The sequence below is a fragment of the Meriones unguiculatus genome, chromosome 4 (genome assembly GCF_030254825.1).
Source record: "Meriones unguiculatus strain TT.TT164.6M chromosome 4, Bangor_MerUng_6.1, whole genome shotgun sequence".
Lineage (NCBI taxonomy): Eukaryota > Metazoa > Chordata > Mammalia > Rodentia > Muridae > Meriones > Meriones unguiculatus.
In genome coordinates, this window is record NC_083352.1 from 126,190,215 (window position 1) to 126,246,789 (window position 56,575).

Consider the following 56,575-nt stretch of genomic DNA (forward strand, 5'->3'; position numbering starts at 1 on the left):
TTCCTTATCTGTAAAGATGATGGTGGGTGCCATCATTATGGGATTGTTATAATTAACCACCCCCTGGCTTTATGAGCCATGGTCTGGCCTTGAACTCTTTGTAGCCAAGGGGAACTTTGAACTGATCGTCCTGTGCTGAGAGTAGTCATGCACCAGCATGCTCAATCTTGCTTTTCTTGCTAGTTCTCATCATGTAGCCTGGAACTTGCTATGTAGACCAGGCTTATCTCAGCTGCCTCCACACGCATGGGATGGCAGGCATGCACTACACAGGGAGAGAATCAAGAGTTTCTAGAACACTGGCACAGTCTGGCCACATGCTAACCTGGCAAGTATGGAGTATGGGATCTCTTGCTGGAGATGGTCTTAGCCCTTAGAGCCTCCTCCTCCCGGAACCAGGAGAAACCAAGGCATAGACAGCAGCTTCCAAGGAATCCACGCCCACCCCAGGGTGAGCCTGGCACCAGGCCCGCTTGAGGCCCTGCCCAACCACCCACCCCACCTCCCAGTATGCAGGCCCAATGTGTGCCCGGCCTGGTGCCATTTTTCCATGGGGCTCAGGCAGTGGCGGTTCACATCTGGAGTCTAGACTCAGAGGCTCTGCCGGCCGGGCCTACCGCCCAGGCTGGGCCCCGCTGCCCGCTGTTTGCTCAGCTGAAGCTGGTTAATTGGAACTGGAGTGGCCTCTGTGGCTGGCTGGCCAGGCAGGCCCTGATCGGTGCTGCAAGGTCTGTGGAACATCTGGCCGGGCCAGGACAGTCATTAGGTGGCAGGCGCCCGGCGCCACTGCCACCTCAGCCTCTGCTGGGGGTCGGCAGTGACTCAATGAAGTCTTTGTGGGCTGTGGGCTGTAGAGCCAACCACAGTGTGTGCCTGGGCTGCCTGCCCCATCTGCCACCCTCAGAGGGGCTTTGTTCCAGGACCACACGGCCTCCCCCTAAAGGCAGTACAATGCTGCAAAGATCCAAGAAGCCCCTTAAGAGACCCTCTGGCTGAAGAAGCCTTTCAGGTTTTCATCTCCATAGAATTTTAGACCCACAAGTTGGGGTGGCTGACTCAGAGGGGCCCAGCAAACCAGCCGCAGTGACTTGGTCCTAGAAGAGAACAGCACAGTGCTTAGTATACTGCACTGGAATCAACTGCATGAGGTCACATCACTGTGTGAGGGTGAGGCGCCCCATTTCCTCCTCTGTACAGTGAGGCTAACAATACACACAGCGTCGCTCCGTAAGTGGTGAGCAGAACCCTCTATCAACACCCTTGGCCTACATCTGAACCCAGGGAGACTTGACCTATTCTCACTGCCCAGGCTCTTGACATGCTTTGTTCTCTGGCCACCTTCGAACCTGTTATTTTCAACCCTGGACCGGGAAGGTCAGGGGCTGGGAACTAGAAACCTGCCTCACAGGTCATGGCCATTCTCGGGTCTCAGTTTTCCCACTTGGGCAGGCAGACAAGGGAGGAGCTGCCCCCTCCTTGTCTTTTGGGGACTCTCCTGAAGGAAGGTCAGGGGTGTTGGGATCTCCAGCTCCTGACCCTGAATGACCTCTCGTATTCTCTGGGGACTGCTCCCTTCCCAGTGCAGGTTTTCTGAAGATCTGGGCTTTATTTTGGGAAGTGGGCAGAATGGAAGAGATGTCCCTTTGAGCTCCAGCCAGATGGACAGCAAGGCCAGGAAGAGCTGTCTGTCTATAGTTAGAGGTTGCTTTCCTGAGGCACGTTGCCCTGTGATAACTCTTCATCTCTTCATGCCAAGATCAGTGGGGGCACAGCAAGCAATTGCCCACAACTGTCACTGTCCCCAAGCGTTTGGAAGAGAGTAGCAAGGAAAATCCCTGGCTGGAGAAGGCTTAACAGGCACCCTCTTCTGGCCTGGTAACGGGATGGGCACCCAAGAAGAGGTTTGCAGAGACCTAGTGGGTTTAGCACAAGACACTAGGTAAAGTTGCTGAGAACCCTCCAGGAGCACAGTGGCCGGGTGGCCATGGATGAGTGTTTAATGTGAGGCAAAGTCAGTCCACAATACAAAAATCCAAAAGCCACATTCAGTTCCCACCTGGCTCCTGGGAAAAGAAGCAGCAGCGGGTTTGCTTTGCCTGCAGAGGATGAGAAGGAGCAGGGGAAGCCAGAGAAAGGGGAGAGGGAAGCAGGCGGCAGAGGCCTGCTCCCCGTCCTGGAGCCACCTTCGCCTCCTGCCGGTGTCCTCTGTCTGTGTCATCCCCTGCCTGTGTGGTCTGGCCCTCAAAGGTCAGGCAGTGCTGCCTCATTTCTCCTTCTTCTCTAGATTCTTCACTGCTGGCGCCTCTGCTGACCCCTCTTTGGATTCAGTCGCGACTGCCGGATCTTTAGGGTTTGACTCCTCGTAGCTGACCGGAAAACAAAGGAGCACACTTGGAGGACGCTGAGGGCAGAGTCTTTGCTGTCCCCTCTCCTTGCAGTTCCAGGGAATGACAGGATCACTGTGTCTCAGGCCTAGCCTCTGCCAGTATCTCGCCCCAACCCTCTGTGTGTCCTCATGGGCACCCTGCTTGGCTTCTCCTATGCCCCATGCTGCCAAGGGGCTTCAGGGGCAGCGGTGAACGGGAAAGGCTGGCTTGGACTTGGGTGGATCAACTTTAAGCTTTTTGAACCTTCTGCTGGACAGCAGAAGGGAGTGGTGGGGATGAAACTCTGGGAGACAAGCTGTCTCCTGGGGGCACATGGCAGAGTTCCCAGCTCTGCCCTGTGCGGGGACTGTTCTGGTGCGCAGCACAGTGCCACTCTTTAGGGTGGACATGCTAGCTCTTATCAGGGGTTCTGCTTACTGAGCAATGTGCCCATTCAAGCACAATGCATAGTTCCTGGCTGGTTAGGCTGGCAGCAGGTGCCTGCTTGACGAATAAAGGAGCACAGAGGAGAAGGTGGTGTGTCTAGAGTCACACACATAAGCAAGCAGTCTAGGCATCAGCTACAGTCTGACAGGGCTGCTCGTGCCCATCTCACATGACTCGCCATTGCAGGGGGGTGCCCCAAGGTTATGAGCTATCTGCTTGCCTTAGGGCCGGGCATCAAGTGCTGATGGCTGTGAAGAGCGACCTCCTGCCACCAGCCCCAGTGACACGTGCTGACTTTACACTAGGGCTGGAATGTCTGCCCTACCTTAGGCCCAGAACAGTGGGGGAGTGGGCAGGTAGGCACCCGCTGGGCATTACATAGCGCTGGGATTCTGTGGGCGCCGGCGACGAGGGCCAGCTAGCTTCTGCTGCATGGAGTCGGCCAGGCTGGCAGGGGAGCCCGAGACTGTGGGAAAGTGAGTGAGCCTCGGTGTATGAGGCAGGATTACGGCCGAGGACTCGTAGCTGTGTAAGAGACAGACAGAGAAGATAGAACAAGGAGATAGAGAGGAGCAGATCAGGGAAGGACAGAGACGTCCTTCCCAAAGCGTAGGCAGCACCACTGTCTTGGTTACCCGGCCTGCACTTACACTCTGCTGTGTGTGAAGCAGCCTGCATTGTTTTGAGGGAAGACGCGCTGCTGCAAAGTGCACCACGCAGACAACAGAGGAGGGTGTGGTACGCTGGGTTGAGCGTGCTGCCAAACCAGTGTCTTTAACATATGCTGTTCTGCAACACACCAAGTGTCAGGGTGTAGCTCGGCAGGAGAGCATGTGCTTAGCCTAAGGGAGGCCCTGGGTTTGAACCTTGGCCTCTAGCACAGTGCCACACAGGAAAAGCACTGAAGTACAGAGAAGATGCTGGAGAATGACACCTGTCAGTGTCCATGTCTCTGAAGGTCTGTAAGAACTGGTCTCTCCAGTAGGCCAGGATGACAGCCTCCCTTCTCACAGGTGTGTGTGTGTGTGTGTGTGTGTGTGTGTGCGCACGCTCTCAGTGTATGCATGTGAATGTAAAGGTCAGAGGTTGATCCTGTCTTCCTCTGTAACTCTACACCTCAAGTTCTGAGACAGGGTCTTTTATTGAAGCCACAGCTCACCAGCTAGATCGGCTGTCCAGTGAACTCCAAGATCTGTATGTCTGTCCTTACCCAAAGCCAGGGTTAAAGCCACTCTACCACCGCCCCCCCCCAGGGTGCTGGGTATCCGGTTTCATGCTTGTGCTGCAGGCACTTTCATAACTGAGCCATCTCCTTAGTTTGTTTTTAAAAAAATCTATTTGTGCGAGCCATGGTGCTTGTGAGGAGGTCAGAGGACGACTTGTGGAGGCTGATGCTCCTGTTCTACCGTGTAGATTTTGGGGATTAAGCTTAGGTTTTAGGTTTGGCAGCAAGCAACGCCACCCTGTGAGCCACCTTACTTAGCCACTTGAAAAACAGTATTTCTATTCACATGCATTGGTGTTTTGCCTGAATGAGAGTGTGGACTCCTCTAGAATTACAGACTGCTGTGATCTGTGATGTGGGTGCTGGAAGCGAACCTGGGTCCTCTGGAAAAGCAGCCAGTGTTCTTAACTGCTGGGCCATCTGTCCAGCTCCTCACTTATCCTTTTTTTTTTTTTTTTTAAATTTAACTTTATTTTATATGCATTAGTGTGAAGGTGTCAGATCCCTTGGAATTGGCATTACAGACAGTTGTGAGCTGCCATGTGGGCGCTGGGAATTAAACCCGGCTCCTTTGAAAAAGCAGATAGTGCTCTTAACCACTGAGCCATCTCTCCAGCCCATTATCTTTTTTTAAAAAATTAACCTTAATTTCTTTTTATGTGAGTGTTTTGCCTGCCTTTATATATGTGTACCTGGTGCCTGCATTAGAAAGAATAGTGTGGTGGATCCCCTGGAGTTTAGATGGTTGTGAGCGGCCATGTGGATAGAACCAAAGCCAGATCCTAGAAGGACAAGTACTCTCGACTGCTGAGCCATCTCCCTGGTCTCTTTTGAAACATTATTATTATTATTATTATTATTATTGGTTTTCTGAGACAGGGTTTCAGAGCCTTGTAACAGTGTAACAGAGCCCTGCTCTCCTGGACTCCCTTTGTAGACCAGGCTGGCCTTGAACTCAAGAGATCTGCCTGCCTCTGTCTGAGTACTGGGATTACAGGCATGTGCCACCATGCTCAGCTTTTGGAAAAATATTTAACTGTTCAATTTTTATTTATTAATTTTGAGATAGGATCTTACTATGTAACTCTGGCTGGGCTGGAACTCACAGATAATGCTAGGATCAAGGGCATGCACAACCATGCTGGGATTAAGGTCATATACCACGGTGTTTTGTTTTGTTTTCTTTTAACAAAGTTTGACTTGTTCTATTTCTGATCTGGTGACCTGGGCCAGTTCAGCCCTTCTCAGGCAACCTGGTGGTCCCCAGCTCCCGGCAGGTCACCATATTGATGGCCGATTAGCATAGCCCAGTACAGTCCAGAACTCCTGGACTCAAGCAAAAGCAATCCTCCTGTCTCAGCCTCTCAAGCAGCTGGGACTACAGGCATGTGCCACCTTGCCTGGCTGAAACAAGGTTTTATTTTGCCACTCAAGCTGCTAGCCCGAAGCTCGCACAGTGCAGGCTGGTCTTGAAATCAGTGATCCTTCTGCCTTAGTCTTCCAAGTACAAGTATTAGGGCATGAGGTACCTACCACGAGGCACAGGCTCAGCTCCGAATATTAAAAAAATAAGTTTTTTGTTGTTCTGTTTTTGAGACAGGGCTTCACTTTGTAGCACTGGCTGTCCTGCCATTGACTCTGTGACTAGGCCGGCCTCAGAGATCCACCTGCCCCTGCCTCCTGAGTGCTGGGATTAAGGGTGTATGCTGCTACTGCTCAGCAAAATAATTCATTTTTATACCCAGCTGTGTGCAGAGTATCCAAACATTCTCTCTTCATTCTTCACAGCAGGCATTTTACTGACTGAGTTCTCTTCCTAGTCTGCTTTCAAAAAATACTGTGGTGGTTTGATGAAGAATGGCCCCCACAGGCTTATATATTTGAATGCGTAGTTTTCAGGGAGTGGCACTGTTTGGAAAGAATTAGGTGTAGTCCTGTTGGAGGGAGTGTGTCACAGGAGGTAGACGATGCAGTTCAAAAGTCCATGCCCGCCCACTGTCTCTCGAACTCAGCCTGCAGACCAGGATGTAGCTCTCAGCGCCTGCTCTGGCACCATGCTCCCTGCCATGATGAAGATGGACTAAGCCTCTGAAAGCAAGCAAGCCCCCAATTAAATGCTTTCTTTCCTAAAAATTGCCTTGGTGATGGTGTCTCTTCATAGCAATAGGCTCGTGACTAAGTCAAATACGTATTTATTCGTGTGTGTGTGTGTGTGTGTGTGTGTGTGTGTGTGTGTGATGATGCTTTCGAGGTCAGAAGATAACTTAGGGGATTTGGCGAGCACAGCAGTGTGTGTGTAGGCACTGAGTACGAGTGCCCATGGAGGTTTCAGGTCCCATCTAGGGACGGTGTGAGCTGCCCAGCGTGGGTGCTGGGAACCAAATTAGAGTCCTCCCAGAGAAAGCAGACACTCTTAACTGGGGAGGCAATGCTCTAGCACCAGAATGGAATTTAGAACCATGTAAATGTACACTATTCAAGAATGAAGCAGCGAATTAGTTTTTCCAAAGGGGAGTGGCAGGGAAAGAAAACAAAGCAAAAGATCAGGTTGAAAATGGGATTGAGGACAGAAGAAAGACTGTTTGCTTTCTTGCTTTTCCCTAAGGTCCTTCTGGGTATCATGGGGCTTACACAGAAGAGCACTAAGGGAAACCAGGTCTCCGTGAGGGGAAGGAGGCTCCTCTGCCCTGGCTGGGTGCTGAGAACTCAAACCGCTGAGGATACAGGGGACTGGTCTGGAAGTCTCTCCAAGCATGGGTGCACAGAGGGAGGCATGGGAGGTGCTGACCTCAAGGATCAGCTGCCATGCCAGAAGACGGGGCTGGGCGGGCTTCCAATGGGCAGGCCAAGCCAGGAGCTGGGGATTCCAGGCAGCACAGACGTGGGGAAGGGTGAGTCATCTGTTGCCCTGAGGCAGCCAGGTGCACAGGAGGCCCTGGCAGGCACCTGGGGGACAACTTGAGGCCAAGCGGGTGGAGTTGGGTGAAGGCCCCCGAGTGGGCAGCTTTAATAGTAGCTGGCAGCTATTTCTAGGTCTCTGGCAGACAGGGTTGGTGGTGCCTGGGAGCAGACACCTGCTGGGAGTCATGCAGGCCCTGGCGTGGGGGTTGGGCTGTGCCAAGGTGTGGCAGATAGGGCAGTGGCTGTGGGGAAGAGGGGGTGTGTATGAGAAAAGAGCAGGCTGTAGGTTACGGCTTCAGAGGCAGCTAGGCAGGAATGGACATATGGTTTCTTGCTGAGGGTGCAGCCTCATCCTATTACAGGCAAACTGATGCTGGAGGTGGGGGAAGACATCAAGTCACCGGGCGGCAGAGCTAGCCAGTGACCCACGGCCCTGGACAGTGGGCAGCCTGGAGAGAACCCCCACCAGCCATTCCTTTAAGACACAGGAGGCATGTAGCTGTCCTGCACTAGACCTCCCCTGGCTCCTGGGAAGGTCCCATTGGTGACCACAGGCCAGACACCTCGTCATGGGCAGATGGTGGGAATGCTCCCTTGGAGACAATGCTCATGTGATCTGGCAGGCTGTGTGCAGGTGTGCTAGGGCCCTTCTTAACGTCTGCTCCACCCCGTCTTACCTGAACATTTCTGCCACTTCTCCCTTGGCCAGTGCCACCAGGACAGGAAAGCCGATACATGCAGGGACCAAGTACAAGAGAGCCGGCTAGAAGAAGACAGAAGCTGGTAAGGCAAGGCACCAACTCAGGACCACACCCAGCACCCTAACCCTCTTCTGGACTGGACTGAGGGATAGCTCAGACCCAGGTTTTCAGAGTGAGTCAGTGGCCGAGCCTAAACACGGGGCTAGAGTCGCAGACCAGGGCTGCTTCTCCCTGGGAGAGAAAGCATACACTGTAAGAAATTGGACGTATTGCTCCAAGGCTCTCCAGAAACCTGCCTGGCAGCGTCTGAATCCCAGACACCAGTCCAATGCTGCTACTTCTCAGGCTGGCTTTCTTCCTATGAGCCCGAAGCCTGCAGCCTAGGCTGGGGCATCTGGGAGACACTGCATACGTGGCTGCAGCCAGTGTTAATACAGACTCCTGCTCACTGGTTTTCATACTCATGCTCTGCCCACCCCTTCTCCGACTCCCAAGTCTGCTAAGGCTCCTGGGCTGGAGAGAAAAGGAAGAATCTTCAAGGCACGAGGTTTTTGCTGGTGTTCCAGCCTACCTCCATGGCTGTTATCACCCTCTTTGGGGACAGAGAAAGCTAATATTCTAGAGGAACCAGCCCAGGTCTCAGGTCTAAGAGTTGACTCCAGGATGGAGTCATTCCTGGCCTATTTCCTCTGAAAGGTGGATGTCACACCACTGCTGCTGGATACTCCAAAGCTCCCAGAGATGCCATTGGCCTGAAGGCCCCATGAGATGTAACCCTTGTCACCTCCTCCAGTCTTCACCTGACCTACTTTGCTGTGGCCACAGCCCCAGCCAGTACCTTGGCATGTGTCCTTTGAGCTGCCTCGGTTGCTCTTCCTCCCTCTGCCTAGTTCCTCCTCCCAGACCTTATCTCTGTGGAGAAGCCTCCACTTGCATGGCATCAGGTCCCTGGCAGTGTGGAAGTAACCGTCCTAGGCAGAATGGAATCTCTATCATCTGTTGGGTTGTTGACTTGGAAGGAGCAAGTGTCTGCGTCTGTTTAGTCTGTGTGCCTGGCATCCAGAAGGCCTGGGGGGATGGATGTACTAGTGGCTTCTTAGCCATGCTCATTTAGTTGAGAGGTCTTAGAGATGAATGGGATTAAGAGTAAAGGGACATCATTCTCAGTATAAAGCCAAGCACAAGTCTCTCCCCTGCATCTGAGGATAAGCTTCAAGGGACCATTTCTTGGCCCTGGTCTGGGTGGGCAGTGAACCACAAGACTTTATATTGATCAGTCTACAATCTAGCATAAGACCTGAGCAGCTCTAAAGATGGTGTTCCTGAGGCTCAGAGAAGGGGAATGACTTTTCCAAGGTCACACAGGGTGTGTGAGGCCAAGATGGGATGGGACCTGAAGAGCTGGGCTTCTTTCACTGGCACTGGGTCCTTGCTGTGGACCCAAGTATGAGAAGCAGCTAGAGGTACGCTAAGCCCTAAAAGAACTCATGAGAAACAAGACACAAGAAATGCCATAAGCTTTCAGGTCACAAAACCAGGAACATGGGCAGGGGTCCAACTCAGTGGCAGAGCGCTCAGCTAAGTTAGGCAATGCTGGGGCTGGATTCCCAGCACTGTAGCAGGTGGGGTGGGTGGGGAGGCTAGAGAAAGAATAAAGTGCCCTGAATCTAGAAAGAAAGTCCAAGTCTACAGGAGAACTTGCCACAAAACAAAAAACAACCAATCAAACACACACTTAAAACCAGGCTGGCTGTGGTGGTGGACACCTTTAATCCAAGCATTTGGGAAGCAGAGGTGGGCAGACCTCATGAATGATGGGCTACTCTTACACAGAGAGTTCCAGGCTAGTCAGGGAAATACAATGAGACCCTGTCTCAAACCACCACCAACCAAACCCAACCAAACCACATAGGCCCCTATAAACAGAAAATAACATGAGAAGAAGCAGGAATGGAAGATCAAACTCAAACATTAAAATTTAATTTGTGTGTGTGTTGGGTGGCTTGTGGGAGCGGGGAGAATGCACACTCCTCTCGCAGAAGACCCAAGTTCGGTTCTGTTGGCTCACAACAGCCTGTAACTCCAGCTCTAGGGAATCTGACACCCTCTGCTGGCTTCTGCAGGCACCTACTATCATGTATACAAACCCAACACTTTCATAGTAATAAACTAAAAACAAGTAGATGAGCAAACTGGAGACCTGAAGACGCAGAAAGGGCTGGTAAGGACTCAGAGCTAGGGCCTTCTATAACCCAGTGCATTCTCTTGCCCAAGACAGTCTTGGACAGAATGTAGGACTTGGACTTGGAGAGGATGTAGACTTTACTCTTTCCCTGTGGCCTCAGGTGCATGTGAAAGGTTCCTTAAAGAGAGAGCAACTTTGCTATTATCAGAGGGATACAAGCCTGCCTTCTTTTCTTTCTGCTCAATGCATCTGGGGAACTCTTCAATGAGAGTGTGAAAGAGAAAGAGAGATGTACCGTTCAGGGCAGTGAGCTAGCCGCCAGGGATTTTTGAGGCAGCTTTTCATATATGTAACCCAGGTTCACCTGAATTAGTTGTGTAGCTGAGAACGACTTTGAACTCCTGTTCCTCCTGCTTCTACCGCCTACGTGCTGGGATCATAGGAATGTACCACCATGCCTGGCTGGGAAGTTTTTTTGTTTTTGTTATTTTTTTTTAAAAGCTAAAAGTGGGGGCTGGAGAGATGGCTCAATGGTTAAGAGCACTGAGTTCTCTTCCAAAGGACCCAGGTTTAATTCCCAGCACCCACACGGCAGTTCACAACTGTCTGTAACTTCAAGCTTTGACACCCTCACACAGACATACATGCAGGCAAAACACCAATGCAAATAAAATAAAAAGAAATTAAGAAAATGAAGATAGAGAGGAGGCGGTCTACTACCTGCTCTCCCTGCCCGTTAAGGAACCCGAGGTTACTGACTCTTTCCTGGGTGCATCCCTAAAGTACAAGGTTCTAAAGACCATGCCAGTGCAGAAGCAGACACGGCTGGCCAGCGGACCAGGTTCAAGGCTTTTGTCGCTGTTGGGAACTACAATGGTCATGTTGGTCTTGGTGTTAAGTGCTCCAAGGAGGCAGCCACTGCCATATGAGGAGCCATCATCGTGGCCAAGCTTTCCATCAATCTGATGCAGAAAGGCTACTGGGACACTAGATTGGCAAGCCCACACTGATCCATGCAAGGTGACAGGCTGTTGTGGCCCCTCTGTTTTGGTGCGTCTTATCCCTGCTCCCAGAGGCACTGGCATGGTCTCTGCCCCTGTGCCCAAGACGCTACTGATGATGGCTGGTACTGATGACTGCTACACACCAGCCAGGGGCTGCACTGCCACCCAGGGCAACTTTGTCAAGGCCACCTTTGATGCCACCACCAAGGCCTACGGCTCCCTGACCCCCAACCTCTAGAAACAGACGGTGTTCAACAAGTTTCCTTATCAGGAATTCACTGATCATTTTGTGAAAATCCACACCAGTCTCTCTGTTCAGAGGACACAGGCGCCAGCTGTGGCTACCACACGAGGGTTTTTTTATACAAGAAAAATAAAGTGAATTAAGTCTGTTAAAAAAAAAAAAGGCTAAGTGAACTGAAGGGCACATAGGGGGACTTCTACCTAGCGCAATGCTGGCATGGGACTGTGTCCTCTCGGAGGAGGGGACCCCATTCAACAGCTCTTCCTAGATTCTGGATGCCCTCTTCAAGGGCTTTCAGGAAGATGGCCATCTGGATGAAGGTCAGGAACAGCATAGGCCCAGGCTCAGCCTGGCTAGCTGGATTACCTGGTTAAGTCTGGCCTTCTAGGCCCACACACAACTCTGGGCCCTGTAACCTGCATGAGAGCAAGAGTCTCTCCAGTGAAGGCAAGCCTGCCACCTGGTGGCTGCTGGGGGGAATGGCCCTGGCCTACTCCAACATAGGGAAGGGAGCTGTAGTACAGGCCTTGAAAAGGCCTGTAAGCTTGTTCCTGACCTGGCACTCTACAATCTCTTCACCATGACGCTGTGACATCATGCTCCGATGCCACAGCAGAGGCTGTGAGAAACATAAATAAACGAATGAGGGCCATGCGAGCACTCTGAGCTTCCCTGCTTGTGAGCCACACCCTTAGACCTTTGTGAAGGTTTAGCACAGGCATGATGTTCAACAATCTGATCTTGGGCTGAATTCAAAGGCAGCTCCCAGGTGATGGAACTCTGATGAGGGGAGGGGTGAAAAGCTACAATACAGCAGCCTCCCCTTATCCTTAGGTCCTCAAAAACTGTAGAGTCTGGCATGTTGTGAGTGTGTGCCTTGGCTTCTAATGGTAAGCAGTGTGTAGTGTGTGACACGCTGGATCAAGGAATGGTTCTTGAGGCAGCAAGAGTTCATTTCGGTATTCAGAATGCATGGCACTTAAAACATGGAGTTTTCCACTCAATGTTTCTGGGCTTCAGGCAACTGAACTCACAGAAAGCAACACCGTGCTGAGGGTAGGTTATCTGGGGTACTTCTGAGCACTTCCATTGATCTATCCCATCCTCAAGCCATGCCCCCCCCTTTTTTTTTTTTTTTACTTTTATTAATGAATGAGGAAACTGGAGCATGTGACTTCTGTAACTGGTAACTTGACCTGTGTCCCAGAGAGGAGTCTGGGGGATTCCCATTGAGGCTTCCTCAGCCTCTGCACCTCATGCTGTCCCTGCAGCCTGGGCTTTTTGAGACAGTTTCTCTGTGTAGCCTTAGCTGTCCTGGAACTCACTTTGTAGACCAGGCTGGCCTTGAACTCAAGACCTCTGCCTCCTGGGTGCTGAGATTTAAGAAGTGCGTCAATACCGCCCAGCTTAAATGTGTAATGGGCCTTCCCCCCACCCTCACTCTCACGACGGGGTTTCTCTGTGTAATAGCCCTGGCTATTCTCGAGCTCACAGAGATACACCTACCTCTGCCTTCTGAGTGCTAGGATTAAAGGTGTGTCACTATTGCCTGGCAATGGGTCTGATTTTTACACTGTCCCAGGCCAACCCCTAGCTCTACTATCCTCTCACTGGGTGTGGGTGTGGATGGGTGAGGGCGGGTGGTGCCGAAGCACCAGCTTCCTCGTGAGCTCTCTAGAACTCTCAGGTGCACAGAGCTTGGCATGTCATTGTGTTTGTTGGACAAAAGAGGCAATCCTGCCTGCTCATTCCCTACCTCTCTCTAGACCACTGAGAGCCCAGCCTTCATACATGCTGCTGTCCACTGTGGTGGCTCAGTATCTGGTGCCCACCGTGGAGGGAGGGGGCAGCAGAGCCTTGGTTTTGCTGGGGTGGGCTTAGCTGGTTTTCACCTGGCTGAAGCACTCAATTCTAACTCAACCCTGCTCTTTGTTCACCTATGCTAGCTTGCCTGGAAAACCATCTTCTCCTTCCCAGCCTCTTCGCCCACAGCTGGCATGGCCATGTGACGTACTATGTGCTTATGGGCTACAGGGAGAAGCCAGGTAGGAGAGCTCTGGCAAAATGTCTGCTTTCCTGATGAAGACAGTGGTGTGCTGAAAACGTGCAGCTACAGCCTGGAGCAGCAGCTGCCATAATGCCACCACCAGTCAAAGGCAACAAAAAACATGACTGTTTTGGTGCCACGGCAGGGTGCTGACCTCTGGGCCGATTGCACACGAGCCAGAGCACCTCTTAGTAAGTTCTATACCTTCAGGGAAGTGCTCTGGACACCCGGGAACTGTTCTGCTTACCTGGGCATGTTTGAAGATGTGCATGATGAAGATAGTGAGGCCCAGGCCAAAGATGTAGGCAGTGAAGCTGGTGTAGAAGTAGGTGTGGGTGTTCTTCTTCAAGCTGCAGGGAAGGTGGAAGAAGAGATTAGAACAGGAGTAGTCTTTCTGGGAAGACTGCAGCTGCTATGTATGTGGAGAGGGTCCCTGCTGGAAGCCTGGAGGGACACGTACCTGACCTTCCCTGAGCTATGACTCTTTTGGTAAGTTACCTTTCTTCTTTCATGCCCAATTTATATCTTTGAAAACTGTGAAAGCTCTAAGCCCATTGGCAAATAACAAACGTCATGATATAGAACTGGCTGTAAGATTTTTAGCCAGCATAGAATCTCTTGGGGGAAAAAAAAAAGCCATGTTCTAGGTTATCCCCACAGAATGTAAGTTTGGGGCAAGGCCCAGGAGTCTGCTGGGGACTGAGTCTGGCCCTGCGCATGCTTAGCAAGTGTTCCTCTAAACTCCAGTCTAGACTTATGCTTAGTTTCTATAACAGCCGTGAAGAAACCTGAGAAGGGAGAGCACAGAGAACAGCTAGAGCTGAACACAGTGACTTGAGTGCTGCCTGACAAACGATGGCTGCAGCTGGCTTTCCCCAAAGCCACAGAGGTCAGCCTGTGTTCAGCACTCTCCCCAACCTGGCACAGTCTCTATATGGATATGAGATTGAGGCTCACAAAATCAGACTGGCTGCCAAGGGCAGAGCTACAAGCACCAATCTCAATTAAAAGGATCTTTTGGGGACAAGGTGAGAGAGTGCCTCAAAACTTTAAAATGCAGGTTAAATGAGAATTTTGCAGGCTACATATGGATGGAGGTTCCTTCTCTGGGCTGGAAAATGCTGGGAGAGCCCCAGGACAGGACAGGCCACACCCTACCTTGCTTACCTGATGTCAAAACGAAGCAGCAAGGCAATGAAGATCCCTGAAGAGGAAAAGGCAGGGTTAGAAGGCCTGGGTTGGCATTGGGGTCGGGAGACTAGCCTGGTCCCACACCTCCAGCACCACACCGTATCACAATGGGCCTTCTGCTGATTGTCCACTGACCAGGTGCAGTGTAGATCAAGTGAAGCTACAGCTCTCAGAGCTCAGCCGAGGGGGCAAGAAGGTAGGGAGAATGACACCAGCTGTGACAAATTCCAACAGGGCACCAAACCCGGGCCTGTTCTAATTGAAACATGGACTTCTTGTAAAAGGTGGAATGGGGTGGGACTGGTCTGAAGGGGGCTTCTTCAGAGTGACCCTGGCCAGGGAGAGTGAAAGAATGTTCTGAGGAGCTAGTGAGGCTAGAGAGGAGCAGGAGGAGACATGGCACAGAATGGCCATGGGGCCAGCCAAGGTCTACATTCTGAGGAACACAACACTCTGGAAGAGTTCTGGGCGGGACCACCTGAACAGGTCTAGAAAGAGCCCCACGGCTGCTGCCTGGTTGGAGGTGGAGCAAGGAGCAGAGCACTAGGAGATGCCCCAGAATCCCGAGTCCCTGAGACACAGGCAGCCACCCCAAGTTCCGCATGCCTCACACACCACATCCTTTAGAAACCTCTTCCGTCACTGGCCTCCAGGCTCACAGAGGACACAGACAAAATTCTCCCTGAGGTTGGCCTCTCAAGAGCTGAAGCATTCTGTGTTCCCTGAGTCACACTCCTTACCTCCTTACCCTGTGTCACTAAAAACGGAAATGAGTCCTCCTTAGTGGTGGAGGACTATGAGAGGAGAAATGGGTGGAGAAAGCTGACCAGAGCTGCCTTTTCTAGTGTTTGGAGTTCAGCGCCCCCTGGTGACTAACACCTGTAATAGCTCTCCAACTAAAGCAGGGGCAGGGGTTCTGCTAGTGAACTGAATTAATTACCTGGTAGCTGAGGGGGTTTCATCCCTCTGGGCTGGGTGACTGCTGGAAGATTTGGAGCCTCATATGAATCTGGGAAGGACTAATACAAAAAGGACTGTGTGCACTCCTAAACCCCAGAGCCACATACCAAGGAGACTGGGGAAGCTAGACACTGGGTTTCTGTAAGGCAGTGGTTTTCAACCTATGTGTTGTGACCCTTTTCAAGTCAAATGACCATTTTAACGGGTCACCTAAGACCATCAGAAAAAATACAGATATTTATGATCCATAACAGTAGCAACATTACAGTTACAAAGTAGCAATGAAAATAATTTTATGGTTGGGGGTCACCACAAAATGAGGAATTGTATTAAAGGGTAGCAGCACTAGGAAAGTTGAGAACCGCTGCCATAAGGCATTTTGGAGCTGGGATTCCATCATTTTCTTAAAAAACCCTGCTGTCTGTGTCTGGGGTTACTGAAGTTATAGGCATGTAACATCATGTCCTACTACAGGGTTCATATCTCTCCTATGTTACCTGGGAAGCAAGTCCCTGCTGACTTTGGTGTTGTACACCATGGGATACTTGGAGTGGGTGGGGCATGCCAAGCCAATCTCTCGGACAAGTTGCTCCATTTCTCTGAACCTGTTTCCTTAACCTGGACTGCAGAAGTTCCCTCTGTCCCCTGGAGTTGATGGGAGCAGCAATAAAGACACAACACCCACCCACTACAGTGCTTGGCGAGTGGCAGGTGCTGTCACCGTCTTTCTCCTGTTGCTACTGTCCTAGAAACAGTTCTTACAGTGAAGGCCTGTATGTGTGTGTGGTCTGCAGATGAACCCAGGGCCCTGTACTCTTAAGCTATCCCACTGAGCCACGTTCCTGTCCTCTTGTTCCGCCAGACAGCCCCACTGATGGGAACGGTGTGGATTTCTATCAGTCCTTTGAAAGAACTAAGAGCTAGACAGATCCCTGACACGCAGACAGGAAGATGGGGTCAGGGATAAAGATGCACACTTCCAGCTTCCTCACCCCCCTGATCTGAGAAAAAGGCCTGGCAGGCTTTTTTTCCCAGCAGCAGGGTTCCCCCTTCCGGCCAACCAGTCTTGGTTGGCCAGCTGTGTTCAAGGCCATTCTGAGCATACTCACCGGAAGCTGCTTATGGCCTCCTCTTTAAGTCCAAACGTATGGGAAAGCCACCTGTCCCCTGCCACCAAACATGGGAAAGTCTGCAGAATCCTCCTGGCCTTGCCCATTCCTAATAGGTAAGGCTAGCTGCCCGCCTCATCGTAACCCCCTAACCCAGCCACCTTCTCCACCCCTCCACCACAACCCTCTCCTAGCAATCACCTGGAATGACAATGTCTCCAAGTCCCAGCATGGCAAAGTTGTCAGCTTCAAGGCCCTTCTCCAGCAGATCCTGGGGGAACACCACTGCAGGGAGAGGCAGGGGTGAGATGGGAAGGCCAGAGCGAGCCCTGTTTACTCTGGCTGCCAGCCTCCATCCCCGCGAAGGAGAGCTCACACACATTTGTTTCGAGTGTACAGGGGGATGACAGGGTGCCCACAGGATGAAATGGCAGCTCTAACAGCAAGGAGGACTCTAGGATCATCTAGTTAAAGGTTTCACTCACCATTATTTCTTCTGCATTGCTATGAGGAAGAAGCCCTAAGCTGACTTCACCCCAACAGCTTTCTGCCACAAGCCAGTGCTGCAATGATTCTAGAGACCATCAAGCATCTCTCAAGGTCACCCACTCTCACCCACCATACCCAGTTTGGTCCTTGAGCCTGGCAATCTCAGGTTACTCTAGGGCTGAGACTCTATGGTAACCTGCATTCCTCATCTACCATGCTGAAGCATGGTAGTTGTTTTTGAGACAGGGTTTCTCTGTGTAGCCTTGGCTGTCCTAGAATTGCTTTGTAGACCAAGCTGGCCTCCAACTCAGAGTGGTGCACCTGCCTCTGTCTCCCTGAGTGCTGGAATTAAAGGTGTGCACCACTGAGTTGGGTTTGGTCTTGAGTTTTCACTCCTCTCAAGTACCAGGATTACATGTGTGGCACCATGCTCGGCCAAAAATCCCAGTGTTTTTATTTTTCTATCTTTTTGGGGCACTGGAGATTGAATCCAGGTCCTCATGCATGGTAGGTGACTTCACTACTGGCTACACCTACAGCCGCAGGACCTGGCCAAGGAAAAAGCAAGGAAGCTTCAAGGTGGATTTGGAGGCAGAGGGGAGGGAGCACTCCGTGAGGAAAGAGAAATACTGGTCCCTTCTGGACATGTCTGGATGAGTAGTCAGTGCTAGAGCTGTGGCTCCTCTCCAGGGACCTTGGAAAGGTGAGCTAAAGGACAGGTAACAAATATGTTTAGAGTGGTGGGTTGGGAGGGCAGAAATAACCTTGGTTTCGGTGATTCCACTGAATAGCATTAACCCATCCCGAACTGTTCTACCCAGGCTTACTGTAGTCTGAGGTAACAATTTTCTTCTTGTTTATTCAGGCCCTGCAATCCCAGCACTTTGGAGGTAGAAGCAGAAGGACCAAAGGCTCAAAGCCACCTTTCGCTATACAGTGAGTTCCAGGATGACTTTGGCTACCCGAAATCTATCTCAACCGACACCCAAACAAACAAACAAGCAAGCAAGCAAGCAAACAAACAGACAATAACTCAACTGTCCTTGAAAGACACTGGTATTTGAGTTTTTGTTTTTGGGTGGGTGGGTGGGTGGGAGGGGTTGAGATAGGGTTTCTCTGTGTAGCCCTGGCTGTCCAGGAAACTTCACTCTGTATAACAGGCTGGCCTTGAACTCAACAGATCTGCCTGTCTCTGCTTCCCAAGTGCTAGGATTAAAGGCGTGCCCTGCCTCCCACAGCTGGATTTTCTAATACTTTCATAAACAATGGTTATTCTAAAAAACAAAACCAAGGTGTGGTGAGAATTGGTAGTGGAGAGCACCCAGAGAACCTGGTAGTCAGGTAACAACGGGGTCCTAGTCAACATGGCCGTCCCTACCCCTGGAAAGCCGCTGCAAGCCCTATAATGGACTGTTAAGCACCTCTCCTCTAGGTTTAATCTCATTCCTATACATTTCATGCCACACCAAATCACGACTAAGTGGACCGAGGCCAGGGTCTGTGAGGAAGGCTGAGATCAAGAACATAGACAGATGACTCAATGATGAGGAAATAAAGAGAAGTCCTGACACCAATGATGTGACACCAGAGATGACAGGGTAGAGAGGATGCAGGGCTGTGGGAGGTGATCACTTACATTTTATTGGTGCCTCAAAGGACTTGGCCACAGTCACCATCACGTTGGTGCCGAATACCTGGAAGGAGAAGACAGGAGTCTAAAGGGAGGTGGGTGGGTAAGAAAAGGCTGTCCCTAGGCTTCTAGATGCAGTGTTGTCTGAGGTGTAAGAAAGCCGAACAGGGAACTGGGAGAGCTGACCTGACATTGAGTTGAGGTGGTCACTCATGTGGTTCCAGGAAAAGAAAATGTGATGGTGTCTGAGAAAGACCCTAACTGGCCCAAGCCAGGCAGCCTGTTATTCAAGCTTCTATCCCCCTTAAGAGACAAAGACCCCACTGGGCAGTGGTGGCATGTGCCTTTAATTCTAGCACTCGTGAGGCAGAGGGAAGAACCCTGAGTTCGAGGTCAGTGTGGTCTACAGAGCAAGATCTAAGTCAGCCAGGGCTACAAAGGGAAACACTGTCTTGAAAAACCAGAGAGGGGAAGGGCAGGCAGACAGAGTCCCTAGGCAGCCTTTCTTCAAAGACAGGTCTTCTGGAGCCAGGGAAAGGATGTTCAATGCAGGCAACTCTTAGATCCCTTAGCAGTGCCTTAGAAAGTGAGCCTGCAGCCAGAGCACAGCTAACCTCGGTCCTCCTTGCCGGGCCATTCACCAGCAGCCAACACTCCTGTCCAAATGTCCCCAGGTCTCAGCTGATTTTCCCTAGACACACAGGATTAAGCAGTACCCCTGTAAGGACCACCTGAAGGTATCTGAAGGCAATGGGTACACTGGGCTTTGGTAGGAGATTTGGTCCTCTGGATTTATAGATGGACCAAAAACAGACCTGCTCTGGGGTACCAACTTCCATTAGACTGCCACGTGGACCAGAGATGCAGAGAAGCTGGGAGGCTGAGGAGGAGCCTCAGAGCTGGGCATCACATCCCTGCCTGACTCACCCAGAAGATGTCATAGATGAAGAGTCCGCCAAGCAGGATGCAGCCAGTGCTCACGTTGTTCAGGTGCAGAAGCTCTACCCCATTAAGGGAGAAGGCCAGGCCAAACAGGTTGTTGGCAATCCAGTGCTGAAGAAAGTTGGGAGTGAGACTAGCTCGCTGTGCCCCATCCTGCCCCGTCACCCCAACCTCCCCTTCTGCTCAGGCCCTGACTACTTACCTTCCTCAGCAGGTACCAGACACCAACGATGCTGCTTAGGCCCAGGCACACCAGGTCCTTGGTGTCAAACTCATAGTTGATGATCTCTGGGCAAAGAGGCCAGGTAAGTCCACTCCCCAGAGTGAGACTGTCCCCCCAACCTGTCAGCCCCTGGATGGGAAAGGGCATGGCTGCCGGCATGGCCACACAGGCCATGGGCTCAGCCTCGGCTCAATCAGACTGGCAGGGGTATTAGGCTGGAGAGAGATCACTGGAGCCATCTCCAACCCTCTTAATTTTCTAAAGGGGGTGGGGGCATAGGCCCAGATAAAATGCAGGGTGTTGGAGACATAAGCTCTGCCACCTGACGCTGGGTGATCGTGGGGAGGTAGCCCCTCTTAGAGTTTGTTTCCTTATCTGTAAATGGTCAACAGCACCTTCCTCAGGGGGCTGCTGTGAGGAGTAAGTCTGTTCTTACAATGCCCTCATCACAGTGCCCAGATCACAGTGGGTTCCCAATTAACGCTACTCCTAGCAAGTTCAAAATTTTAGGAAATCAAGGGGACTGCTGGTGACCCTTCACAAGCAAGGGAGAAGGAAAGACAGAGATGTGGAAAGAGGCAAGAGGGAATCTCCAAGGCTGCTCTAGTTGCGAGTACCTTGGTAGAGACCCTGATGTCAGGCCTGCTCTGTAGGCTTCCAAATTTCCTAATAAGGAAGCCCAGAGAGGTGGTGGAGCCTTCCCCAGGCCACATCGAGCGGCCACTTCTGTCAGATTCCAAAGTGCAGCAAGCGGTTGCTTGTTAGCCACTTTCTGCTCTCTCCTGTGGTTACAACACCCCATTTTTGTTTTTTAAAGGTATCTGTTGAATTTATTCATAACCACAGAGGCATTGCCTTCATGACATCACATGCGGACACAAACACAGATACAACACAATATTTATATTTAGCTCAAGTGTATTGCGTCTAAGGCTCACTTATATGTCTTCATGTGCCACAGCCCGTCATTTAGGTAATGGATATTTTCAATGCCAATCCCCTTGTTGACCTTCTCAATGTCTGCAGCAGCCATCTTCATGACTCCGACACACAAGGCATGCTCTTTCCCTTCTGCCATGACAGCCACTATTGTATCTACTGCAGCTTCGTAGAGCTTCGCTCCAGGAGACGTCAAACCCGGACACATGATATTTGCACCACTAAGCACAAATTTGATGGCTCCTTTGTCGACCTGCTGGTGTGGCAGGATAAACGGGTATTTGTGAAGTAATCTTAGCGTTGGATAAAAAGGTCCTTTTCTCTGCCTGAAAAACAGCAGTTCTCCGTTGACTGTAAGAATTTCCATGTGTTCATGGCATCTCACTATTTTGACGGGATCTTTCTTTGGCATGATTTGATTAAGCCATGGTTCCATACCTGGAAACTGTTCAGTCAGTTGGCTCTTAATACCCTTAATAACGGAAGTTTTCAGTTGGATGCAGTTGGAAACGCTCTCCTTCTCGTCAAATTTCTTGAACATGATCTTGGTGAAGGGGCGCCGACAGGAAGAGCTGAGGCGAAGCGCGGAAAACCGAGGGTCCCACCGAGCTGTGGTATACAGGAAAGATCGCACTGGCGTCCTAGCCGGCCGTTGTCGCTAACCGGAAGGTGGTCCGACAGATTGTGCTTTACGGCTGCGCAAAATTCGATTACTTCCGCTTCCCTGACGCCCACGTGGTTGCCCCACCAGCTCTTCTCTGGCTTAGGATGGCAGAAAGGGCGGGGCTCAGGCGGAAGATGCGTCAGTGTATCGGTATCTAGGAATGGACAGTCACTCGGGTTTGGACTGGACATGCGCACTGCGCCGCGGAACTGGCCAATAGGAATGTTCCTGTCCTCCCTCCGGCTACACAGTGGTTGCCGCTCTCGACCACTAGTTGCCGCAGCAGACCTCCCTCCAGGGTCCCCTGAGTGGAGCTTGAGGTAGATGAGGCTTCAAACCCCAAAGGGTCGATAAAACAAAAACAAAAACAAACAAACAAAAAACAGGCTTAGCCTTAAAAAAAAAATCCAATAATCATTTATTTGGCAGATGTACTTGACGTAGAGACGAATCATCACATCACCTTTTCCGGGGACAAGCCAGAATGTACTTGGCAACCAGGAGAGGACAGAATACATTCCACAGGCTATTCATTTCATGTGTGAGAATTATGTTCCATTTGGTCCAAGCCATAGTTTTAACTCGTCACCATGTTTGTCTCTATATGATAACTAACACATCTTCATAGTTTTCCTTTTCAAACAATCACTTAACAGCTGCCACAGATTTTACTGAGGCAGGCACTGTGATGAATGCTTTCTGCTTACTCCTTAACTGGAGAAGGTATCAGATTTTTTTGTTTTTTTTTTTAATTTTTACAGATGGGTAACAAACCTCCATAAAAAACACCCAGTACTCAGAAATAATGAAATTACTCTGATTCTTAAGTCTGGGTAGTGGCAGAGCTGGAATATGAACCAGGGCAAAGAGACTTGCGTTTCTCCTTTATCATTTGTTTCTTTGCAGAACCCAGTATTGGATAAATAAGAGAAGAGGGGAAACACACCCCCGGAGGAAGCAGGCAGCACTGACCTTCCTTGTTTTCCCCAGAGCCCTGTGTGAAGAGCAGCTGATACTGGCGATTTGGGAAGTTGGCTGGAAAAAACTTATTCATGAAGGGGCTGGAAAGAAAGACAAAGCAGGTCGGCAAACAGAGCCCACAAACATAACAGCTCTAATAGTCCCCACTGATACCTATCTGTGGCTGTTACCCTGGACACCTTTTAAAGTACCCTCATAGGTACGTGTTCCTGTTCCCTAACTACAGATCTGCAGTCTACCAAGAGGATGACTTTGCCAGGGTTGCACATGAAGCCAGGATCTGAGCTGAGTTACAAACTGAGGTTTCCGAACTCCTAGTAATTTCATTTACTTATTGGCAAAGTGGACACAAGAAGATCTGGTATGAAAAATTTGGGGGAAGAGTCAGAATTTCCAAGTCTGGCCCACGTGCCTTCTGTTAGTCAGCTTCTGGTCAAGAAATGTCCTCAGACTTGATCTATCAAGTCATATGCTACTGATCTGATGACAGAACTGGGCTTTTACGAATGTAGTTGAAATCCACCAGCCAGATGAATCGCAGCCCCTAGGGTAGGAACAGCCTCATTTTCACGCCTACTATGAGGTTTCCATGGTTCAGGGCTAGCTAAACTTTAAAAACATTGTTCCCGAGCATGCCCCATATTCTGGCCAGGCTGGGAACAAAGATGTTCTTTCACAGATTACATTAGAGCAAGACTGGCAAACCAAGGCCTCTTGGTTGTGGGTATGACCGTACTGCAGTCCTGTGGGGGCCTCATTAAAGGTAGTCTCTCCGCGCTTTGGTCTCCTTACCTGAGTGTGAGGCTAAGCTTAGTGCCTGTCTCAAAGAGGTGTGTGAGGATGAAATAAAGCAGGAAAGATGCCCAGCTCAGGGCTGGCCCGTAGCAGGATGTTTAAGAACTGTGAATGTGTGTCATAGAAGACAACCCAGATTGGCTTCCCAACTAAAAAGTAAACCAAGGTAGGCCTGGAAACATCTAGGTCACAATGGCATGGATAGAGAGGTCTTTTTTTTTTTTTTTCAAATCTGGTGGCTTAGAGAATATGAAATTTCAGAGCTATCTCTGGGCAAGTTTTCCACTTATCAAGCAACCAATCCCTTGCAGCCTCAGGCTGTGTGAAGTGACTGATGATGAATGGCATCATAGGCAGAGAAGTGGCAGGCACATGGCTGGACTATGGAGTGGGCATCCACAGAAGGGCTCTGACGAAATGGAAGGCAGAAGCAGCTGGGGGCTCAGTTCGATGATTCTCTTTTGGGTGAGGGTGAGCCTGCAGTGATGTGCAGATACAGGCAGAGGCAGAAAGTGACTTGAGAAGCTGAAGCACATACCCTGCCTAGCCTCTTAACCAAGTAGACTGGAGACATGCTTTCTAGGTTCAAGTCCTATCTCTACCTCTTCTTAGAGGTATGACCTTGGGGAAGTTACTCAACTGCTCCGTGTAACTCTTTCTAAATCTGAACATTATCATACTTTTCTCAAAAGTTTATTGTTTAAGATGGGGTCTCACTCTATAGCTCAGGTCAGCCTCAAACTTGCAATGATCCTCCTGCTTTGTCTCCCAAGTGCTGGAATTATAGAACAATCCAAGTCTGATACTCTCAAGGATTACTAAGAGAATTAAACTAATGTTTGGTATCCCATGAGTTCAACTGCAGATTCCACTTCAAGTGCGCAATGTCTGGACTGATTTCTGCACATGTGCTGTACCAATGAACTATACATACACATCCTTCGGAGCCAGAGTCTCACTAGGCTACCTAGGCTGGCCTCCAGTTTTTGCTCTTCCTGTCTCATCCCTAACATTTGGGATGACAGGCAAGCATTGAGAAAAAGGATCTGCTTTTCCTCACCACAAAAGATGACTCATGTGATGCAACTGGTCTGAGTCTGTGAACTTGAGGGGCGGGCCCTGTCTCATCCTCATCGCCCCATGCCAGGCATAGTGGTGTATTTTGCTAGCCAACTCTTTGAATGCACTCTACTGTGGGCAGAGCGCTTTTCTGACCCTCCACGGTTCCTAAGAGACTTCCAGTTCACTGCTTCCTGCTGAGAAACATTCTAGTGGTCCCCTTCTCCTTTGGGGTAGATGGTGAGGGTTAATGAAACTGGCGATATGCTCTTGTTCTCCTGAGGGGGAAGTCTAGGGCCTTCTTTCTGTGGGCCACTTGAGGGGGGCAGGAGCTGAGCCACAGGTGATAAAAACAGGCCAAGGCTGCATTGGCAGAATGTGTTTCTGGCTGGGTTGTAGTTCTGGTGATTGTACTGGGTAAAGGAGGGATGTGACAGCCCCTCCTCCCACCTGCAATACTATGAGCTGTGGTCTGTTCTGAGAGGTCTGAGATAGGCAGTGGGAAGCAGCAGAGGTAGTTAGAGAAGTGCAGCCTGGGCCAGCACAGCCTGGAATATGGCTCTAACAAGTCTTTAGCAGGTATTTCAGAGAGAGCTGTGGAGAGGTGAGTCTGTTCCCTCCAAATTCTCCCTTCCTCTTAACTTCTGCCAAAGCAACAAAAAATTCTAGCACTGGGGGCAGACAGACCTGGGATCAAGTCCCACTGCTTTTATCAGCTGTGAACGCTGCTAGCCATAATGACTCTTTTGAACCTCAACTTCCCTGTTTCAACCTTCAGACCTTATGGTGCAAAGCCAGAGGAAGGTCTGACTTGTGGCTATAAACAGCTCACGGAAACTCTTAACACTGTAGCTTTCATAACCAAAAGATCTGAGAAAACACAACTCTAGTAAGAGTTTAATTTTTGGATCAACATTCTTTAAAAAAAAATTTTTTTTTTTTTTTTAAATTATACCCCCCTGCAATAAAATTGCTTTTGTTGGTTTTTTGATGCCTCAGCCTCCCAAGTTCCTGGGCCCTCTACATGGGTGCCATGGCAGATTACGAATGCTCTGGATTTTATTAAAATGATTCGTGGCTGGGGATGTGGCTCAATGCTAGAACATATGACTAGCATATGGGAGATCCTTGGTTCAATTCCTAACACCAAAAGAAAAACAACAACAACAAAAAACCCAAAAAAACAAAAAACAAAACTCAGGGCCAGGCTGTAGCTAGGTAGAAGAGACGTGCTAGGAATTTACAAGGCCCTGACTTCAACACCCAACACAGAAAAACAAAAAACCAGTTTCTATCTAGCAAGTTTTACTATGTACCATTTACTTGTTTTGAGACTATCTCCTATAACTCAATTGAGTTTTAACTAGCTGTGTAAGCTGTGTAACCGTGAGCTCCAGCCAGCTCCTCCTGCCTCTGTATCCCAAATCCTAGGATCAGAAGCCTGAGCCAACACAGTAAGCTTCCATGTGCCCTTTCTTTCCTTTCTTTCTTTCTTTCTTTCTTTCTTTCTTTCTTTCTTTCTTTCTTTCTCTCTCTCTCTCTCTCTCTCTCTCTCTCTCTCTCTCTCTCTCTCTTTCTTTCTTTTTGAAATAGCGTCTCTCTCACAGTGTAGCCTTGGTATTGAACTGTGTAGAACAGGCTGACCTTGAACTCAGAAACTTGCCTATCTCTGCCTCCTGAGTGCTGGGTTTGAAGATGTGTGGTGCTGGGCTGGAGAGACGGCTCAGGGGTTAAGAGCTCTGTTTACTCTTCGAGAAGTCCTGAGTTCAATTTCCAGAAACCACATGGTGGCTCACAACCATCTACAATGAGGTCTGGTGCCCTCTTCTGGCATGCCAGTGTACATGCAGACAGAAAATTATACACATAATAAATAAATAAATCTTAAAAAAATAAATAAAAGTGTGTGGTGCCACCTGGCTTCCCATGTAGTTAACTGTTAACTTTTGTTTGTAGTGCTAGGATCAAGCACAGGCCAAGTGGTCTACCATTAATCTTCCAGGGTTCATTTTCTGCTGATAGTATCTACCACCAACATTCATGAATTGGTTGGAGGGTAGAGAGACAACTGGTTAACTTGAGACATGTGAAGCATAGCTGTTTGTGGGCAGTTGGTGCAGGGCTCCTGGGATACTGTGAAAAAACCAATTCTCCAAGTGGTGCTTTTAGAGTTCGTTCTTACTGTGTGGTGAGGCTAGGCTGGGAGAAGAGCTAGGTCTCCAACCTGCAGACACTGGGATGGGACTGGCTAGACTTGGAGTAGTCCTCATCAGCATGGAAAAGAAGGAGACCGGAAGTTTCAGACCCCAAGTTTCAAAGTGAAGGCTCCTATCCTTTCCTTGGGTCTTCCTGAGTGCTGGACCTGCTATTCTTGCTTGCTAAATCCAAGTCATCCAGATTCTCTGAGAAGTGCCACAGTACTTCCAATGCAGCTAGAACAAGATTTTACATGTGAAGATGGTGCTGGATTTAGTAGAAAGGGCATACCTCAGGTCCCAGCTAGTTAACGCTGGGCCAGTCCTGAGCTGTGTGCCTGGCAAGGTTCAAGGCATGTTGCAGACAGCAGCCCATTTGATGCTTCCTGGCTGTATACGCTCTCTGTCTATGGAGTGGAGGACAGGGATCAAGAGGAGTCAAGGCTACCTTCTGAGAGCACACTGTAACTGCCTCCATCCACAGTGTGCCTAGAAGAATAAGCCACACTGTTCCTTGGTGCAGATTCTGCTCTGTCTAGCTCTGACTACTCTAGAAAGAGCCTGACATTGATCTCTTGATATGCAGAGACCATCCAGCTCCTAGCCTGGTACGTTTCTCCTCACACCTCTTCCAGGCTTCCTACCTTTCAAATTCAAGTTCAGGCTGAACTACTTACTTTCTTTGGGCAACTTTTCCTGGCCAATCCTCAGTCTATCTGTGGACTATTCAAACAGGTGGACAGGAGTATGCTGTGCTATCTTTGTTGTCCACACTGGGGATAAGACTCTCATTTGGTGAATGTAAAAGGATGCCAAGAGATTCTAGTGTGCAGGCAAGGCAGCATGAAGGTGGCCAATGGCCCCTTGTTCCCATGACACTGTCCAAAATCATTTATGTCTCATGCTCTGATGTGAGTGACTGGGTCTGAGCACAGTGGCCTGTATCCACAGACCTGGACTTCCATCCTGGTTTTGCTGTTTACCAGCTGTGAGATCCTACTGAATGTCTTAATCTCACTAACTTCAGCTTCTCTGTCTGTAACCCAGGACCAACAAGAGCTGGCAAGTCCAGGGTGTCTAACAAGTTAACGCAGGTGATCATAGCAGTCCTAACAAAGGTAACAGTGCATCTGTTGACTGTGAGATGTTTTCTGCACAAAGGGTACTACTTTTTTTTTTCTTTTTCTTTTCTTTCTTTCTTTCTTTCTTTTTTTTTTTTAAACACATCCATAAGGAGACTGGAGTCAGAGAGATTAACTTAAGAGTCTAGAGGCTGGACATAAGGCCAGGTGGTCAAATTTAGAGCTGCATTCCCAACCCTCTGATGTTAGGACATGTTCTGAGAGGAGCTGAGCACTGCTTGGCAGAGGGCACTGTAATGACTCTAACACTCTTTGACACACTGGGTTCTAAGTCTGGGTCTTTTGCGGTAGCCCAGGTTGGCCTGGAACTTACCTCAGCCTTTTGAGTGCTGACAGCCACCATAACTGGCTAGCCTTGTAACTCCCTATGAGACTGTGGCCCAGAGAGGTTCAGGTTCCATCCTTGGTCATGTACAGTGTGACACAAGGGCAAGATTCCCTTGGATTTTACAGCCAGGATTTAAACCTGGCTCTGAATGGCACAAAAGATCGCGCTCCCATCCAAGACCCTGCATTGGCTCCTGAGAAAGTAGTTTCAAAGGCTGCCTTTCAGATGAGAGATGCCTTCTGACCTGATGGTGTGGGACAGGGCCAGGATCCCCAGCACGAAGAAATACATGGACAGCAAGAGATTGATGTACTCCTGGGAGAAGATCTGAGGAGGAGGAAATACAAGAAGAAACAAGTCAGGGTTGCAAGAAACCATGAGGAACATCCTGAAGGTTGGTCTTATTCTACCCCTCTGCAGTTGGGGGCAATCAGGGAGAATCTCAGACTGCAGAACTTCCATTTTTGCAGCTATGGGGAAGGGCAGTGCCTCAGGTTCCACCCAGATGGACTCTACCTGCAATGGTGTCTAGAAGCTTACATATGTGATCTCACCATTTGGAGAAGGGCAATTACTTTGTGTGCCCAGGGTGTTAGATGGCAACCCAGGGGAATAGGGGAGGAGTCCAAACCCAAGAGCAGTGTCAGAACCATAGAATTTGCTTCCCACCCCCCCCCCCCTTAAAACTCCGTGAGCCCCTTCAGAGGGACACAAGGCCCTCAAGCATACTAGTTCCAAGATAGCTAAGTACTCTGTTGTAGAGGAATGTTAATTCAGGACATGGCTGTTCTGGTAAGAGATCACATCCAGAGACCTTCTCTTCTAGGTCTGTGTGATCTGGCTGGAATATAACATGACTTTAATCCAGAAGACAGAGACAAGCAGATCTGAGTTCAAGGCCAGCCTGGTAGAGAACAAGTTTCAGGTAAAGAAAAACTTAGGTGCTGGCTTGGTGGCACATCCCTTTAATCTCAAACAATGAAGGTAAAGATAGTTTGTAGAAGGAAGTACCCATGTTTAAAAGTGATATCTGACTGAGTGGCAGAAACAGTGATGAATCAGAGAAAGAGCTGACAAAATAGTATATGTCTATCTCTCAGGAGAAGAGAGAGGAAAGGGGAAGCTACTTAAGGGGCAATGGGGGGTGGGTGGAACGGTGCCGGGGGAGGAGGAAGGGGAAGGAGAGGGGGAGGGAAAGAAAGAGGGAGAGAAGGGGAGGGAAGAATGCAGAGAGGGAGGGAGGAAGGAGGATACAGTTCTCCTGGGAGAGTTTTACAGGGAGATGCTGAATGAGAGAGAACTCAGGTGAAGGCCAAATGAGCCAGAGAATGAGAAGAATCAAGAAGATTGGAAAAGATTGCTGGAATTAGTATGAGGCCAAAGAGTACAATTCAGAGGCCAAGAGAAAAGCCAGACTGAGTATGTCCGCTGGGAAAGAAGTCTGAGCTAGAATAGCTGAGCTGAAATCAGCTAGCACAGAGCTCAGTAAGAACAAGAAAGAGTGAGCTTATTCAGTAGTAAGTCTTGGAGGCTGAAAACGTTCTAGGTCTAGTTAGACTGTATGGAGGCTAGAAGCTTCCTGGACTAGGCCTAGGTGAGCAGGAGGAGGCAGTAAGCCTCAGAGACAACAAGCAGGAGAATAAAGTTACTTTTATATTCTGTGCTTCACTTTTTACATCAACTCTTCTGGTACTGTCTCCCCATGCCTGTGATTGACAGCCAAAACCTGGGACACGAGGCCCTGGCTTGTCTTATCATCTCCAGGGGAAATATTCTGTCACAAAAGCTAGTTCTGTCTCTAAAGCTAGTTGTCATATTCTTTCTGGAACCTGGGAAGGCTGTGTTGAATTGATTGTGCCTGCTGCAGCTTCTGCTACACTGGTCACTGTGCTGCTCTCTTAAGTGGGAAGCAGGGATGTGCTTTCCTGGTGTGTGTAGGAATCACACTACTTGAGTAAGACTCTGAGAATTATCTGTTGAAATGTTAGTCTGAGCATATCACTCTCACACTTCAAGCCTTGCCAGTGTTTCCCTTTGTTTGGGTGCTGTTCCCGTGAGTGGGAAGGCCTTGTAGGCCCTCCTGATGGAGGCTGTCAACCACTCTGTCCTGCTCAACACTGCCTGTGTTTCACACATGGCAGCCTTACTCACTCCCATTCCCAGGCAGCCTGGGTGTGTGCTCTTGGGCTGCTGCGATGTCTCTCTGTCCCCCTTACCTAAGCCACCACAACTCTTCCTCAGCTCTCAGCACTGAGAACCTTTACGCAGATAACTGGCCCCTGGCCAACAATTTGGCTGCATTTCCTGAGTGTCTACTGTGTGCAGGGCACTGTACCAAATACTAGCCATACAGTGAGGAATAAAGTAACTTTAGAATTCACATGCTGATAGGAAGAGAAGAATCTCAAAGGACACTGGGGGCCAAGGAATGCCAGGCTCTGTAGTACCAGGACAGAGCTCAGATTCACCAAGCACAACTGGAGGGTTGCAGACAGGGCTGTGTCATCACTGGAGGGCCTGAGAGGGTCCTACTGCTGCATACAGATCAAGAGTGGATGCAGACTGCCCAAGCCAGCAGAGTGTGTTGTGCCCTGGACAAGAGGCATGGCGACGGAGGAGAAGCAGAATCCAGTCGTTCTGGACCAGCGGATGTACAGAGGGGCTGGCTACTCAGGCCAGAGGCAAAGGAACTCCCGCTGTTCCTGGCTGAGCAGGTGGCGGTGTGTGAGGTATGGGCTCCATCAGGAGGCGCTTACAATGGGCTAGTTCCACGCTTTCCATTTAATCTGTGTGACCGGTGCATGTATCCATCTCAAAAGATGCTCCTGCACAGGGACCAGCACCAGGCCTAAATTCAGAATGACTGAACAGCCAGCAAACCAATGTCACATAATGGGAACTCACTTCCCCATTCACAACATGGCTGGTGGCCAAAAAAGATGGGAAGTTGCCCAGAAAGGGGAGAAGAAAGGACTTCTACTCATGGGTCCTCCAGGGAGAGGAAACAAGGTGGACCCATGGGGAGCACATGGCCACACCGGAATCAGAACGGGATACACAAACGAAGACTGAAGGGATTTTATCGCTTATCTCACGGTTATGAGGGCACAGGAGAAGGAAGCCATGACCAGGAGCAGTCTCACTGCACTGGTGGCACCCGGCCACCTGGGCTGCTTAGATCCTGTCTGAGGACAGGTAGCTACAAAGCAGGAAGGAAGGAGAGGGCTGAGTAAGTGCCACCAAAGTGGCCTTTTCTTGTTACACAAACCACAGAACCATCTGGCTACAGTTTCAGCAAAACCTTAGACAAAGTTCATATCCTTTGTTGTCAGAAATTCTTTTTTTTTTTCTTGGGCTGGAGAGATGGCTCAGTGCTTAAGAACACTGTCTGCTCTTCCAAAGGACCTGGTTCAATTCCCAGCACCCACATGGCAGCTTACAATTGTCTGTAATGCTAATTCCAAGGGATGTGACACCTTCATAATAATGCACATAAAATAAAGTTAAATAAATAAAAATAGTAAACTTTAAAAAAATTTTGAGGGGCAACTGTTCAGTTAAACATTAATTAAAGAATTAAACTAAATTATTAAAAATGTGAGTGGGACCTGGAGGCAAGAGGTCGAGCATTCCAGATTCTCAAGAAACTACAGAAGGTCCAGCTTGTTTGTAGCTTTTCTTGGATTGAAGAACACACACACACACACACACACACACACACACACAAGTACACACACTGTTACTGTGTTAATAATGGAATCCAAGGCCTTGTACTTGCTAGGTAAGAATTTTATGACTGAGCCACACAACCAGCCTTGGGAAAAAAAAAATCATTTAAAGGTACTTTGCGATTGCAAACTAAAGCTTTTCTTGACTAATTTTCAACAAATAGTAAGAAAGAACTTGTGATATAGCAAGAGTTTAACACTGTCCTTCTGATATGAAGGCATGCTTAAAGAACTAAAGGGTGCCCCTCTAAATGGTGACAATGACTACCCTGTCCTGGGATCTGCTTCTCTCTCAACAGACTCTTCTGTGTAACGTTACATGGCTAATGTACTTTACTTTCACACTCAGAAAGCAGCACATGTGTATGAAGCAGAACAGGTTGAAGGAGCATTTAGCTACATGAGAAAACATTCACAACATTTCGACGGGAAGTGGACACTACAGGTGGTTATCCTGTGTGACCACAGCTATGGAGAGCATGCCTGGGGAAGACCGGGGAAGACACACCTCTGAAGAACTGGAGTGCATCTGGAAGTTGGGTTTTGGATGGCTGTTGTTTCTCCCTTTTTACTTTTCTGTGTTTTCCAAGTTTTCAACACTGAGCCTGTTTAACTTTGGGAACCGAACCTCGTTTGGAAGTTGATCTGAAGTGTGTTACTGGCCCTCAAGATCTGGTTACATCTATCCTTGTTTTGTAAACCTGCCTGAGACATAACTTGATTGGTTGATTAAAGGCCTACACCTGGGCAAGGCATAATGGGGTAGGCGTGGCTATGGTTACCAGGCTTGGGAGAATCATGAAGACAGAAGGAAGATGGCTTACGGTGGAGAAGAACCATGAAGGACACCAATAATGGCGTAAAAAGGCTCAGATGAAGAATACAAGCAAGAATCTTGGGATTATGGATCAAAGATACACCAGATGAGGATGATTAAGGTAGATGGCATTGGATAGGGCCTGGGAGGTGAAGGTGAAGTTACTGAGACAGCCAGTATAGAAATACCTGTCCGGTCCAAGGAAAATAAGGCAATTATAAAATCTAAAGTGTCTGTGTCTTATTATTTGTGATAGCAGGTTAGATAATACTGCTGTGATAATCATAGGGCTAATAATAAACATTATATAGCCCAACATTCAATTTTTAAAATTAATACAATAGGACCTCAAAAAAAAAAAAGCAATTATTATGGTAAAGGTATGTCTGCAACAAAAACTAAACTCCAGACCAGCAGAAACAATACAAGAAAACAAATGGTGGAACAAGAACACAAGCTACACGGAGAAAAAGGGCTGTCTGGTGGGGAAAGGAAGCAAACACCAACTCTGGTGGGGACTTGGGTCTGGATTACCCATTCTGTTATTTTCTATAAATGACTATGCATAGACAAAATTATCTAGGCAGCAAAGGACTTACTTTGAAAAAGAGGTAGAGTCCCAAGAGAGTGCAGCTGGCGATGATCGGGAAGCGGGCGGCGTCTCGGCTGGTGATGGTTTCTGGCATGTCCGAAGAGCTCTAGAGAGAGAAGGGTGCAAGCTGAGCCACCATGACTGCGTGCTGCTGGAACACCAGGTTCCAGCACACAGCTCTTTCTCCCTTCATGCTGGTCCACTTTGGTGTCTCGGAGACTACAGTCTCTGTCTCAAGGCTTTTGCTAATGTTATTCCCTCTACCACAGAGGTTTATAACTACAGATATTATAATTAGCAAAAATATGGCATGGGTAAGAAGATGACGAAAGACAAATATTTATACAAAAGAGCTGAATGTAAAACAAAGGCATTTCAGTATTGTAAGTAAATGAAAATGGAGAAATAGTGTAGCATAAAGATTAAATCAGTTTTATACAATTTAAGTCAAAGTCTAGTGGCAGGACAATCCTAGTTTATATTTGTACTAAAAAACTTTCAACATGGGGTTGGTGGTACACCTCTAAGGCCAGCACTCAGGAGGCAGAGGCAGGTGGCTATCTGTGATTTCGAGGCCAGTCTGGTCTACATAGTGAGAACTTGTCTCAAAAACCAGAGCAAAACAACAGCCCAAATCCTAGTTGTCGTTAGGGACAGAGGCAGCACCCGTGTTGGGAAGCCCTTCAGACTTCTGAGACAGCCATACTCCTAACCCTTTTCTTCAATCTGAGATGAACACTCATGGAATGAACCTGTCACCCGGCCTCCTCGGCCTCCCGCTTGGCTGGGCTTACAGGTGTGCACCACAGAGCGTGGCTCTCCTACTTTATACCACAGCTACCTGAAGTCCTAGTACGGCCAGATGAGACACCTGCTCATGCCAAAGGAAAACCTCCCCACGGTAGCCAGAGTCTCCTCACCAGACAGTCACCGTCACCACATCCATCCTGTGAATGAGGCACCTGAATTCCTCCGTGAAAGGACCTCAAGCAGCTGTGGAGTCTCATGAATAGTTCAGCTTATCAAAATCATTAGGAAAAAGCATGCCAAGAGAGCAGCTATCTTGAAGACTGTGAATCTGAGAAGCTCTTGTGCCCCAAAAGGTCAAGAGCTGTGAGAGGACAAGGAGACAACGGCCAGGGAGCAAGCCTGCGAATTCAGGAGGGGAAATGTATAGGACAGATATGCACAGACCCAGGCAGCCTTTGCTGGGATGCATAAAGTAAGTTTCCATATATCCAGTGACACAAGGAGCACATGCTGTGGTGTGCATGTATTTCCGTGTTCGTGGCTGCATGCGTGTACCCCTTTCATGAAGAGACAGGCCCTCTCACTTGAACCCCTCTCACCTCGCTTTGGGTAGTCGGGGTGGACAGCTACGGTTGCAGGTGGACTGCCACACCCACCAGCATTTACCCCAGGGGTGGGGATCTGAACGCTGGTCTCACTCATGTGGGATAAGCGCTTTTCGCACTCAACCACTTCTGTAGCTCCTACCTTTACTTTTTGAAATTCTTTTTGTGGCTCTGGGGAATGAATCCAGAGCCTCTCACACACAGCTTGGCAAGTGATCTCCAGCCTGTCATTCTACGAGAAGCTCAAATTAACAGTATATCATTCTATTTTTGATCTATCAGAATGACAAGAATCCACACTTTGTAAGCTACCAAGCTGACGAGAAATGGGGTAAGTGAAGGCCAACAGGTTTTCCCACGGAGATAATTGGTGATATACACCAAAACCTTACCGTACATACCATTTGCCCAAGCAATTCCAAGAATTGCTGAAAATCTCCCCTTCCAGATATTTGTCACTCTGAGTCTCAGTTTACTGTTCTGTCAAAAAGGGTGACAATTTTTGGCTTTACTTACCTAAAAATGGTGTGTATGTGTGTATGTGTGTGTGTATGCATGCGTGTACACCTGTATGCTAAGAGGAGGATGATTGGAGATGAGGACACATATGGGGTATGAAAAAAAAAAAAAGGGCAAACTGTGGATGGGAAGGCCCTTAACATGTGCCCCACCTCCACCCTGTAGGACTGAGGGGCTGCCCAGCATCCTGCCTGCATTTGGGGACAGTGACTTTCTCTCTCAGAGCCTTCACTTCCCTTGACTGTAAAACCAGGACTCCAGTGCCTGCAGAGGAAAGTACTCAGCATAGAGCTTCGAGTCATTACTCAAGCCTATGTGCTATTTCTATCACTGTGTAGACGGAATCACGGGTAAGCCAACACTATTTCTGCAGGGAAGTGCCACAGGTGGCTAGAGCAGATGCCATTTAAAGCCTCGACAGCCAGACACAGGGTCTGGAATGCAGCAGAGGCCCAATAAAGGCCAACTGTGTGGAGGCGTTTGCTCTATGTACACAGAGGAGTTCTCCGGCAGCCTGCTGAGAGGCTTGCAGCTCGAAAGCATACTCAGGAGTTCGTGGCTTCCCTACAAACCAGCGCGGTAGCTCATTTCCACAAATTCTTTTCGGTTCTGCCTAGACCCAGAGCAGGAAGAGGATTCATGTTATCTGACGAGAAACCGAGGTTGGACAGATGCTTCACCAAACAGGAATCTGGTCTCCTCTGCGGGTGCTGCTTATTAATAACTCACGCTGCAGTGCTGAGTCAGAGCGGGGGCCTTGCCATCTGATCTAACAACAGAAGGAGAAACTGAGCCCTTTCTGTGTGTCAGGCAGGGTCCCTGGAGATCTGTACGTAGGCCCCACCTCAGCAGGCACTTTTAAACATGAGGATATGAGCTTAAAGATGCAAGTATCTTGCTTGGTGTAACAGAGTGGCTAAACCAGGGATCAAACCCAGGCAGCCTCATTTCGTCTTACTAGCCACTTTCCTTTCTGGAGAGTTCTGTTGGAAAACTGATGATGCTAAGGAGGCCCGTGGCCTTCCCAAGACTCAGAATCCTGAAGTAAAGAATAGTTGAACAGTTTTTCTTTTTTTGAAACAGGGTTTCTCTGTGTAGCCTTGGCTGTCCTGGACTCAATTTGTAGAGAAGTCTGGCCTTGAACTCACAGAGATCCACCTGCCTCTGCCTCTCTGAGTGCTGGGCTTACAGGCATGTGCCACCATGCCCAGCTTGAACAGTTCCTTTTTTTTTTTTTTTTTTTTTTTTTGAGACAAGGTTTCTCTATGTAGCACTGTATAACTTAGAACTCCCTCTGGAGACAAAGCTGGCCTCAAACTCAGAGATCCACCTGCTTCTGCTTCCTGAGTGCTGGGATTAAAGGCGTGCACCACCAGGTTGAAAAATTTGTATTTACAAAAATACTACAACTTTTTAGGATTTGCTACCTTTGATTTGGATTTTTAAGCTAAGCACACTGAAAAGAAGAGGGGAAAAGCTTTACAAATAGCTGGAAGAAACTTAGCTCTCAGCATCCTGGGCATTCAGATACCAGGATGGAAGCCAAAGCAACAGAGGGAGCCTGATGCCCAGCTCCAAGCCACTGGCACAGCCAGAGCCCTGGAAACACTGCTTCCTGACCACACCCCCAAGATATCCTGGAATTCCTGGGCCACTTTATTACTGTCTACCCAGACTGAGGCCCCGACCTCCTGCCTGCACTTAGCCCACACTGACCCTTTGCAACTGTTCTGCCTCCGGGCCAATGCCCTGAGCTCTCCTTCCCCCATCTTTGTTGTCCTGCCCCAAGCTGGCTTCAGCAACTGCACTGGCCATTTTGTGTCTTGTATCAAATGACAGGGTCCTCCCCGCTAAAGCCCGCACTGGCCTGTAGTTGAGCAAATGACTAAAACCTCTAAGGCAGGTCATTTTATAGAAGCTAAGGTGAGAGATTCAGGCAGTGTTTGTCTCAATAAGCAGATTTCAAGAAACTTGCCCTATACACAAATTATGAAATAATAATTGTGTAAGGATACTGATTTCAGCATGGTTTGTGGTGGCTAAAGACTAAAACTGTGGAGATCTCTAAATTAGTGGCTCTCAAATATTGAGTGTGTACCAAAATCTCTAGTAGGAGGGCCAGCTAAACATTCTTCAGGGCCCACCCCGAATTTCTGATTCTGAATCTACATTTCCCGAGAGTGGAAGTACTGCCCTTTCAGAACTGGTGACCTGAACAAAATATGGGTACAGTGGGCATATGCTCACACCTCCAGTTCCAGCACCTGGGAAGGTGAGGCAGAAAGAGAGCTGAGTTAGAGGCCACAGTGGGCTGGCTACTGAGCACCAAGCCAGCCAGAGCAACATGGCAGGGTCTAGCCTCAGAAAAACAAACCCAAGACCCAAACCCCTCCCCACAAAAGACCGTTCCAGATGTACCGACACAGCTGAGTGTCTGAAGGAACACAATTTCTATGGATGGAAAAATAAGGTCCAGGCTACAGGGACTGCTGGCAGGGGCTGCTGAGGCGGGAGGGAGATATTATATATAACCATGGGCCTTTTGCATTGTGCACTAGGGAGCTATCTCACTACAAAAAGGCCAAGGTAGCTGTAACCCAGAAAATGACTAATTCACACTGTTGAAGGAGAACAGGCTGCAGAGCAGCAGGTACTGAACAACCCCTTTATAGTAACAGACCTAACTGTGTATATACAAAAGCAGGTATGTATTTGTATATATATATAGAAAATGTCCTAGAAGGCAGGCTGCGGATATAAATTGGTGGCAGAGTATATACTTAGCATGTGTGAGGCCCTATGTTAGATCAGGAGTGCCACAAGAAGCTGGGTGTTGTGTGTATCCCTTCCAAGGTGGCTTTCCTTTACGTTTCAGTAACTGCTTGATTGCTACCCATGAGCAGTATTTTCTAATTACTCATTTTAAATGTTACATTACCTTCAGGAGTCTTTTCCTCAGAAAGGCTGTAGGGTCCCTGCGTATCTTGTCACAGCACCCAAGTCCCTCTCCTGGGCTACCACTATACTTTGCACTGTCCCCTAGCCTCAGCCTGCAGAATTCTCATTCATGTGTGCAAAGATACTTGTTGCCTCTTAAAGGAGACGCAGCAGAATTCACTCATTTGGCTCATGGTACATTCTGTGTCTTATCCCAGCAGCCCTGGCACCTTGTCTAGGACCTAACCACAGATGCCCAGGCCTGCTGGCTAAGAGATCCTTCTTTGCTGTAAGTGAAAGCCCTGTCAACTATCCAAGTCAGCTCTTGCTTGGCTGGAATTTACCCTCTGGGGGACACAGGTTTCTGATACTCCTACAGGGTGACTTTTTCCTAACACTCTACACATTTCACAGTCTTTTGCCTAGGATTTTACAATATGCTCTGCTTTTTATGGACACTGTTGACCCCAGGGGAACTGTCCTCGAGTGCTCTCTCAGCAGGCCTTGGTGTCGAATACCAGTTGGGAGTGCCAAGCTCCTGGGTCCTCACTCTACCTCTTCTCTCTTGCTAAACAAGCAAGGTGGACAAAGGAGTCACTTGGCTCATATCTCAGGCCCAAACACTCCTTGTGTGTATTCGGAGGCATCTGCACCCAGGATGGTGGCCTGGTTGAGAACTGGGCCCACCTGATGCCTTCTCTCACTGTGGTTAGACCGTCAGTTCTTTTTCCTAAAAGATACAGTAAACTGGCTCTATCTGCTGATTGAGTGTCAAGGCAGGTAAAGTTCCATAAGCTTAGAGCACCCTGGCTACTGGGACAGGAAGCCAGAAACAAATGGGCAGGTCCTTCATAGTCTCAATCTTCTAAGAATGCCTTCTTGTGGGCGATGCTTGGAACAGATAACAGACATTATGGCTCCCTTTTTTTTTCTTTTTTTAAATTTTATTTATTATGTATACAGTGTTCTGCCTGCAGAGCACCAGAAGAAAGCACCAGATCTCATTATAGATGGCTGTTGAGTCATGTAGTTGCTGGGAATTGAACTCAGGACCTCTGGAAGGTAAGCCAATGCTCTTAATCCCTGAGCCATCTCTCCAGCTTTTTTTTTGGCTCCCTTTTTTCCTATCCATACATACCCTCTGCTCTAGCTACACCAAGTCACCTGCTATTTCCTGAAGTGCCTCTTTCCTTCTTGCTTTGGTACCTGTCTTGCTTTCCAAAGCTTAAGAATGCCCTCTCCTGGCTGTAGTACTCCATCTCACCCAGGCAGGTGCCTCCCTGCTCTGCCTGTCTCCACAGCCCACTGTGGCACCTGCTGTATGTCACACACACCTCATTATAAGCTTGCCTTACCTATCTTCCTGAACTACACAGTAACAGGGTTCTGACCTGCTCATCTATGTGGCATCCCTCACACCCAATAACAGCTTGACTCCAAGAAGCACTGCCGCACGGAAGGTATTTTCTGCAAAGAGTAGTCCATGTGCAGAAGGCACCAAGGAGAATCTCAGGCTAGGGGCTGCTCAGTCCCAGACTATGCTCTCCTGCATCTCTTTTGTCCTATTCTGTGTTTCGGAAACTTGCCTTGGCACCAAGTATCTGCCTGACCAGACCAGGGGAGGCTAAGGACACTCGAAATCTGCTTAGAAGAGGCAGAGGAACACAGAAAATGGGTCCCACCTAGGCTTTCAGCGGGAGTCCAGACTGGGTACTCTCTATCTGCCCAGAAAGAGCCAGCAGTAGGTTTCCTGTTCTCAGACAGGAGGTGGTGTGCCCTCAGCCACTTGCGGTGTTTTGAGAATCTGTACTGAAGCAGTTTCAAAAGTGCCAGCTGCCCTCTCTGGGTAAGGCAGCTTCCTCTCCGGGCCACCTTCAGGTGTGGTGGGGGAGGAGCAGCGAGGAGCTGAACATTGTGAGGCTGTTGGAGAGAGGAGCCAGGAAGGGAGCTGTTAGTTTCTATGGGTTACAGAGGCTTAATACAGGGCAGGAGAGATTTGAAGAGGGGGTGGAAGGTCCTGGAGTTCCCCTGGATATCCAGAGACAGGTGTCAGGAAAGGCCAAGGATAGGCTAAGCCCCAGTCACATTAACTGTGAGTTCAACAGTGGCTATTATTCAGCAAATAGGCTCAATTTGCAAAGGGACTTGTCTTAACGGGGCTTGGGGAGAAAGGTTACTTTGATGTAGTCAGTATCTGGGCTTTAGCTTGGGTAGATCCAAGGCTGGGTGTGAAGTAGGGAGAAGAAATCAACCAAAGAAGTCTAACCCTGGGAGAACCAAGGTACCACATTTCAAAAAGCTGGATGGCCGGAACTGGTTCCAAATATTGAACAAAAGACAAGTCTAACTGGTGCTCTATCCCCCCAACCCTACAGCACACCCCTCTTCCCCCTGGGCAACGGGGTCTCTCTCTGTACCCTAGCTGCCCTAGAATTTTTCATTCTCCTGCTTCGGCTCCCTGAGTGCTGGGCTTCCATTTTATTTTAAAAAATTCTTTTTACATTTACTTATTTAGCGTGATCATGGCGAGGTCAGAAAATATCATGCAGTAGTTGGGGTTTCTCCTTCCACCATCTGCATCTCTGGAATTTAACTAAAGTCATCAGGCTTGGTGGCAAGGGCCTTTAACAGCTGCGCTTTAACCTCCCCGCCCCTGGGTTTTGCTTTTAAAGCAGGGAGAAGGGTCTCATCTAGGAGTTCCTGATGGGTACACACGGAGCTGTGATTCCAGGAAGGCAGAAATCAGGGCCTAGGGATGGACCTGGATGCTACAATTAACTGTGGGTGTGACCAGGCATGGCTCCTAGCAGGATGACAAAAGATGGTGCCGTTCAGTGCCATACCTTTAAGAACACTCTGGCTGTGTTTCATAGGACCCAAGCCATTTCATGGGGTGACTGCCCCTAGTGAGGTTTAAACACCTGGAGGCTGATTAGCCATAGCATCAGGTGGGGCTGGGCCCAGAAGGCTCAGAGGAGTCAGCGCCTGCCTTTGTGTCTGGGATCCGGCAGACAGTTTTCTCAGCTGTGACAAGAAGTAGGGGGCCTGAGGGAGGGGATGTGGTAGGGTGTGTCTGAGGGTCGCTATCGGAGGAAAATGCTAATTCCCGTTTCTGGGAGTGGCCAGATCCTGGAACACCAAAGGCTGGCCACTGATGTGAACGCTGGAGGAGGGAATGGTGCTCGATGCCCGGGTGAGTGACTCCGGAGGGCAGGTCTGAGTGGACAGTCCCTGGGGGCCGTGGCCGGGATGGAAGTGGAAGGAGCCCGCTCTCGCCCCGACCCTACCTTGCCGCGGGCGCAGCGCACTGAGCGCAGGGCACCGAAGAAGATGGGCAGCAGCGCCATGAGCAGGAGACTGCCATAGGCCAGCGCGATGCCTTCGGGCGTAGAGGGCGGCCGCGTCGTGCCGTTGGTCGTGCTGCCTGCCTCGGCGCTGCCGTTGTGCGGGTCGCTGAGGGCCGAATCCATGGCGAGGCTGTGCTCAGGCTCCTACTCCAGCTCCGGCCGCCGCAGCACGAAGGCAGATGGAAGGAGAGGCACTGCGGGGAAAGCCACGTTCCCCTAAAGAAACAGGAAGTGACGTGCCTCCCCCGCCTTTCCGCGCCGCGCCGCGCCGCGAACGCGCGCGCGTTCATGCTACCCTGCGCCGGCTCGCCCTCTAGCGGCGCTGAGGGAGGGGCGGCTTGTTGCTAAGTAACCCGCGGCCGACCCATAAAGGGGCTCTGGACCACTGCGGGTGTAATCCATCCTGAGATTTGATGATCCATTCCTTAGGCGATTTCTTCAGTGCCAGGCTCTCCAGCTCTCCACAAGTCCTCATCCTTCATCCAAGAAGTCATGTACGCAATGCTCAGGTGTTCATTTGTGCCTTAATTTTTTTTTTTTTTGTCACTCTCCTAGGATCTAAGGACACTGAGGTGAACAAGCCAAGGTTTGTCCTCGCACTCACGAAGCTCACATTGTAGTGTGGGAGTTGAGAGGGAGAAGGCAGAAAGAGAGTAAAATGAACAAAATAAATTATAAAGTCTAAACTATATCTTTTAGAATAGCTTTAAAATGTAAAGATGTCTGTACATAGGTATGAGTTATAAACCATGCTAATGCAGATAAGATAAATAAAGCAAAAGAGGGAGGGTGTGTAAAAGGTTTGCAAATGCTTATTATGTGCCAGTCAATAATAAACCTACCATTCCATAACCCCATGCAGTTTATAAACTCTGTGGCTCTTAATCATAACTGGAAAGAACTATTTAGGCTACTTTTAGTATGTTTTTAAAAACAGGAAGCTTTATAAATGCACATGACAATAATCCAACACTACAACAGGGGATTTGAAAGCAAGATTCTTTCTTAAAGGTAGCCACTCTTAGTTTTTATTTTATTTATATGGATTTTGTTTTTGTTTATCTGTGTACCATTTTCATTCCTGGTGCCTGGTGATTGTAGAGGCCAGAAGAGGAAGTCAGATCCTCTGGCACTGGAGTAACATACAGTTGTGAGCCTTCATGGGGGTCCTGGAAGTGCAGACAGTGCTTTTCACTGCTGGGCCATCTGTCCAACCTCAAGGTAGCCAATCTTTTTATTTTTAAAATAAAGTCATTGATGTATGTATGTATGTACGTACGTATTCCCTTCGCACCCCCATTCTAGCCCCCTTCCTTCTTTCCTCCTGGTCCTATCCTCTGTCCCTCTTCCTCCTCCCCCTCCCCTACTCCTCAGAAAAGGGGAGCTCCCCCCAACCAAGTCGAATCAGGACTGATTGAATCCTCTTCCCCTGTGGCCTGGTGAGGCAGCCTTAGTAGGGAGAAGTGATAAAAAAGCAGTCCATGTCAGAGCCAGCCCCCACACCCCAAGGCAGCCAATCTTAATAGTGTCTTGTGCATCATTTTTTAAAACATAATTTCATGTAGCCCAGGCTGTCCCCAAACTTTGTAAGTAGTTGAGGATGACCTTCAACTTCTGACCTTCTTCTGTCAAACTCCCCAGCTCTAGGATTATAGGTGTGCACCACTATTCTTTGAATGTGCAATGTTGAGGATTGAACCTAAGCCCTCCTTCGTGCTAGGCATGCACCCTACCAGCTGAGCTATAACTTTAGGCCCCTTGAGGATCATTCTAGACCTTTTCTTGAGTTTATAAACACATATATTGATTTACCAATTCATGAAACAAATCACAAATTACACATCTAACATGGAAGTGGTGTTCTGCCCAGTTGTGGGATTCTAGTTGCTAGAAATGAAACATATACAGGGCTAGGCAGTGAGTGAAAGGAGGGAACCCACGGCAAGGAGGAAGCCTGATGTTGAAAGAAAATGGGGTGACAGAGCAAGGCTAAGAATTCCAGGTAGAGGATAGTTTAGGGTGTTATGTATATGTACATATATGTATCCTGTTAATATCTATTTTCTCTGCTAAATGGTACAGCGTATAAAAGCAGAAACAAGGTCACTAATATCCGCTGCTGAGTTTTAAGCACCTGGGATAGTGTGTAACATGGTGTGTATGTGTCAGGAGCGGCGTTCTGGAGACTCCAGGCTGACCTCGAAAATGTGGCTCTTTTGCCTCAGGCTTCTAAATGCTGGCACTGCAGTCATGTGCCACTTTACCTGACTCTACTCAATGAATAAGGCAATGATTATCTCATTTGAGTTTTAAGATGCTTCTTTCACACAAATAGAACATCTCTTGTGGCTCCTGGTGATGCTGAGTGGCCTTAGTCAAGGCAGGCGGTGAGAGCAAAAGAGAAAGTCATGTCTTTCAGGAGCCTAGCGTTGGAGACAGTGCGGACCTCATTGAAGTCAGCCTGAAACTTGGAAGATCTCCTGTCGTTCAGTATGAATCTAGTAAATGCTACCAAAGAGGCTTAATACACAATGGCTGACGAAAAAGAGACATTTACAAAGCTCAACTCCATGGGCAGAGTAGGCAAAAATGTGAATTTGAAATGGAGATTTAGTATCTTGACAGAAAGTATGGACGGAAAAAAAAATCACACAGCCTACTTCAGGTTTAGAAGGTAATTCATACTAGGTACTGGATTTTGTGTGTGTGTGTGTGTGTGTGTGTGTGTGTGTGTTTTATCACAGTAATATCAGCATGGAGTGATTTGTCCTATTTGACAGTTGAGAAAACGGAGTTTCAGAGAGACAAAGCTGCTCATCCAGGTCACAAAGTTGAACATGGAAGAGTGGGGCCTTGGTTTTAGGTCTGTAGGCCTTCAAAGCTTCCACAGCCAAGCTACCCAGAAGGCTAATGAGCTTTTGTGAGCCCAGGTATCGATAATTTCATCACACACTGTTGAGCTGGAGTCAGGCATAGTGTTTTGGAGACTCTTCATCTGAGAGCTCAGGAATGGAAATTAGAGAGAGTTCTACTTTTACTTTTTCCTTTTGCTTATTGAGACAGGGTCTTACTGTGCAGCTTGCCTGGAACTCATACAGATCTGCTTGTCTCTGTTATACAGCAGACTAAGACAGTTTTGATTCCTGTTGGGCTAAACCCTGGATTCAGTGAGGCCTCTCCCATCACCCTTCTGGATAGGAAGTTGTGAGCCAAGCCAGAAAGCCCAAGACTGAACCAGGTTCAGAAGGCCACTGTTGAGGCTTGTGCTGGGGGGTTCGGTTCCTGGCTTGGAGATGCTGTCTTGCTGTTCTTTAGAGACAGTGGAGAGGAAGTCAGAGGGAGAGTGCTCCTATGTGGGATTACTTCCTTAGGAGACATGTGGTTGAGGTCAAGAGTTTAAAGTCTTGGGTGGTTAAATTACCAGACATTTATTTCAAAGAATTTTCTAACCACACCTCATTCCTCTCTGAAGAACAGATCTCTTTGTTCCTTATACATGTTTACCTACATATACACAGATTCTTTCATGCCCTGTTCAATGTATTTAAATGTACTTAAAAAAAAAGTAGATTTATGTATTTTATTGTGTATACATTGTTCTGTGTGCATGTACACCTGAATGCCAGAATAGCGCACCAGATCTCATTATAGATGGTTGTGAGCCATCATGTGGTTTACTGGGAATTGAACTCAGGACCTCTGGAAGAGCAGCCAGTGCTCTCAACCTCTGAGCCATCTCTCCAGCCCTTTTAAATGTACTTTTATTTCATATAATAGCTAGCAAGGATCATCATTGCTCATAAACACATTTGGGGGGCAGATAGTTGAGGAACAGCATACTCACAGAGCCTTACCATGTCACCCTACAGATGACTTACTACTAAGCAATTACAAAGACAAACATGTCCTTCCAGCAGCGTGGTCCCCACGAAACCATCCAGCCTACCACCTATACAGGAACAAAGTGACAAGATGCAGTAAAGTGTGGGCATATCATCTAGGTAGTGCCAAACGAGCCACACATGTTCTGCCTGCATCTGCTTATGGGGAGAGAGCTGACAAAGTGGAAACAATTCAGAACCTGTAAGACATATTCTACACAACACATTCATCCTCAAACGAGAAATAGTGGAGATTATTGTAGATGGGAGAGACTAAAAAGAAGGGAAATCGAAGGTTGGGGGTTATGACGCACATCTGTAATCTTAGCACTTGAGAGGTGGCCGGAGAGTCAGGAGTTCAAGGGCAGCCTTGAACTTGAGACCTGGCCTTAAGGCAAGGTTTGTAATCAGGTGAGACACCCTTGGCTGGGATGGCAGTGCCTTTTGCAGTCTATGGTGCACGCCAACACAGTGTCCCCAGCCACTTACAGAAATGTGGCCTCTCCAGTCCCCAGGGTCAGGGTCAGTTCCTCTAGCTCTGTCAGGGATTCTCTGTCGTTTTTGTCAAGGAAAACTGAAAATAAATATGTAAGAGGGAATCCAGTTTGTGTGTATCCAATTCCCAACAGAAAAAGAAAGAAAGAAGGGAAGAAAGAAAGAGAAAGGAAGGAGGGAAGGAAGGAAGGAAGGAAGGAAGGAAGGAAGGAAGGAAGGAAAAAGGAAAATAAACTGGATGATTCTTCAGGTTGTCTTCAGTTGGCTCATTGACTAGGCACTTATCTGAAACAAACAAACAAAAATTTAGTATTTCAAAAGCAACTCGTTATATAAATTTGGAGAGCTTATGAAATTATGGCTACACACTTTAATATTCAATACAATTACTATGCTGCTGCTTTTACCGATTAAGTGTCTTGTTCTTGCTAAAATATCATCACATCGTGTTCTAATTACTCATCTGCTGTCTAGAGATGTACATCTTTGAACTGATGCCATTTTTATGGTTATTTGATTGCTAGAATGGTGCCATGTTGTCATTCTTTGTTTGCCTTAAAGAGCAGTTAGTTCATGCACGTTAAGTAATTCAGTCTTGGAAACCAGGCTTGGTCGTACATGACTTTAATTGTAGCACAGAGAGGCAGAGAGGCAGAGGCAGCTGCCTCTCTGTGAGTTTGAGGCCAGCGACGGCTATATAATGAGACCTTGTCCCAGAAACAAAAACAAAAACCAACCACAGAACGACAGCGACCCAGCTCCTCTCCCTCATAAAAAAAAAAAAATCCATCTTGTGATGCTATGAACTAAGAGCACTTTGTTTTCATAGAGGGCAGGAGTGTGGTTCTTAGCACCAACATTAGTGGCTTCTAACCATTCATAAGGCTAGTTCCAGGGGTACTGATGCCCACATCTCACCTCCTCAGGCAACAGGCATGAATGTGGTTCAATACATACATGCAGGCAGTCAGTGGTACACCTAAAATAAATAAATCTAAAATAATTTCAGTCTTAGCTAGGTTTGTGACTTGTGCCTGTAACGCCAGCATTCTAAGCAGCAAAATCTCTGTACGTCTGAGGCTAGCCTGGTTTACTTGGAGGGTTCCAGGCTAACAAGGACTACATAGAAAGACTCTGTCTCAAACCAGCAAATATGAGATTCAGTCTGATTAAAGCCAATCTCTTTCATTTCTCAGAGAATGGTGCAAAGATAGAATGTTGAGTAAAGTTTGATGGATCTTTTTAATAGTTAAATTAAAATTTTGATTAAAATTTCTATCTATGGGTAGATGTATGTATCTGTATGCTACGTGTATTTGGGTGTCCTATGAGCCAGAAGAAGGTGTCAGATACCTTGGAATTAGAGTTTTAAGACGATGCGACTCTCAAAGAGAGGTAAAATAAAAGAATTAGTCATGGGTTACAGGAATTAGAAATAGCACTTCTGCATTAAGGTGCACTCTCCTGTGTGATAAAGCTGTTGTTAGGGCCCTGGGGTTCACAGTGGGGTCCCCAGCTGAACTGAACTGGATTCAGGTTTCACTCTGGAGCCTGAGAAATGGGCTATACCAGGCTACTGTTTCCAGGTGTTCTGTCTCCAGGAGAGCCGCCTTCAGGCGGCTCCCATGAAGAGAGAAGAGCGCTCCCTGTCTGTAGGCAGCCTGCTCTGTCCTTATGTTCTCAAGGATGGTTTACTTGGTCAGGAATTAGTCTTTCAGGCAGAGCCATCCTTCAGCCAACCTGGTAGCTTTGATCCTGTGAGACCAGGCTAGCTGCCTGTAAGTTTCTACACAAGTATCTGCTGTTGCATCTGCCAATCCTGTAGGACCTATAAAGGCGTGTAGCAACTATTTGTATAGAAATGGATGGATCTGTTTTTCCTCGTAGTGACTTGATTTTCAGTTCCACAGCCTTGCACACTCCTAGCAGAGTGGAGCCAGCATTGTCACTGGAATGTAAAAGAAACAGTAAAACCTTCTGAAACTTGGAGTGGTGGCATATGTCTTTAATTCTAGTACTTGGGAGGCAGAGGCTAGCAGTTCTCTGAGTTTGAGGCCAGGCCAGCCTACATAATGAGTTCCAAGACACCCAGAGCTACACAGTAAGACCCTGTCTCAAAAACAAAACAAAACAAAACAAAACAAAACAAAACAACTAAAGCAAAGCAAAGCAAAGCAAAATAAAACAACAACAACACATTTCCCTGCCCCTCGGAGCATCTCGTATTTGTTCTGGGTTTGTGTACAGATGTACCCAGGAAGGATTTTTTGTTTGCTTGCTTTGTTTTTTTGATATAATCTAATGTCACCTGGGCTGAGGGGGACCCTGAGCTTCTGATCCCACCTCCAGACTGCTGAATCACGGACCACCAGATCCAGTTTAATTCAGGGCCGAGCACTGAATCCAGGGCTTTGTACACGCTAGGTGAACACTATGGTAACTGAGCTATATCCCTAGCCCCGAGTTTTAAAAAGAATCACCATGTTTGTTTTGATCCTTTGAGAGTGTCATACGTGCATCCTGTGTGGAGAGCGAGTGGAGCCCTAAGTGAATATGCGGGTGCGGCCATGGCTCGGGCCCAGTGCTCAGCCCCGTGGGAGTGGAAAGGCCTTTCTCAAAGGAGGCACAGAGAGATGGCAAAGCCTTCCACGGGCCTGACTGTTCAAGTGTGTGCGGAAAATGTCCACTGTAGTTTTCTTCCCCTGCTGTTTATGTCCTGCAGACGGCTCCCTGCAGAGACAGGTCATCTCTGAGTTTGAGGCCAGCCTGGATTACATACAGTAAGTTACAGGCCAGCCAGGGCTACACAATGAGGCCTTGTCTCAAAAAGGAAAGAAACATAGACTCATCTCTCTGTTCCTGAAATTCAGAAAAGAAAATAAAAGATGTTTGAGGACTTAAAAAGAAAGTTGTCATTTTAGAGTTCCCTTTTATATTGCTTTTTTTTCTCTCTCTCACAGATACAGTCCATCCTGGTGGGAAGGCATGGCGGCCGGAGTGCAGATCGCTGATCTCCAAGAGAGAGGCAAGTGAGGAAGGGCTCCGCCCACTTTCTGCTTTTTAGTTAGTCTGGGTTTGGCCATGAGATGGCGCCACCCACATACAGGGTGCGTCTTCCCTTCCCACTGAAACCTTCCGGAGTTGACCTCGTGGACTTTTCCGGAGGGGCGTTTTCATGGTGATTCTAAATCCAGGCAAACCCACGATGAAAGCTAACCAACACACTGTTCTCTGAGAGGCTAGGGATGGCAAGTGGGGAGCTGGGGCTTTGGTTTGAGAGGGCTAGAAGCCAAGACTGAAACATTTTAGCAGAGGAGAGATGCAGGAGCACTTAAATTCCCAAAAGAATGTGAAGAATCAAATGCTTACACAGACCGGCCAGGGCTGGAGATGGGCCTCAGGAACTCCCAGGTGCCAGGGTGTCCATGAAGCCAGGATCCTTTCTGTCTGCATCCCTTGTCCGCTTTTGTCCACCTACTGTATGCATTCTCCTCTACTAAAAACTCGTCAGACACTGTGCTTTGAGTTGAGGGTCAGGGGAATTTCCAGGGTGCCCAGTTGGAAGTCCTTTGGGACGGGCAAGTCTAACAGGGCTGAGTCTGAGGTTGGGGAGGATCTCAGCCATCTCAGGTCCAACGTAAGAGGCTGGAATTGTCAGCTGCAGAGGAGGTGTCAGCCAGAGCAGCAGCAGCTGCGGGCATTCTTTTATTGGAATTCTTGATTCGATACAGAAAAGCATTTCAGGAAGAGTCAGTGAAAACAGAACTTGAGTTTTTTAAGGGAGATTTTAGACATAGATTTAAGTATGGGAGTTAAGAGGAAGAGATGCTATACCAGGTGTGGGCAAGAGCTTCTAGAGAGTCTTGCTTACTGTCTCAGCAGCAATATAGATAATTTTGGTGGCTTCTGAAGTTGCATTGCTCAAAGGTTCTCTAAGGAACCCTATGAAAATCCTTTTCCTCTTTAGCATCGGGAGAGATGGATCAGTGGTTGAGAGCACATCTTGCAGAGGACCCACAGTCTCTTCCTCGAAGGGACCTGTAGTCAGGTTCATGGGATCTGCCCTCTTCTGGACGCCTCTGGCATCTGCACCTACATACACATACTCCCACCACAGAAGCAAAATTAAATAATAAAATAAAATTTTAATTAAAAAATTAATCTTTTTGGTAATGAGTTCAGGGGGAAGTTTCTGAGCTGCACTGCATCAGATTACAAGCAGCTGATGTGGTGAATGATCTTAGCAGTGGTGGGTAGGGAGACACAGCTCCTTGGTGGCCCTGGCAGCAGCCTCAACAGTTCTTTTCAGAGACCTCTGCTGATGGAAAGTGGATTCCTGCCCACACTCACTGCAGACAAAGGATTTCAGAACAAGCCAGTGTGAGACAGAGTTGGAGTTTATTAGAAGAGGTGACAGCATCGATTCCAGGCAGGAGGGTTAGACAACGATTACCCAAGTGTGAGGAAGGAGCCGGCGGTTTGTCACTGTGGGTGTGATGGGTGTGCAGGTGCTTTTAGGTTCTACTAATTTTCAACAAGAGTCAAAGGCCAGAGGCTTTCTTTTTGTAAACACAGTTTTAAGGCGATGCATAGGGCTGTTGTTTAGATTGGGGGGGGGTGTTGTACATCCTTCTGATCCCAGGTAACACAGTCTGTTGTCTTGGGCATTTTGGTCAAGGTGTCTGTCTTTAGGAAGACATAAGGAAAGCATAATTTCTGCTGGCAGTTGGCTTTCTTAGTGGTGTCTGGAGTCTCCTGACTGTCATCAGGAAAGGCAAATCAGAGCAGGGGATGGAGGGCCCCTTTGCTTCCCCATTCATTGCCTTTCCATCCTGCCTCAAAACCACAAATCATGCAGTTTGAAAAGGAGTTAAAGTATGTCTTTTACTGTGAGTGGAATTCATAGTTTTTCTTGTCAGGTTCCAAGGCTTCAGGTTTGTAGCTAGGAAAAGAGAATGACCATACTTGGTCATATATGCTTAGGCCTTAAGCATGGTCCTTTGCTATTTTAACTTAAAAAAAAATTCTTTTTGTTTCTTTTGAGTCAGAGTTTTAATATGTAGCCCTGAGCAGTCTAGTACTATCTGTGTAGACCAGGATGGCCTTGAACTCACAGAGATCCTGCTTCGGCCTCCTGAGTGCTGGGATTCAAGGAATGCTCTTTATTTTACCATTTTCATTTGAAACATCTCTCTAGGAAAGGGATATTGTCTCTGTGCTGTCAGCCTTCCCGGAAAATGCAAATTGCTTGAGAATTCTTGCTTCTCAGCTGGTGAGAGGCTTCCTCAGCCTCTGGAGGGAGGAGATCTTTTTCCTTCCTCTGTTCCCTTAATTTCCCCATCTCTCTAGCCTGCCTCAGAATGACGATGTGTTAGTCATGTTCTGTTAGCCTCCTACACACCCGGTTGCAGACATTCTCCTGGCGCTGGTGCTTTTCCTGGGGAGGGAACTGTGTATGGGAAGATTCTTTGGCAACTTGCTGGAGGGAGGGGAGACCCTGAGTGCCCTGGCTGGCAGGGCCGACATGGCAACTGTCTTATAGGAGAAGTGAACAGGAATTTGTGGAGAGGGGGGAGTGGAGGGGAGAAAAGACTGAGCTACTTAGGCAGAGAGGAATCAGTGAGATGCCCTGAGGCAGGCTCCACCAAGAGTGGGGGCATTCCCTGGTGTGTGTGTGTGTGTGTGTGTGTGTGTGTGTAGGGATGCCTTGTTCATGACACCTTGATTCTAAGACTTCCTACAGTTTTCCCCACATACCTAGTTTCCTGGTGGAAGGTGCCTGAGCACCACAGTGCTTCCTTTCTTTAAGTGGTATGAGGAGCTAGACACAGAGGAGAAGGGATTTTGGGATGAGAGGGAACTATGTGTGTTCTGCCCCATGGGAAATGCATTGGCCAGGATCGTCGTGAGAGTGAATGAATGAATAAATGAAAAAATAAAAAACAAATGAAAGATATGGTGGCAGGGCCAGATATAAGGCATAATGGACGCAAGATACAGGTAGGAAAAAAATGAAGGTGAAATTTCCTGCTAGAATTCTACTTAGAAAGTAGAGCAGGGCCGGAGATATGGCTCAGCAGTTAAGAGTATTGCTGCTTACCCAGGATTGGCGGCTAGCACTTGCGCGCTGGCCCACAGCCGCCTGTAACTTCAATTCTAGGGAACCTGATGCCCTCTTTTGGCCTCTGCAGGCATCTGCACACATGTGGTGCTCAAAACTCAGGCAGGAACACACACACACACACACACACACACACAGACGCAGGCACGCACACACGTACACCTAAATGAAGAATCTCAGGGCTGGTGAGACAGAAGAGCACTAAGGATGCTTTCAGCTCTTGCAGAGGACCTGCAAGAGTTGGGTTCAATTCCCTGCACTCACATGATGGCTTAAAACTTTCTGCAGCTCCAGTTCCAGAGATCTGACTTTTTCTGGCTTTTCTGGGCACTGGTATCCATGCTGGGCACATACATACGCGCAGGCAAAGCACTCCTCTACACAAAATAAAAATATAAATATTTAAAACATAAAAGTAAAAAAAGAAGTAAACTCGGATGAAATGAGTCCCCCAAGGAAGCGTGAGTGAGAACAGAATGTGTCACAGACTCTCCTCATCCTCCAGGGTCTTGCTGTGTCGCTCTGGCTAGCCCTGAACCCTTGATCTCTTGCTTCAGCCTCTTGAGTTTTGGAATTGCAGGTGCATGCCATCTTACCTGCCTGGACTCTGGGCTTCAGACATGATGTATGGGACAGTGAACTAGCTCTGAGTGAGGTGGGAAGTCCTTCGAAATGTCTGTCTCTCTGGAGCTCTTTCTCTTGGAGGCACATGCTCCCCTTGGTTAGTGTCCACTCCTGCCAGCAGAGGGCAGTCTAAGCTAGTTAACAGATTTGGCCCTGGAGGGGTGGTTGTTTGCCAGGAGGATTCTAGGGAAGGCCACACTTGGCTATGGAGAAGTCACAATCCAGCTCTAAGACCCAGGTTCATCCTTTGACTCTAGGTTGAGTCTAGCCAGAGAAATCTGGGCCTGGTCAAGCCCAGTACTGCTGGGAAATCCAAGCCACACAACCTCTGCTGGAGTATTTCAACAGCTTCCTCATTCCTAGAGTTCCTTCCCAGCATGTGGGGCGTGCTGTTAGAAATCTTCAGCGATTCTGTATGCCTGCAAGATGGCTGTGCCATCACCATTACCTTCATGTGCTGTTTTGTTTGTTCAGCTAGATCTGGGTGAAAACGGGAACATGTAGCTTCTCTGAGAATCTGAAAGACCTAGCAATTGTGACCCTGCTTTGCATGTATGTTCGGGCCAGCTGCCCGAGATCAAAGGGTATCAAAACCCCTTGAACTGCACTTACGGGTGGTTGTGAGCTGCTGTGGGGGTGCTGGGAACTGAATCCAGGTTCTCTGTAAGAGCACCAGGTGTTTTTAACCATGGAACTATCTCTCTAGCTCTAAATAATTATTAACTAAAATGACAAATGGGTGATTTCCCAGAGTGGTCTCGGTATCCTGCCCTCCATTCTTCATCCTACATAGCTCTGTCTCAGGGTACAGAATCACACAGGTTAAAGGTGGCCAGAGACTTTTGGTGAGTCTCTGAGGTCCACAGGACAGTGTCCTCACTCTTTGGGCTGGTAACTGATCCTTTTATGTCACCTGTGGTTTGCCTGATCTCTCCTGTTCCCAGACTTTAAGCTTGCAAAAACTACTCAGCTGTAGCTTTTACAAAAGCTACATGTTTTTACATGCTAATGTAAAAACTCCCTAGTCCACGAAATCTATCATCTATCTATCTATCTATCTATCTATCTATCTATCTATCTATCTATCTATCTTTGTGTGTGGGTCATGGGTATCATGGTGCATCTGTGGAGGCCACAGGAGAAGTCTTTGGAGTCAGTTTTCTCTTTTCACCTCTACATGGGGTGACCTTATTCTTGGCTGTCAACGTTACTACCTCTGGAATTAACTAAAACCCAAGTACCAGTACACCTGTGAGAGATTTTCTTTTTCCTAATTAAAGCATTAGCAGTCGGAAGAGCCGTTTTAAATCCTGATCTTTTGAGGCTGTAGGAGCCACCTTTAATCTGGGCCACACCTCCTGCTGGCAGCTCTTGCTGGCAAGTCCATTCCTTCACTGGCCCGAGAGCCCACTCCTTCAGGATTCTGGTAGATTCTGAAGACCAGCTGACACATCCAGTCTTGTGGACTGAATAAACCCTGGATTCTTGGACCTTCTGTTGTTAGACAGCCATTGTTGGGCTAGCTGGGCCACAGCCTGTAAGCCATTCTAATAACTCCCCTTTTCCTCCCTCTATAAATTCATTCTGTAAGTTCTGTTCCTCTAAAGAACCCTGACTAACACACATGGGTTTTGGAGACTGAACTTTGGTATCTATACCTACGTGGCAAGCAGCTTTGGCCGTTGAGCCATCTCACTGTGTTTTTCTCACAAGTTGTTTATTTATTTATTTACTTATTTTTTTCAATGTTTAATTTTATTTTAAAGATGTATTTATTTTATTCTATGTGTATGAATGTTTTGCCTTTGAGTATGTATGTGTGGCACATGAGGAAGTCAGGTGTTACATGCCCTGGAACTGGAGTTACGAACAGCTGTGATCCATTATGTGGGTGCTGGGTCTTCTGGAAGAGCTCTTAATTGCTGAGCCATCTTTCCAGCTCTGAACACCAGCATCACATTTTCTTTCTGTTGTCTTTTTGAGGCAGAATCTATCTGTGTTGGCCTGGTTGTCTTGGAACTTGATGTATGGACCAGACTGGCTCAAACTCAAAACCACCCAGATCCACTTGTCTCAGCCTCTTGAGTGCCAGGATTAAAAATGGTGTGCCTCTTTGCCTGGAAAGATTTTCTACAACGAATTAATTGATTTTTATTTGCTCTTCTCTCGCACATTACATCCTGACCGCAGTTTTCCCTCTTCACTCTTTCCAGCCTTCCTCCCCCCCAAGATTCACTGCTCCTCCTTTTCCCTTCAGAAAATGGCAGGCCTCCCAGGGAGAGCCACTGAACACGGCATAACACACTACAATAAGGCTAGGCACAAACCTCGTAATCAAGGCTGGAGGCGGCCACCCAGTAGGAGGAAAAGGGTCTCAAAAGCCAGGGTCTCAAAAGAGTCAGAGACACATCCCCATTCCCACTGTTAGGAATCTGACAAGAAGATCAAGCTACACAACCATGGCACCTATGCAGAGGACCTAGCACAGTCCCATGCAGGTTCCGGGACTGTTGCTCCAGTTTCTGTGAGCCCCTCTGAGCCCCTCTGAGCCCTGCTTAGTTGATTCTGCGAACTGTGGGTTTTTGTTTGTTTGTTTGTTTTTAATTTACCTGTGTGCGTGTGCCTGTGGACATATTTGTGTACCACATGCATGCAATTGCCTGGAGAGGCCAGAAGAGGGTATCAGATCCCCTGGAGCTAGAGTTACAGGTGGCTGTGAGCCATGTGACATGGGTGCTAGGAGCCAAACTCAGGTCCTCTGAAAGAGCAGGCAGTGCTCGTAAAGGCTGAGTTATCTCTCCAGCCCTATTCACTCATTATTTTTAATTTTAAAGACAGGGTCTTGCTGTGTAGCTCAAGCTTGCTATGTAGCCAAACTCATGATCCTTCTACATCCTCAATGCTGAGATGGCTGACGTATGCCACCGGGCCTAGTTTCATTACTCTAAAAGAACCCAGGATGGCAGGCCAGCTCTTTGAGCCGCTGCCAGCTCCTTTGATAATACTGAAGTCCCAGGGGACCACACTGTCCTTCTGTCCTCATCCCTAGCTCTCTGCTGGAGAGGCAGCAGAGCCCCAGACAGAAGGGACTTGGTTAAAAGCCAAACAGGAGAATCAGACTCAGAGAGGGGTAGGCTCTCAGCCTTGGCCTCCCAGCCCACCGTTCTTTCTATAACTAGCCAGAGGATCTGCCAGGCACCAACCACAGTATATGGGGGACTGACTACCCCAGATAACTTCCTGGTTCTGAGCACAGTGCTTGGAGTTCCAGCATTGGAGGCCATTTCCTTTGGAGGGCAAAGGGAATTGAAGGCCTCTTGGTCTTCAGGGAGCCCCAGCTCATGTTGAAAACTCCTTCGATGCACCCTCTGATAAGCCCACGTCAGCCTGTTCCCAGGAGGATGAGCCGCTGACTAGCAGCCAAGGGCGAGATGCCGTGGGAAGGAGATCCTGACTGGGGGCCTGAGGAACGTGGGAAGCACCAGGCAGGCAGAACAGCAGGGAGGGTGTGTTAGTCTGGCGGCTGAGAGAGCCTGGGGTGAGGATGTAGGGAGCCCGGCTTTACCGCCAACTGGCTTTAGGTCAGTGCTATGGTGCTGACTGGCTTCTGGGTTTTTATTATGATCTTGCATGTTAGGAACTTGCCAGCTCTGGGTGGTGGTTACCACAGCAACCATGTCTGTGCTGTAACGACCAAGGAGACCGTTGCCATGACTATGGCTGTCAGGTATAAGAGACAAATGATTGGCTATCAGTTCCACCTTGAGACAGATTCTTCCTCCCCTCCTCTTCCTGCTACCAACTGCTAAAGTGCACTGTGTTTTGTGTGTGTGGGGGCAGGTACAGTGATGCCTAAGGAGGTGTCAGGCACAGGGACCTGGTGTACGAGTGCCTGGGCATAGGGCGACGTTCTGTGCAGTGAGGGAAATCTCTGCTTTTTTTTTTTGTCTGTGCTTTTAGTTTCCCTATCTGGATATTTTAAGGACTGTACAAGCTCCCTCCAGTTGTAAATTGAGCTTGGGAAACAAACTGGAGACCAAAGGGTTGTTAAAAAAGTAGTGAGACAAGCATCAAGGACCCTTACTGATGATCCTTTCTGCCCTGATGGCACTCACATGTCAGGAAAGGCCCTCTCTGTGGCTGTGAGGAGGTCTGGGTATGGCTTCCTTGCAAAGAGTTAGGAGTGTTCATTGCGTTTCAGGTGAGCGGCACTAGGCCCTCTAGAGAGAGCCATTAATAATCATCAGGACTGCATATACATTTTCTTTCAGCTAGCCTCTGCTTATCTACATATGGCTGGCCTCTAACTTATGACCCTCCTGCTTTAGCCTGCTCAGTCCTGGTGTATGTCACCACATCCGGTTTGTACGGTGCTGGGAATCGAAGTCAGGG

At 48.4% G+C, this 56,575-nt stretch overlaps 2 protein-coding genes and 1 long non-coding RNA gene across 6 annotated transcripts; 1 reads left to right on the forward strand and 2 right to left on the reverse strand.

The window, feature by feature from the left end:
- Nucleotides 1–1,974: 1,974 nt before the first annotated feature.
- On the reverse strand, nucleotides 1,975–41,305 carry Hm13 (histocompatibility minor 13). Of its 3 annotated transcripts, none has more exons than XM_021663234.2 (13): nucleotides 41,003–41,305; nucleotides 32,912–33,010; nucleotides 28,012–28,094; nucleotides 22,240–22,328; nucleotides 19,644–19,729; nucleotides 19,427–19,552; nucleotides 18,506–18,563; nucleotides 16,582–16,665; nucleotides 14,288–14,324; nucleotides 13,368–13,470; nucleotides 7,617–7,702; nucleotides 3,192–3,338; nucleotides 1,975–2,366 (listed from the first exon to the last, which is right to left on the reverse strand). In XM_021663234.2, the coding sequence occupies exons 1-13, from the start codon at nucleotides 41,183–41,185 to the stop codon at nucleotides 2,264–2,266; spliced, it is 1,284 nt and encodes a 427-aa protein (XP_021518909.1). In that variant the 5' UTR covers nucleotides 41,186–41,305; the 3' UTR covers nucleotides 1,975–2,263. The 3 variants fall into 3 exon arrangements, with proteins under 3 accessions (XP_021518909.1, XP_021518908.1, XP_060239053.1); XM_060383070.1 differs by having other exon boundaries at nucleotides 2,229–2,366; nucleotides 3,139–3,338; nucleotides 41,003–41,304; XM_021663233.2 differs by lacking the exon at nucleotides 3,192–3,338 and having other exon boundaries at nucleotides 41,003–41,302.
- On the reverse strand, nucleotides 19,652–22,233 carry Mcts2 (MCTS family member 2). The gene has a single exon (XM_021663235.2). The coding sequence runs from the start codon at nucleotides 21,142–21,144 to the stop codon at nucleotides 20,599–20,601; it is 546 nt and encodes a 181-aa protein (XP_021518910.1). The 5' UTR covers nucleotides 21,145–22,233; the 3' UTR covers nucleotides 19,652–20,598.
- A 43-nt stretch (nucleotides 41,306–41,348) lies between the features above and the next one.
- Nucleotides 41,349–48,463, forward strand: LOC132653769 (uncharacterized). 2 transcript variants are annotated; one of them, XR_009591632.1, is made up of 3 exons: nucleotides 41,349–41,571; nucleotides 42,164–42,283; nucleotides 48,399–48,463. It is a non-coding gene; the product is annotated as an uncharacterized LOC132653769 (long non-coding RNA). The 2 variants fall into 2 exon arrangements; XR_009591631.1 differs by having other exon boundaries at nucleotides 41,366–41,556.
- Nucleotides 48,464–56,575: the final 8,112 nt, after the last annotated feature.

What these genes read in the sequence shown, in the direction of transcription:
- Mcts2 (XM_021663235.2), bottom strand. Translation starts at nt 21,144, where the DNA reads ATGTTCAAGAAATTTGACGAGAAGGAGAGCGTTTCCAACTGCATCCAA.
- Hm13 (XM_021663234.2), bottom strand. Translation starts at nt 41,185, where the DNA reads ATGGATTCGGCCCTCAGCGACCCGCACAACGGCAGCGCCGAGGCAGGC. An exon ending in TGCGCTGCGCCCGCGGCAAG is followed by an intron (nt 33,011 to 41,002) that starts GTAGGGTCGGGG and finishes TTCTCTCTCTAG; the next exon opens with AGCTCTTCGGACATGCCAGA. An exon ending in CTCTGGGGAAAACAAGGAAG is followed by an intron (nt 19,730 to 22,239) that starts GTCAGTGCTGCC and finishes CTCTTTGCCCAG; the next exon opens with AGATCATCAACTATGAGTTT.